The 72089-nt window shown below is 41.7% G+C and overlaps 1 protein-coding gene across 1 annotated transcript; it reads right to left on the minus strand.

Annotated features, from left to right (window-relative positions):
* Positions 1-25278: 25278 nt before the first annotated feature.
* Positions 25279-45423, minus strand: HAS2 (hyaluronan synthase 2). The gene is made up of 4 exons (XM_051778490.1): positions 44789-45423; positions 35047-35673; positions 30426-30527; positions 25279-28266 (listed from the first exon to the last, which is right to left on the minus strand). Exons 2-4 carry the CDS (start codon positions 35671-35673, stop codon positions 27334-27336), a joined length of 1662 nt encoding a protein of 553 aa, XP_051634450.1. The 5' UTR covers positions 44789-45423; the 3' UTR covers positions 25279-27333.
* Between the last annotated feature and the right edge of the window lie 26666 nt (positions 45424-72089).

The raw sequence follows: 72089 nt of genomic DNA on the forward strand, positions 1-72089 counted from the left end.
CCAAGGGGCTCTGAGCCCCTTTCCTCGTGGCATTCACAACACGGCTACCACTTCCACCACCAAACTACAACTAAGCTTCTCTTCTGTTTGCTTGTGGTATGTTTATATTTTGCAGAAGCGCTCATTGGATAAAACTTCCAAACTTCCAGGGTCACCACCCCCTGGGGTTTTACCACTTTATAACTGCAGGGGGAAAAACCGTTTCCCCCACTACAGTCATGAACATCTGATTAATATTCAGGAACTCTCAGGACTCGTTTTGTGGGTTTCTTCCTCTTTAGGAGGAAAGTTTGGTGTCATGAACAACGGTTTGCTGTCATCTGGTTTACTTCCAATGAGAAGGCAGAAGTAAAGCTCTGCCTGTTCTTTTGGTCAGGCTACCCCCTGCAGCTGCTCCTCATGGCTCTGTGATCCCTGCAAACCCATACTCATACACTGCTGCTTTCTTATAGGGAGGCAGAGTTAATAAACTGTGCATACGTTGATCCAGCTTTGGCTGAATCACTGGATGATTGGACCACTTGCCTTGGGTAGTGACTTTAGTTGTTTCCAAGTTTTAACTCTACAGAAATTGCTTAATTACCTCTTTCATGAAAACCAAAAAAGCGCTCAGGCCACCTGAAATCTGATATTATTAATATTACAATTGCTTAACGTTGTGTGAAGGTGTAGGAAGAAGGTGGTGTTACTCTACAGAAGGTTCTTGTTGCTGATCAATGATAAAGGGGCACACATGGGTTAAGCAAATTCAGGAGAGGGAAGGTCAAAGCCAAAAGCATTATTTCAGATCAGTGTTGTGATCAGTCTCCATTTCGACCAAATGGACTCCCTCATCTGAAACTGAAGTAAGGAACAAGGAGGCCCCCACTCTTCTTGGGGTAACTTGTGCCAGTACTAAATCCCACGGTTTTGTCCTGCTGTCCATGAACTGGACCAAAGCAGGAGGAATTGCAGGACTTGCCTTCCAGGCTTCAGCTCCCTGGAGGTAATGACCAGGTCCAGGACTCTCATACCGAGGTGACAAAATTCAGTTTGTCTACAGCACTCCAAAGACTGTGGGACATGATTTAAAGCTATTTTTATTCTTTCTTGACAGATCTACAGATGAAGGCAAGGGTGCAAACACGCTCCTTGGTAAGGGTATTTAAATCCTCCCACAAATCTTTTTGTTCCAGTTTGTGCACCACTGCAGATGATTCTGGTGAGTCCCCTCTTCCCATATCACTGCCCATTCCAATGATAGCATACCACTGCCACATCACTGTACTTTCTGCTGGTTTTCTTATCCCATGAGCAATTTCCCTGAGCTATCCTGCAAAGCAGATACCTTCTCTTCATGAATACTTCTAAAATCTTTCAGTGAAGTCACTCTTTCTCTGTCCAGATTGGGAATGGGCTCTACTTTTCTATGGAGGAAAATAGGGGAAAACTGGGAATAAGAGATGGCCATCACTTAGTTATCACATTAGCAGTATAAAAATAACATTTGAAAACTAGCCAACAACACTCCGTAAGCTCAGGATCCCTGAGAACAACCGACCAGGCAACAGCACGCCATGCCTGCCCAGTTAAGGCCCATGTGCCTTTGAGGGCCCATGAACAGTGAACAGTTTATTTGCATGCTGTATCTTGTTCCTCCATCTTGCCAATGTGGGTACTCCTGTAGTCCCTTCCCCTTCTCCTTCTCCTTCCCCTTCCTTTTTCTCTTCCCTTCCCCTTTCCTTCCCCTTCTTCTTCTCAAACCTCTTCTCTTCCCTCTTCCGTTCTCTTTCCCTCTTCCCTTCCCTCACCCTTTTCCTCTTTCTTTTTCTCTTCCCTTTCCTTTCCCACAATGTACACAAGCTCTCAAAGTGGCAACATAAGTAAAAAAAAAATACACTGAAATGATTAATGGGGCTGAGATTGATGCAGTAATGGATGTCACACCCAGACTGACCTCCATATGCTTCTTTTCCCTCTATTTTCCTCTCTGGAGAATATGATTTAAGTTTTTATCAAATGCGTAGTTAAGATCTCCTGGTTTCAAGGAAAAGTTTAATTTGTAGCCTGATCTGCTATGATATTACTCAGTTTCTGAATATTGCACATTTTTCCACAGATTACCTATGACTTCCATGTATAAATTATACTTTACAGATGTAAATTCAGATTATACATTTTTTAAGTATTAAATTTAAAAATAGTTTTTCAGGCTGGGTATTGTAGGACTAAAGACTGTAGTACTTGATATAAGTTTTATAAATTAGCTAACAGGATTTACAAACTTGTTTACAAAGGTGTGGGTTTTACAAAATAGCTAACTAAATCCACACATATAGATGTATTTATATAATATGGAAGAATGATTTATAAACTTCCTCCTTCAAAGAATTCCAACTTGTATTAGGGTCCTTTGGTATTTTGGACTCACTTTTTTCCTCATAAATTAGCACAAACACACTTCCTTCTGAAGTAAAACTATATTATTTGTGAGAAAAATCACTGCTCTAATTGCTTCTGGATACAGAATGAGATTTCATAGAAAAGGCTATTCTTTTCCTTTAACTTCTTCTAGTGAAGTTAGCTATTAACTGAAACAGATGGGTGGAAAGTAGAAAAAGATTTCCAAAATTGCAAAGGTATCAACAAAGAAGAGTAACGAAGCTGGTGAAGAGTCTGGAGCGCAAATCTTATGGGGAGCAGCTGAGGGAGCTGGAGGGGCTCAGCCTGGAGAAAAGGAGGCTCAGGGAGGACCTTACTGCTCTCAACAACTACCTCAAAGGGGATTGTAGCCGGTGGGGGTTGGTCTCTTCTCCCAGGTCACAAGTGATACAACAAGAAAAGGCCTCAATTTGCACCAGGGAAGGTTTAGACTGGATCTTAGGAAAAGTTTCTTCATGGAAAAGGCTGTCAAACTCTACAACAGGCTGCCCAGGGAAGTGGTGGAGTCACCATCCTCAGAACTATTTAAAAGATGTGTAGTTGTGGCACCTGGGGACTTGGTTTAGTGGTGGATTAGTCAGTGCTGAGTTAATGGTTAGACTCAATGATCTTAAGGGTCTTTTCTAACTTAGTGATTCTGTGATACTATGAAATGAACTTTCAAAATAAGCTGAGCTGCCAAAAACTCCCAATACTCCTGAAAATCTTTGTACAGATGCGGCTTGGTTAATTTTAAAAGTCTGATAGGCTTTTGCATAAGTCTTTTATTGATTAAAAAAATATGTAAATCAGAAACCTTGTTTTTTATAGAATCTTCACAACTGTCTGTCACTATTTCCTTACCTTTATGACACTGATATTTTAATGTCTTCCTCAGTCTTTTAGAGAAATAGGCAGGTTGAAACATACAACATCAAAAGTATATTCAATTTACTTTAGAAAACACCGCAGACATCCTTTATATTAATACACCAAATTTTAATAACTAATCTCTTTCCATTGTAATATGAGGAAATTAATTTGCAAGTACAATTAGTCATTTAGAAGCCATCAGCTGAAATACTCATGATGAAAAACAATTTGTGGATACACATTTATGCTTTCTCCTTTATATGAATAAAATTAATTTTTTATCCTTCATATTGAAGAGTGGAACTAAGTCACTGCATTCTAAGATGTTCAGGTGCACTCCTTGTTTCAATAAATTTGGAACAAATAATGAAAGAATTAGCATGAATCTGAGTTTAAAGAAAAGAAAATGTTAGGTTACATGGTTCTATTATTTTACTTTTTTGTCCTAGAACTCATGAGAAAATTTATTTCCAAGATTTTTTTTTTAATTTGCTAACTCAAATTCTAGCAGGTGTCCTTCAAACTGAGAAGTGCTTACCTGCAGTCTTCTGTCTAAAATGAATGGTGTTGATGAGTAGCTGAGACAACAAAAAGGCAGTGGTTAGGTGTTGGGGGTAACTTCCCTCACTGGGGTTCTAGTTTAAAATTATTAACATTCTTTGTGATCTTTAGTGTGCTGTAGAGCCTGAAGTCTGTGCTTCATAGGCACAAGGACAACATCACCCACTTGTGGCTTACTCTTTTCCTGCCCCTTTGACTCTGGCTTTTTCAGCCACATCAGTTTTGACATATCGAGAGGAGGATGTTCCCTCCCAGTATTCCTCCGGGAGCTTGCACATCTGAGCTGGAACTGCCTTTGGCTGAGGAGGAGTGAAGCCTCGAGTTTCCTGCATAAGTGCTTTAAATCTCTAAATTTTTAGGTAAAAGCAACAGTTCTGCTTTCCTTCCAGATGCGGGATTTATCCAAGGGCCGGCTGAGCTTCATGCAGAAATGAGTACTGCTAATACACATCCAACTTTTCCAGAAAACACCTGCTAGATTGCACTTCCAGAGACGCTTCCAGAGACATGGGTGGAGGAGTGTCCAGTTTGCAAGTCCCAAAGGACTGCAGTCATAGGAAAGGCACCAAAATGTTCAGCTCCAGAGGGATGGCAGCAAATCAGGTTGTCAAGCACTGGAAGCACCTGGTGAATTTTACTGGGGAAATTAACTCTGGTTGTGGCTCTTTTTATCTCCTGCAGGATGAGGTAGGCTTTTGTGGATTGCAGTTTTAGACTTGGACTTCTCCATTCTGCCTCCTGCTCTCTTAAAGCACCTTAAAGCATCTGTTGGTGTGGTCCCCTTACATCTGAAGCATGCAGGCACATGCCTGCAGGCACTGCCTTTACATGAAGCTTCCTAAAACCGAGGCAAGAGGGGCTGGATCTCTTGCAAAAATTGTTTCAATGCGTAGGTTATTCCTTGGGAATTTTCTAAGCAGGCCATTTGTAAGTGTAAACATATTCTTGGCCAATTAATTGAGTCAAATGTTTTAGCAGCTCCATAAAAACCATTATGTGGCTAATTCTAGTCATTGGGAATTAACAAACAGAATTCTGCCAGAATCTGCAAAGAAAGGAAACTCTGTAAAACAGGATGAGGCAGAACTGAGATTTCTGCAAAACTGGGGTTGTTTCCAAAATTACTTACTAAAAAAATGGCTAATTTTTTTGTTCCAAACTAATGCTAACTAAAATTTCCTCTCTATCTATGTGTCATACTGAAAAGAATTCACTAAAAACAAAAGATTCAAATGGAGATTTGTATTTTATGGTACATGCTCAGAATTTCTAATAGGAGGTAATAAACCCTTCCCTTCTCCTGTAGATTTGTGAATCAAAGGAAGAAAAATACATTTTGTTGCCAGTGTGATCTGACTATTTCCTTATAAGTAACATCAAAATTAGCAGTTCCTTTTAAAGGCGTGTGTTTATTCTCTGTTTTTCAATGCAATTTCTCTTGTGGGAAAGAAAGGTAATGAGCTACACTATGTTTTCTGAAGCAATACTGAAACTATGCATACATTTACTAGCATCTGTGCACTTTGGCATGCTGTTTCTTCTGTGGATTTGGAATCTTGACTAATGGAGTCACCTTCTTTTTGCATTTGCAAAAGTAGGATGACTGCTGATGTGGACTGGATGCCTCAGGGAACAGATGAAACCAAGAGAATGGCCCAGTGATTATGGAATACACACAAGAAGAGGTTCACTCTCTTGCACAAGGATACAGCAATTCCACAGCAGGACAAAAATCTCAAGAAGTTGCTCTTTTCCCACATGGTTTTATTCTTCAGGGGCATGGAACACTTTTTTACAAAATTAAGTCTAGGTGGCTAAAGTTATAAAGTATAAACATAAAAACTCTTAAGCTTTACGTATGATGCAACCTTTTGATCATAAGAAAATGTTCCTTCAAAGCCTGTTACTCCTTTTAATTATCTAATATTTATTTTTCTGGTTCCTTGTAGTACCACAGGGAACAGGAGATAATAGTTTTTCCCCAATAGTTTCTATTACTTTCCTCTCTGTGCATTTCTGGGAAAGAAGCTTAATATAAGAAAGTTATAGAACTGATGTATTACAGCTTTAAAACTTTGCATGTCTTGACTTTGACCTTGAGTGATCTTTTTGGCCTATGACTAACTTAGACCATGCAATTCTAGAGACTAAGATAGTTTCAGGATAGCTTAGCTCTTCAGAACAGAGTAGTAGAAAACAAACTCACACTGATGGTGTTATTCAGATTCAAGAAAAGAAGATCAGATGCCTTAGATTCTTGTGGTATTGTAAACACCCTAAAGCATGGAAAACCTGAATTACTACCTATAGTTTGAAAAGGTGAACTAAGAAGAATTGTTGGAAATTGAACATATCAAGAGAATGAATAAAAAAGGGAATGAATAATAAGACTCCTACTGCTTTCCTGGAAATCAAGTGCATCTACACCACTACGAGTTTTGAGCAACTCCTCTGGTTTAGCTGTAGTAACCTGGGCTTCTCTCATGTAGTGAGAACAGTTAGACTGTTAGTTTTTGACGAAAAATTCTCCATGTAGATAGCGGTCAGCTTGATCTTTCTAGTAACTACCAATCTTATTCTTAGCTTGCTGTGTTTCTTCTGGAAAACTTCACCTGAGTCTGACATGAACAGACAATACACTTCAAGAACACCATAAGGTCATTGATTACCTACCATCATCACCGCCATGAACATGAACCCTAAGGACACTGACTTGACAGGACACTTGGTTGCATCTTGGTTCATCACATGGCTTTTAAGTTTGAGTCCTGGACTCTGCTCAAGAATGGAGATTTTCAGGTTTTTATATCCATGACTATTTCTAGTGTCTTGGAGATAAAGGCAAAAGGAATTGTTATAAAGGGAATATAGCAGACTATTGAATGTAGGAGGAGAGCAAGGAAAATATAAATTTATTGTATCATCTGTAAAAATTGTTTATGGAAGTTTAAAGACAAATTGCTTGTGACTGACTCACATCCTCGGCCTAAGAGCGTTGCCGATGAATCAGTCCAATCTCTACAAATCTTTGATGTATGCCCCTGGAGAAGAGGACACACTCTTTATCTCTGACCATATGTAAAAGAGGTTTTGGAATAATCCCAGCAATGTACAGAGACAAATGATTAATGTTTCCTGTCCTGGATGCTCGATTAATTAATGTAACCTCAGACATCCTGAGGGAAGATGTTGCACGTGTGGACCATATTTCTAATAACCCCCTAAATCTAAGACCTTGAAATCACTTAGGTACAGTCAGCTCTGCAATTACAAGTTCTGTAAGGTAGTGTCTTCATGGCAGGAATCAGAAGTAATCCAATTAACTAGGATGGCAACTGCATCTGGAAAAGTAGGGGTAACTGGGAGAAGACAAGATGAAGCAAGAAGCATATAGATTTTATCAACCTTACAAGGAAAACACATAAATATCATAAAGCTGATTTTTAGTCTCTTATTTTGCAAAGTTAAACTAAATCAGTTCTAGAAACTATCAGCATTAAGACGGATAATGCAAGAGACACATAATTTTAGCCTGAATGCTCTTAAGTATATTCATTTCCTGAGACACATCTACTATCCTCTGTTTCAGTGTAGAAGACCCGACAAAATGCCTAAGACTATCTTCAGATCATAAGGTTTGCACCTGAAAAATAAGGTTCCTACAGCCCATGGATGGGTATTCCCACCACTTCCTTATTTAAGGCCTGGGGCCATATTTTGTATGGATGCACTAATTGTGTGTGGCATTGTGCTGTGTGCTAGTGTGGACATCCAGGAGTGCTCAAAAAGACCATACAGCCTTCAACAAGAGGAAGACTCCTTCATCCCACTTAGTAAGAATCAGCATCCCCTGAAATGACAAAGAATGAAGTAATAGCATGAGATTCCAGTGCAACTATCCCTGGAAAACACTTCCAGCCTTGATAACACTTCGTTATAAAGAGAGCATCAACATTTCTTTGGAGCTCCTAAACTCATCCCAGGATTTGGGTTAATAAGGAAACCAACCATTCTTCACAGTTTTGTTTTGTTAGTATGCAGTGATACAATACAGCAGCAGTGGATTGCTCTTATTGTGTGAATTGCTTACTGCATGGGCATTTTGTTGGATACTGGAGAAAGTGAATGGCTTGTATCTAACTCACAGTGCTTTGGTGATTCCATCAATAGCACAAAGTCTCTGCTTATTCCTTTATCTTCTTATTCATTTCGCCTAAGATCTAGGCTGCCACACTTTTTTGACATCATATTATAATAACATGGTCTTTGTAAACACTCAGAAAACTAAGGTTCAAATAATTTGTATCTCTATCCTGAGTTAAACTAGTTTAACTATATTATCAGAGCTGTAGTCCACATCCAGATCATCCACTTAAATGCTGTCATCCTTCAAAAGTTAAAAGCTCATTTCAGAGTGTGGAGTTTTTCAGTCTGTTTGACCCTGTTCCTTCAGCAGCAAAGTAAGAGCAAGAGGTGATTCAATGCCAAATGGCTGCAGTAGAGTGGTCTGGATGTGTATGTTGAAGCACAGATGCAGCTCATCCTGTCTAAGTGGACAGGAATTAGTCTTCACTTCTCAGTCTGCTATTGTTATAAAGTCCTGACTGAAAGAGGACAACAAAAGTCACCTTATAAATTAAAAAGTCATATTACCATGAATTAATGGTGCAGAAATGTGAAACAAGCAAGGAAAAAGCATTTTTTTTCCTGACTGCAAAACAAATATAATATTAAATTTAACTCTGATGGAATCAAGGCATAGATCTATACTGGGAAATTAAGACTCAAAAATACACCTAAGATTAGAAAATCTCCACATTCACCTTTTAAAAGACAAATGAATACAGTTTTCAAAGCATGTTTTCCATATGTAGCTAAATTGCAAAGCAATTTCTCACCATTTATCACCCTGATCCATCTGAATGGCTTGCAGTTCTGAAGGAAATAGAGCAACTCTGCATGCTCAGAAGGAAACCAAAACAATACCAGGAACAGCTTTTGACACCCTGCCACAAAACCCCAGCCCTGCTGCAGTCTATCATGTTCTGTCTTAATATTTCACAAATATCATTGTCCAAGAAGGTGTCCTTCTCCTCGTGCCTGCCTCTTGGTTCTGCAAGTTATTTAAGCACACTCTGGCTAGGAGGCACACTCAGGTATGTGGTTTCCACAGGAAGGGCTGCATTGACAGCCTCCTGCAGACCAAAGGAGAAATCAGATTTAAGATTAAGTTGAAGATCTTGGCACTACTGAAACAGCAGTTTACAAATAGACTTCCTGGTTATTTTAGTTCCCCTACTCCATCCCTTGTCCCAGCTTCCCTCCCCACATCACCCACAGGTTTTGTGCATTAGTGCTCACTCAGGATCTCTCCCAGCATGAAGCAACTGGTTTTTCTTGAGACCTAAACCAGTTACAGTTCTTGGAGGGTTTGCTCCAGGGTCTGCTTCCCACTGACAGTGTCAGACAGCACTGCCTTCCCCCCCAGATGTCCCCCAGACCTATATCAGATGGCTTTGCACTCCGAAATCCTCACCATTTACAAACACATTCCACCTACACCAGTGCTGAAACCCAAACCCCTGAGGTTGTGAGGTGAAGACAAAGCTCTGGGAATTGTGATGCAAACGACTGAGAGAACTTCTGCTGCAAAATGCACATATGCATAAAATGTGTTTTACTGCCTGTAGTGAAAATCACTCACACCACTAGGTCTTGGCCTGAGGCACCCCAGGATCCTGCTGGAAAAGAATCTACCTGTGTCGATGTGAAACCAGGTATGTATTTTTGAATGAATGAGTAGCTCACAGAAGATACAGAGAAGATACAGACTGGAGAAGGAGGATAGACTGAAACCTAATTTTAAACAATTTTGGTAAGCTGAAAAAACTCCTACGCTCAGGATTTCTTCTTTGAATTACTTGTTAAGCAAAGACTGAGGTAGAAGTAACTGACATTTTTCTACATGAAAGGTGATATTACAATAATATTTGCTAACCATGCAGTGATCTAATATTTTATGTGTGCATAATTGAAGAAAAGTTTGAAATACCTGTAATTTGCAGATGTAGTGGTCTTGGTACAAAAACATCTTGGGACATGAGAGCTTGTTTACTCTTCCCTCTCTTTCAAATATCTTGATATAAAAGTAGATTTTTACCAGAATATAAAATACTGGCTAGCGCCACAGTCCCATGCCTAGTTGCTAAACAAATGTAGTGGCATTACTGACAGAGAAGGAATGAAAATTTCTGTGTGGTGGTTTTTTATGATTCACTTGTAAACAACACAGCAAGATTGAATGCCAGCTGGCAGAACGGATCCAACCTGCTCACCTTCACCTGAGGAGTGGTAGTTTGCTGTCCACAATTTCAACCCCCTACTTTGTGAGGTGTTAAAAAAAAAAAAAAAGAGTTCAAAAATGCCTTCAGAGGTGAGGGGGCCACAAGGGGAAGTGCAATTCTCACTCACTTTCTCAGCACAGCACAATAAATAGTCTGATGACATCATAAAAACCGTGACAAAATCCATTTACAGTGGTGTGCCCGCAAATTTTCATTCAGCCTTCCTGTAAGTTCAGTAGGCAAACATTGACATGTTATTTTAGGAGAGGAGGTTTAAAAATACTGACAGACTGCTGTTAGTGAGGGCTGTTGCTTTCCTGGGCCAGGAGACACGCTCATTGGAGCCAAGGACTCAGACAGCACAAGAGCTTTATTGTATCAGTGCATCATACCACACTGCTCATAAACAGACGTATTATTCATGAGCAAAAACTTTTATTTAATTTTAAGAGTGAAGACTTACATATCTTTAGCTGGAAACGCAGTTGGTAGCAGTTTAAATTTCTTAACTAAGTGATAAAACTGTTAGTGTTCTGGAGAGGAGCAAGATGACAGAACCGCCTGTTTCTCTCTGGTGTTTACTCACTCAGGACAGGGAAGGGTCTAAAGAAACATCTGGTGTCAGCTTTTTTCCACTGAAGAAAAAAAAATAAAGCCAGTAAGTTTTTTAAACTGAAAAGTAAGTTCATGAGTCATGAAAATTCAGCTGGAAATCACAGAGAGTTAGAGATGGTGAAGACCAGCCATGCTTTGTTTCTATATAATCCATAAAGGAGAATGGGACATTCTTACTCAGGCTGGTTTCCTTGTTTGTTTGTTTAATTTCCAGCTGGGAAGAAGATTGTGAGAAATTTAGGTGCAGAGGCCAGAGGGCAGAGAAGGGTGGGAGCTTGGCTGGCCACAACTGGGAGTTTACAGTGAGCAGAGACTAATGAGGTGGGAGGGAAATTTCTTTCCCTCTGGCCTCCCTCTCCACCTTCTCTTTTTTTTTTTTTCTTTTTAATTTCAGTTTGAAAGAGGACAAGAGTTTCAGAAAGGCTAAAGGGTGCTTTCTTTCCCCTCTCTCTGCCCCCTTCCCCTCTATTCTCACTCAAGTCTTCCCATGGGTCACCCCATGTTTCCTGCATCTCTGTGGGAGCTGCAAGAGAGCAGCATTGAAAGCCCCCGGGCAAAGCCCCCTTGTAACTTGCAGTTGGACGCAAAAAGCAGGGGAGGAGTAGTCCAAAACCTACCACTACACTCTGTGCATGGGGCACCCCTGACCTTCCATTAAGGCCTCGGGTTAGTGTGGCACAAAACTCCTTGAAGCAGACTCCCCATGTAAATTTTTGTCAGGAGAATGGAGTGGTTGATATGAAAAACCACCTTGTGCTAAAATTTCCTCCCCCTCAATAACAAAACAGCCTTGGCTAGGAAATCCTGTAATCTAAGTACAAGCTTAGCACCATCCATCAAAGGGAGGATGTGAGCAGCACTTGTAAAAAGTTAATAACCTCCATGGTGAGACAGGGCAACGTGAAGGGAAAGTGCTGAGTATGGCCAGGAGGACCCTTTCATCTCTCAGTGAGCTCAGTGACTGCAAATGTGAAGTTCACTTCAGTTAATAGCAGTTTTTAAGTGTCTTTCAAAATTACTATGGATAAAAAAACAAACAGATTCAAATCCAATTTTTCTGACTTGTAGATTTTTGGGCTGTTTTGGGCAGCTTGATAGTCTCAAACTCATCCAAACAAAGTGAAGCTCAGTTTTCAAGCAAACAATAAGCAACCAAGGTAAATATCCATCTTTTTTTTAAAAAACAAATGCCTGAAAATACAGTGTTAAAGCCTGTCTCAGTAAGTGGGGAGTAAAAAAATAAGCCCTGCATTGTTTCTTCTGTATATTTAATCCTCTTCATTACTGAGAAAACTCTAAGTCCTTATATGCAGTTCATGTCTTCTGAATTCTTGAAAATTGCATCTCCTTTAAAAACTGGGCACAAATGCCTACGTGCACACTTGCACCTAAACTATACACAAATGGACCTAATTTATTTTGGTGCCAAACAATGCCATGAAATACTTTGACTTAATTTTAAAGAAAAGCAAACAATGACCAGTGCTTGTGATGACACAAGCTGTGTCATAAAATGCACCCAACAAACCATTTACATTGCAAAAAGTTGCCCCAACTGTTGTTTATATTGGAAGTAAGATTAGCACATTCATATCCTCTGGCTAGCAGATACTATCAGCTGCAATCGCTTGCTGCCCATCAGTGACACTGAAGAAGGGAACAGGACATTCTCAAAGCTGAGTTTTGCAGAAGAATTTATATTCTTTTAAAAGGCGAGCTCAAGCCTATTTTGGTTTGCTGGAAAAAAGTATTGTTAAAATATAGTAAAACGTGAATTTGTGTGAGTAGTGTATAGAATGCAATCCAAAACTCAATATGTGTTTAATCGGTGTAAGTCAACATAAATCTGCCAAATAAATCCGATTTATACAAACTTAGGATCTAGCTTTTGATGTGTCTTATTTAATGCTTCATTGCATTCATTGACAAAATAACATCTGGGATTGGTGAATAGTCCCAGTACACCTGGTAGGTAGGCTGTTCCTAATGGCACTCCAAAATATTTCTGCTCTCAGATATTTTGGTCTACTTCACGTGCCCAAGGTTAGACTTACCACTAAATCCAGTGCTAGAAGGAATATATCCTAAGCGATGATGGCAGATAGGAGGCATTTTATTTTTATGTATTGGTACTCAACTTCTAAAGAACATCTTGTGCTTTTAACCAAACTAATATAAGACACTAGTGATGCCTTTTTATTTTCCTTTTTTTCCGGGGGAATTATTTTATAGCTGGGGTGGATTGATTGATCTGTCAAGCCACCTGCACTACACAGACTTAATTATGATGGTAGACTAGGCTTAATAACCCAAGTGGGTTTCTTCAGTTGCATGTTTCCTGGTGTAATATACCATAACAAAACCCCCTAGCTCTTTACCTAAAACCCTCGTGCATAGAATGGATCAGCCCTAAATCACACATTGTGAATAGTCTTTTGAATGTGTTACTGTGTTGCCCCCATGCAAGCTTGCAGCTGGGGAAAAATAAGAGTGCATTTAGTATGTGAAACTTTAAAAATTATACAACATTTCCGATTTTCCTTATGCAATTTGATTTTTTATTCCTCAGGACAAAAATATAGATGTGAAAACAGAAGTTATTTTATAAAAAACTATGACCATTTTTGTCTTCAACACTTCCCATTTCTGCAAAATTTTTGCTGACAGAGCCTCATAAAAAAGAAAAATAATTTCATAAATTCTTATTTGCTCAAAGTGGAAAGTGGAGGAGATGTGCATGGGAAGGATGGCACAAAAGAGGAAGTAAAGGGAGTCACAAACCAATGACCCATGGAGGCTTCAGGTTGAAGTGACACATTGAAGTGATCTTAAAGACAATTTAGAAATTGGGAAATTTAGAAATATTTTCAGATTTCACAATTGGCTTCTGTTTTGTCACAAAACCAGATGAGTCCTCACATCGAAACACTTTCAAACTTTCAGATTCCAACTCAGACCCTCTGGCCTGTGGTTGTTTCTCAGCAAAATAGAAACATTCATGAAGCACCAAGTGCCCCACTTCCAGCCTGGGATATACATCCAAGTTTCCCATTGAAGTGTCGGTTCCCACAGTAGGACAGAGCCCTTTGGGGAGGTGTTGGTTGTCAGTAGTCAGTTGTCAGGATAATTCATTGCCTCTGGGGAAATCTGAGTTGAGAAGCAATAGTCTTCTCCAGTTCAGAGGAGGTCAGCCACATCAAAGCAGAGATGTGCAGTGGCCTCCGAGCGGGGAGGAGTGGCCGCTGCTCTTGAAGTTGCCAGCTTTCCTTTTTCTGTGGAGGCTAGAGAGTGTAAGGGGATGTGTTTGAAGATCTGGGGAAAATCTGGGATCATTCAAGCTGGAGATGAAGAACAAAAGAGAGGCTTCAGCTCAGTGAGGCTTGATGGTTAGATTTTGCTCAAACGGTTTGGAAATCAGAGGGAAAGAATATGTGAAGCATTCCTGCTTCACTTTGCTTTTGCACTGACACAGTGCAATTCACTTCAACTTCTCCTCAGTGGAGTAGATAAGGAAGAGTAGATCCATCTTGCTGAGTGCTAAAAGCTATTCCAGGGGTCCAGGCCTCGTCCCTCAGGATGTGTGGTTTTACTAAGAACATATGTCTTTCCTACTCCTTGCATTCAGGAAATTTGGGAGTGAAAACAGCTTACTAAACATTTTTTCCCTTCTCTTTTTAAAATCTAAGCAGAAACTTGCCAGGTGTGTGAAAAAAACACGAGTTTTACTAAAGCATCTGTGTGGTGAGAGAAGAAATGGACAGGTCTGAAGCTGTCAGGGGAGAGGACACAGAGATGGGAAAGAGCAGAGATCATTTGGTTGGAAGAGATAGGACATGACCAGAAAAACTGAAACTTGCATAATTTAGTTCATTTCAAATTTTAAAAACTGTTGAGTTTGTTGTTAAAAGTTCATTATTGACTTATGGCTGGAAAAGTGATATTTATTCTTCCTCTTACATTCAAATATATATACCAACTATACAAAAATATGTATATTAACATATATATGTACTTATGTATTTTAAACCTCACCAATGTTTTCTGCCTTCAAGTTCCCTGGTTTTAAACTGTCTATCATCAAGGAAGGAGTTATATGAAAATGTTTCACTGCTACTGAGTAAACAACAGAAGATGTCCCTGTGTTTGGGAGACTGCTCTGGCAAGGCAAGAAAAGAGTCCAAAGTGAATATGGAATGGAAAAGGATAAAAAAAAAGGGGGGAAATACAGTTCAGAGCATTAAAATGGATTTTGCACTTGATTTACATAGCAATCATGATTCATTTTAAGCTATGTTGTTGTACAGTCTTTGGAATATATTTGTCAGCCCATTATGTCTGCAGGCAGTTTTACAAGACCAGCTGTAGCATTGAATGGGCTGTAAATATAATGTGCTTTACTGTATAATACTTTTTCTGCTGCACAGCTGAGTGCAGCCCATTGAGAGGTGAACACTCTGCCTGGGTCATGTCACTGGAAAAGGCTGCTGGACGCTCCTGCTTGTGTTCGTCTTTGCTGGAGCTTCCTAGGATTCCCCACTCTTCTTTTCCTCACCTCTGCGATGCTTTTTGAGTTCTACCAAGTCTGTTTGAAACATATTCCCCTGAGACAGGCAGCTTAAGATGGGTTTGCCTGGCTCTGCAGTGGCTAAAATGTGCCCAGGACATAATTGCTCTGTAAGCAGGCAACATAAGAAGGGTACATGTGCTCAGTTCAAGGTTTTGATCTGGAACATACTGTAAAAAGGACATAATGTGATGACATTTATCAGCACTGGGCATCTAGTTAACAACCCTTTGAAATTAACAGGGCAAATAACACCTCAAGCCTATTGTTTTAAGTGAAGTTGAAACAAATATATAAACCTGTCCCACTTGCTCTGTGTCTTTACTTCAAGATATCCATAGTTGGGAGATTTTTACTGAAATCTGATTATCTAACTGACAAGTTAGCCCCCCAAAATACCTGCAGGTGGATAACATGGCACTGCCCAACTGTGAAAAGGTCTTGCCCATTTTGCCAGCTGTGAAAGCATAAAAGCATAGACAGGGTTCCACAGTGAGTTGAATTGTGTAAGGAAGCCAGGTGGTATGTTACACCTTCTCCTGAAGCTCCTATGTCAAAAAGCTACCTGTGAGTATCCTTGCTGAAAGACAACAGGGAGTACCCCAAGTGAATGTCTGTGAGAGCAAAATTGATTACCGAGATCTTCTGAGTAGGTCAAAGGTAAAGAAAACTGGTGGTGTGTTATGGATATGTTATGCAAGTCAGGATTTCTGGCTGTACCTGTTGTTGCTGTTAGTCTATGGGACTGTCGTTCCCACAAATTTCACACATATTAAGCTTGATTAAAAACAACCAAAGGAGTATTTAACACTCAAAGAATCCTTTCATTATGGAGAACACTGAGATGCTTGTTACTCTTAAACTTAATGAAGTACATAAAAGACAGTTGCTAAAATATGCTGCACTCTGGTGTGTGGCTCAGCTAATACAATTTGTGGGGTTTTACAAAACCTGGTCTCAACACCAAACCTAAAAAAAGCAACCTTTCTGAGAGTACTGATCATATCTTGACTAAAAGTATAAGAGGACCGAGTAAGCTACAAATAGCCAAGTAGGTAGAAAAAGCCCCTGTAAAACTTCTGTATACCTTGGCAAAAATTCTGTCAACTGTCTGATCTCTTCCAGCAGAGAAGTGGAAGTTTCCACCCTGAACTCAAATGTTAGTACAAGAAGGTAAAAGAGCAAATGAAGGAATGAATTGCTCATAGTAAGCCACTCACTAGAAAATAGTAAACAGATAAGGTAGAAATATCACAAAGTAGTACATTCTGCATATACCAACAAGTGGCAGCAGAAGAATAATTAGCACTTCAAAGAATTTTTATTAAGACAAGTGAAATGAAAAATAATAGACTTCCCTCAGGCAAAATACACACTGAATTTAGACCTGTAGATGCAGGCAGAGTTCACTGCCTTCTCTGCTAGATCTATGGGCTTAAATCGCACAAGACTAGACTCATAGCTATGTAACACTGGACCAGAAACTTGTAGTAGTTTTACATGTTGTTACATTGTGAAAAGCCTGCTTCTGAACATGGTACTAGTCAATTTGAGACTGGATTTTATGAAGTGTGGGGGGGGTGGTATGTGTCAATTAGGTAATTCCCATTATCCTAGTGTCCCTGCTGACTTTGAACATACACGTCTTGAATTCATTAAGTCTTGTGTTGGTCTAGGAAGGAAAACCAACTGAATCATCTTTTGTCTTACAGATAGAACTGATTCAAGGTTTAACAGCAGCACAGACTCAATTTCTCTCTGTTGCACAGTACATTCAGAGAGAGGATGTAAAGTGCTCTGAACCACCCTAAACAGTGTTGCAGCAACTACCTTCTTTCAGCTCTGGTAGTTCGAACAGCTGAAATCAAATAGTCTTGTCAGGGAGAAGAGGTGAAATTAAAGATTCGATTCCACAATAAATGTAGAAGGGAAGGTTAAGTTTGGTTGGCGTTTGAGAGAACAGATGGAGAAAGCTTCAAACTCATCATTCAACTCCATATTTTTGGTGTTGTGTTTGCCTGAATATGGAGGGTAACTCTGGACTATAGCTTGGGAACTAGTTAAAGCTCAGGGGAAGGAGCAGAGGGCAGAGTTAATAGGAACTGAGGTACTCCAGCCCATGTGCCTCCTGTGGACTCCTACCCAATGTCTATAGTCAGACCTAAAAGGAAAGACTGTGCTGGAAAAGCTACGTATGCAAGTGAGCACGGCTTTGAGCATTCACTGAGTTAACACAAAGCTTTTTTTGGACCAGTAGGGACTCTCTAGGACATGGGAGCCTCCAGTGGATTGGAGGCTGACATCATGAAAAGGAAGGCAAAGAGAAAAGCAAGGAAAATAGAAAACAGTAAGTGATAAAATTATCTAATCTGTCTTTTCTGAGAACAAATACTTTGGAAGAAATCTGATTTCACTGAGCATTTATATGCACAGAATCTTTATTTGTAGAATTAACAAGCATACTCAGATCTTTAAGTGGAAAACAATTTCTGAGGAGTCTTATTTTTATCAGAGATGTGTTAAATGGGAATGCATTTCACAGCGCTTCAGAGTTCCTTAAATGGATAATTTCTTACCTTTCTGCTAAATACTGAAGCATCATTAGGGTTGAATTTAACAAGAAGAAATTCACCAGTGACTTATTTCATAGTCATTAGAGATGGGGAAAAAACCCTCTTCAGTTCTCTTAAACCTTCATTTAGCTCATGGGTGGAAGTTACAAACAAAACCGCTGAAGTTACAAGTTCGGCTCTGCCTGCTGGTCTTGTTTTTTGACTTATTTCCTCTGAAAACAACCAGTTTTTGAGGACTCTCAGAGTTGTGGGTTGGAACCTGCTTTTCTAGAGTATTCTGCTCCTATATAAGTAATATAAGACTGCTCCTTCTAGCACTTCAGTGCTTTTATGTTCCTGTTTGAAATGAGTTGTGTCTTGTCTGAATTTTACTATTTGTATGAACATGGTAATAATATAGGACAATCCATGCAGGAGGCCTTTTCTACTCTTGAACAGACTTACTGTGGTGTAAGAATGACTTTTTTGGCTTTGATTCTGAATAATACAGGCTTAAAAGAAAAAAAAACAAAACAGGTGTGCCTGAGTAAACTCTCAAGAGTTTCATTGATCTATTTGATTAAAATAAATGACTTAACATATACTAAATAAACTGACATGTGCAGACAAGGCTTTAAAAAATGCAGCCCCTCCCTCTCAGAAGTTTGGCAGCAGCAGCACAGGATGATGCCAGCTGGATTACAGTCTACATGTATCAGGGCAAAGACAGACAGTGCCTTCTGATGTAGCTGTAATTCTTGAAGAAGTAAATAACCCTGGCTGTTGGCTGCTGTCATTGCCTCCACAGCTGGGGTCATAGAAGGGACTGAGAGTGATATTTGCCTGAACATCCTTATTCAAATATTTAATCTGAAGTTAGCATAGATAAGTATGGTTTGTATTAGCCTGGCTGACCTGGTGCTAAAGCAGGTGAGGGTGCAAAACATAAAATATCCTATGGCAGCAGGTATAAAGGTTTGAGCATCTTGCATGCCTCAGCTATTTCTAAATCAATATGAAGTATTTATCATCAGTCTACATACAAGTCTTCTAAAGCACAATATTGTCCTGGGCAAGTTATTTTAGTAGTTTACCTCATAGAAGCAGGTAAAAGCTGCTTTGCTAAGATACTGTACTATGTATGCTTTGCAGCCTAAATGAATCTAAGGAATGATCCATTATCTGTTTTTCTGATTTTCTTAGAAAAACACGTCTCTGCATCCCAATGACTTGTTTTACCTGTAGACAAGAAGACAAATCAGGACCAAATTATTTAATATGCGTTAAACTCCAGATAATTGCAAGATCTTTTTAAACTTCTGTTAATGCCAGTGGATTAAATTAGCTGAACCAAAAATATTTTTCCAGATATTTTAGATGTGGAAGTACTTGATAAATGTACAGAACAGAGGCATGTTTTACCATCACTCAAAACGTGGGCTTGTCTCCCTTGGGAAACATCTGTTTGTTGTTATGCAGCCATGTTTTGGGAAAAACAACCATCAGAGCAGAGGAATACCAGTTACATTCATACTCCAGGAGCAATTCAATTAAAACAAGTGTTAACTACTGGAATTTATGGAGTGCTTCCTGCCTAATCTTATGAAAAATAATGTGTAATTGCTGTGGGTGGTTAAGACTTTAGTTTTATACCTGCCTGGCTGTGCTGATTTAAACAGAGAAGTAACAAATTAGATTTGAAGAAGTGGCTGGAAAACAAAAGGATGCAGGTGTCCTGTGCAGTGATGCCGAGTTTCCCAAGGCTTTACTTCTTAGCTCATAGTGTATCACCCAAAAGTCACAGGCAGAAAACAGCAAAGATAATAAGCTTTTTGTTTTATTTCAACAGCAGGTTGATCAGAAAACTTCATACAGTTCTTGGCAAGCTGAAGTCAATGCCAGATATATTTCCAAGTGACTACTTCGCTGGTTAGGTGTTTAAAAAAACCCAAACAAAGGATATGGAGTGATCAATCGTGTGTGCAGAACACACTCTGTCAGACCAGCACTCTCCGCAACATTTACCAACATGCTGCAGCAATGTATTACAGGGGAGTGCATTTCTGCTGACAGATTCTTTCCACCACAATTACAGAGAGAATAATGGCTGAGAAACAACACCCATATGTCCCTATTAACTTCTCAATCTGTCTAATCTGTGTACTTACAAAGCCCTCATCACATCTCAGATATTATAGTGATAACAGGAGAGATTAGACAGACTTCAAAGCTGAAAGGGAAATATGAACGTTGATTCCCAGCCATGATTAATTTGGCCAGAACCTCACACTCCTTTAATTTAATTAAGAACATAAGGAGCAATCAGAGCAACAACAAAGCACAAGAGGGGCCAAGCTGGCAGCTGTGGGCAACATGGGCTCCCCAATAGGTACAGATATTCACGTGAGATCTGTCAGGATACCTGGGGAGTACACTGTGCTGGGGGCATGACTTGTTCTCCATGGAACGAATCCAACCGATTACAGCATGTGCTTTAGAACTGGAACTGGGTTAAGCCAAATGACCATCAAATAATTAATTACTAGAATTAAAGGCTAATAGTTATAAAAATTGAAATTAATGGATCTGGCAGCTACCTGTGAGCGTGATGTCATGCTGCAGTATGTGTAAAGCAGCTGCTCTGTCAGCAAAAGAGTGAACTGCATCCAGTGGGCCAAGAGGGAAGACCATGTGCTCTGCCAGCTGCACCCAGCATAAGGTACTATAGGCTCGATCTCTTTTTCCCCTGGGTAACACGGTGATATGCCAATGCCTCCAGGCAGAGCAGCCACAGCAACGCTCATCTGGCCACAAAGGGAGGTGCTGTGCAGTCAGATAGCTTATTTACACTTTATTTATACTTCTTGTAATGATGAAACCCCTCTTCTCTCTCCTCTGCTGCCAGGAATAGATGTCTCAGTTGCACACCCGTCTCCTGTGATTTCTGGCTAATATGGGTTTGCTGCATGTACAGCATGGTCTGTTTTACCACTTGGATGCATCATATGTGCAACCTATGCACCTGTCATGCACTGGAGTTGCTTCAGAGGGAAATATGCAGTCATTCAGCCAACAGCCTGTTTCTTGTTCATCTAGGAACATCCTGAGCACAGTGGATGCAGGCGGCGTGAGGCAGGTATTTTAGTTCTGGCCTGTGCAAAGTCCTGTACAGAGACAGTGCATGTTCGGAGGCACACCTGCAACTACCTCAGCTTAATGTGCTCTGCAGTAGGGGGTATGTGCTCAGTATCTTCCTCGAGTGTCTGTAGGAGGGCACCTCCATATAGTACACCTGTGATCATGTGAGCACATCTTGGTCAGACTTCTAGTGCTCAAGAAATAAGCTGTATTAAAGTCCTACCCAAAAAAAAATAAATGGAGGAGGGAGTATCATACCTGGTTTACATTAAACTTCTGAGGTGTATCCATGTTCAGAGTTACATGGATATCCCTTTTTGGTGGTTTTATTTGAATTTTCTCTTGGCTGGAGTCAAGCACCATAGATTTTACACCTGAACATTTAATCTCTTTACCTGACATGCTCAGCCAGATGGCAGGTCACAGCACTAACCATCCACTTTCCCTCCTCTTTCTATCTCCAGGAAAAGCTGCCAGCAAGTCTTCTTGGTGGTCATTTAAAAAAAAAAACCTCCCCAGACCTCCACTCCCTCCACCCCCATTCCCCCTAAAAAAACCCCCACCCAAAACCCCCTCTCCAAAAAGGTATGTTGCTCTACTGTAAAGCACAAAACAGACATTTTGTGTACTGTGCAATGCTGGAGTTTTATTTCTGTTATCAAATGGTTCCTCTTTTTTTTGGAGGAGCCCTCTCCCATGATCTTCACAGACTTTATTTTTTGATACTGAAATGTCTTCTAAGACATTTCTAAGTACTGTCATGGTTTTCCAGATATCATAGATGCTGGCAGAATCCAGGTCAGGACCAACCCATAATGAAAAGATGCTGTGCAATTTTTGTGGAAGGCCATGAATAATGAGGGCAGATGGAAATCACTGGTGATCTGCAGCATCAACTCACTGGATAGGTGCAGCCTATAAGATACATTCATTAAAAAGAATCAGTATGGAAAGCTAAAGAGCAATTTTGAAGAGCATACACAGGCCACAATCTCGTAATTAATTTGGAGCAAGCTACCCATTTAAAGTATTTTTAGTCACATTCATCTCAGTTCTTCATGGTTCTGGTGTTCTATGTGTCCCCAAAGTGCTGTAGGGTCAAGACATAGTAAAAAGTGCTGATTTCACTCATAAAGAATATGAAATAGATAATTATATGGGCAAAGAAACTACCAAAATCTAATTTCCTGTGACTCATTTGCTAGCTGTCACTCTTGCACATGCTTTTTCTGTGGGTTCTTTAATAATGTGACTGATAATGTTAAATTCCAGATGTCACCCTCTTCCATTATATAAAATGGCACTGATCACGGGCAAGCTCTTAATGCTTTCTGTTCTCACTGACACTTGTAAGAAGCAGCCAAAAAAAGTTCTGTCATAACCATTTCATTTCTACAGGGTGTGTCCCACCAGGAGCAAATTGAAGTACCAGGAGAAAGTCAGCCCAGCAGGGAAGCCATGGAAGCCATGTAAAAGAAGTGATGGAAGTATTAATGCAGTAGGTCCTACACCATGGGTAGTGTTTTTTCTTGCTTCCTGCTCGTGACCAAAGGGATTAGAAAATGCATAAAGGAAAGGAAAGGAAAAAAAGAAAGGTGTTTTCAAGAGCTGCAGAACTAATCACATCTGTAGACCTCCTGAGAGAATAAGCATTGTCCTCCTTGGTGGGGCATTGATATTATACGCAATCCAGTAAAAAAAAAGCCAGGGACTATTGTCGATCTTGAGAACAACTGATGACAGGGATCACACCTAAGCTCTACGGTCTCCCAAACCAGGCTGGTTCCTGCTCCATATATCAATCCACGCTGTGTCCAGCACTTTCTGGGGCAGGACTTTCTGGCCTATGGCAAAAACATGCCATGGATTATATTTACACTTGAACGGTACAGAGCATTATCATGTACCAAAGCTCAGAAACTTGGCCCGGGTCTCTCATTTATCTATTTTAAATGTAACTACAAGGTTATTTTCCTGTATGCAGTCATGGTAACTTATAGAAATCTTGGTGTTATTCTAGGAGAGTAAGTGGGATTTATTTGACAGAGACAGAATACTATATTATATAAAGTATTATATGTTTCTTCCATAGCTGGAAGAAGCAGCAACAATTTGTGGCACCCATCCATCCATCCATCAGATACAAAACTGAAACAGCAAACTTAGGCCAAATAAAATTTAGGGGAAAACTGTACTATATTTAAGATAATCATTTTAACTTCAAAGAAGTAGTACCAATTTCAATGTCAGTAATACCAAACCACATCAACAGCTTTCAGTGCTTTTGTCTCCTTTTCACCATCATATCTCTTGCTAAGAATAAAATTCAGACCAAATTTTTTAATAGACAGATTCTCAACAGCTTGTGCATCAGGACATATTTGGCAGTATGTGTCTGACAGGAATTTTTCTGCCTCCTAGAAAATTTCTGCTACATATTCATGCATTTCCCATTGAAAGAAACCTGATTCTTGGCCAAAATGAAGCTTGTTAGCAGACAGAACAGGAGGGGTCCTTCTCCCTGCTGCACCTCTGATTATCATAGGTTTTGACTCACACTTGACCTCTGCAAACAGATGCTCTCAAATCCAAATTACTCTACTATGGAAATGCTTTATAACTTGCAATATTGCCAATTCATTGCATTTTTTTAAAAGATTCTTTTTAGACTTTTATATAGCATCCATAGTTTGTGGGAATTTTTTCAGCACCATCTGTCTATCAGAGGTGAAAAAAAATCAGTGTTTTTAAAAAAGTCCGAAATGAATTTGATAAGATCAAATTTTTCTTTTAACATGTTTTCTTCTTTTGACAGAGATCTCACAAATATATTTGCTATTAATGAAAAACAGGAATTAAGAACTGTTTTCTAGTCTAGTTTTCTGCTGAAACCTTTTTTTAAACAGCCACAAACACTGTGAGGAGAGTGACATAGTCACAGGACGGGCTCAGATTTTTTGGGTACTCAGTGCCAGCTGCTACTGAGCTGTTTGTATCTGGGGTCAGTGCAGGGAACAGAGATGGGAATGAACTTCCGTGTGGGTGGGAGCTGTCAGCACCTGCTTCAGAAACGATAACAGGAGAAGTAGTGTAGGACTCTAGCTGAACCTCTTGCTTAAAGCAGGCGCAGCTCTGAGGTCAGATCAGGCACCTCAGTGTTATTTAGTCTAGTCTTGAAACATTCTCAGGATGGAGGCTGCATTGTCCTGGCAACCTGCTTAGATGTCTGACTGTCTTCAGGGGGAAGAAGTCCCTGTTCATACCCAGGCTGAACCTCAAACCTCAGCCCTTTCCACTCAAACTTGTTGTCTTTCATCTTCACGCCAAGCAGCACTGTGAAGATCTAGAACTATACTCTTGAAAACCTCCCTACAGGTATTGGGGAGGCTTAGGGTCCTCCTGCCAAAGCCATCCCTTCTCCAGCCTAATTAGCCCAGCTCTCTCAGACCCTTCAGCTCAAACTATCACGCTGTCCCTGGACCAAACTTGCCCCAATTTATCAATGATGTCCCTGTACTGGGGAAGTCAATACTGGGCACAGTATGTAGACATAGAATAACAAGCACTGAGGGCTGAGAAGCTGTCTCTTAAGTAATTGACCTGTGATGAGCCTGTTGTGGTCTGAGAGATGCATGAGATATCACTTTGCTCCCTCTGTCCCTGTGTCAGTGGCTGCTCCCATAACTCTCAGTGACAGAAAATATACACATGCACTTCAGCTGTGCCAGGGCAAAGGGGGCTTGACAAACAGCAGTAATGAGGAGCAGGAGAAGGCCACATACTTGTCCTCCTCTGCTTCCCCAACTATGGAGGGTGGTAACATTCAGCGGGCAGAAGGGTTGGAAAACATCACCTCTCATGTAAAGTACTTTGGCCATAAACTTCGAAGTGCTTTCCCAAAAGGATTGCTTGGGATTGCAAGTTGGATTGCTATTCCTGTTTTACAAATCAGGAAGCTGAGGAAAAAGGGAAGGAAGTGTTTTGACCAAATTGATCTAGCAGCTGCTGGCAGAGGTGGGCAGAGACTCTGAGTGCTCCCCATGTACTGCGCTGCCTCTCAGAGCAGGGACCAGCCCTGGTTTCCTCAGGCACACATTCCATGAGTACTCGATGGCTTGGTACAATGACAAATTCCCACTTGGAAATCAGGCTGGTGACATGACAACAACAGCCTTCAAACTGTGCAGATTTGTGGCTTCAAAGCGCGAGTGCTGATGAGAAATACCATGAATTAGTCATGATCTTATCAAAAATATTTTATTTATGAAAGTAGCAATTATAATATACAACCTATACTGGAAGGACATTGAATAATTGCTAGAATAAATACAGGCAATTTATTCAATCTTTTTATAGAATGAGAAGATTTATTTGACGTCTGAATGTTAACCCAAGCTTTAACTTACATCATAAATAGTTAAAAGGCATAGCCAAGTCTTTTTTTTATTTTTACCTTTTCTTTTGCTTTTTTTTTAATACTGTTCTATTTTGTAATTAACATGAATCAATTCTCCAATCATTAACATAATAATATGACTTTCAAGCAATCATGTACCTCAAGATAATCAGACAAATAAGGTAGTGTGTGTGCAGTTCATTCTACAGCAGAATCTATCCATGTCTGCATAAAATAAAGAAGCTGAAAACGCTTCTAAGTTCTTTAAGCATCATATGCTGATTTCTGCTTTACCACAGTGCTTTTAATACCAGAATCTAAAAAGGGCAGCTGGCTTTCTGTTGCTCTTTATAGAGTATATTAAGGCTCAATGCCACATTCCTTTGGCTGGTGAAGGATTGCAGAATTTAGTCCTGAATATTATTTCTCAAAACCATGGTCCAAAATAAATGTCCAAGACTGATTATTAGGCACCAAGGAAGTGATGAATTTGCTAAGCCTCAATGTTTTCTGATTAAAAAATTGGCTTCCTTTCTAGTAGATATGCTCTAGTCAAACACAAATGATTGGGCTCAGTACTGGGGTCTGTATTACACTGGATGTCAGAGAAGTTGATGTTTGTATTTTCTGTAAACTATATGAAGGGCACTGCAGAAATTTTATAGTACACCACACACATTTTGAAAGTGTTGATAAGTTTTTCCTTCCATGTATTTTTTTTTAAATAAAAAATCTGAACTATCTGCTTGGTACTAGCAGATTATTAATAACTACAACCATCAGTGAAATCAACAGCACTTTTGGGTGCCCAATATTTTTCCAGATCAGAAGTTTTTGACTCCTCAAGTCCTATATAAAATCAGTGGGAGTCTTCCTATAGCAATGTCTTTTCCAGTGGCAGAGAGGCCTGCCTTGCCTTATTGTTTATTGTGCATGTCAGGGATATTAAGCTCTCAGCAGAGAATCAAATTTCCCTTTTACAATGTTATCTAAACAAAACCCCCAAATTGCACATATCTACCCCTTTGGCCTTTTTTATGCACAAATATGCTTGTATGCAAAACCTGATAATGTTGGGCCTTTCCTAATAAATGTCTTAAAAGAGCACATTTAAATGCTTTTTCACAGAAATAACCATTCATTAGTTGCAAAAATGCAGAGAGACTTTTTAGTTGCAAAAATGCAGAGACTTTTTATTTTTTCTGTTGTGAACAATATCATTTCAGCAGAAATTTGAGGTGAGAAAGTATGATTTTTTTCCCTAAATATATTTAAAAAGGCTAAAGAACAAAATGTTGGGGAGGCAGCTTTTTTTGGCAGATAGTAAAATATAAAATATGTGATTTAAAAAAACGTTGGCTTAAAAATACACACACACAAATAATACAATAATATAAAAATACAGCTCAGCCAATGGCCTCTTAAAATTTACCTTTGGCATTACATTTGGCAGCCTAAAACAAAAGACCCTTCCTATAAACAGAACTATAAAAAAAGAGAAGTTCATAAATTAGGTTGCAAGGGGTTGTAAGGTCCATTTCCGAATTCTCCAAAATCCTTTCCTGTCTGTCCACACACATAAGCATGACCAGTGAGGTATATAGAACGTAACACTGTCAGGCATATGCACAATAAAAAAGTGCATAAACATAGAAGTTCTCCCATTTTCTTGCGAACAGGTCGAAACTGTGTGGTTTGTGTCTTCCCCCCCTTGGAAAAAAAAAATTGTTTTTTTTTCTTACTTTGGCAGGATGAAAATGAACCCAGAGGAATATGTGTCCTATTCCCAGCAGCAGTGATCCATTTCCCTTGGCAACATATGTCTGATGCCACAGATACTACAAGGTCGTTGGGTTGCTTTACAACTCTGGGTAACTTCCCACGGAAACATCATACGTCTAGCACCATGTCGTAGTGTTGTTGCTCTTTCTTCCGCCTGCCACATTTGTTGATAAGAACCATGTACAAAGTCAAAAGCATAACCCAGTAACATGCATAGAGTATTGTGCCAATGATGAGAACTGTCTGTTTTGACTCAGTAAATGGCTTTTTTGATTCCTTGTAAATCGTGAAAATTACGCCACCTAGGAGGATTGTAAACCAAATGGAGACTGGAATGAGTCCTATAAAATTAACTACAATGGTTTTCCTTCCTGATGTGCCCCACCCTGCTTTGTTTATCGTGGCAATTGCAAACATCTTTGCTGGCAGTAAACTTGACATGTACAACACTGAGTAGAGTGACATGAAAACCATGACAATGTTGCCCCTAAGGAAGCTGGCAAAGGAAGACTTTATCAGGCCAACTAACTGAACTGTCAACAGGAAGAGGAGGATGTTCCAGATTTTTCCCCTGTAGAAGAGCTGAATGACTGTGGCGATAAGAAAGAAAGGAAAGAATCCAGTGATTACAGCTTCATAGGTCATCCACAAATGGTGCTTGTGGAACCACATTGCATTATAAAGCCACTCTCTAAAGTAGGATTTACTCCAGCGTGTCTGCTGATTCAGCCACCTGAGATACTCTATCGGTGTTTCGGTAAGGCACTTGGATCTAGCCGTGTATTTTGTTGCATAGCCCAGACTTAGCACTCTGTTAGTTAGATGCCTGTCATCTCCAAAGCTGCACTGGGAGCCCATAAATTCTTGATTGTACCAATCTTCCACAAATTCATGGAGTAAAGAGTTTCTGTACATTCCCAGAGGTCCGCTGATGCACTGTACACAGCCAAAGTAGGACTGACAGGCTCTTTCTATATTAAATGCCATCCAGTATCGCACGCTGCTCAGAAAGGAGATCCAGGAATCGTATTTGTTCAAAATCTGCAAAATAAAAAAAGTTTTCATTTTAGATGAGCTCTTGAGACAGAAAATATGCAAATTGGATTAATAAGAAATGTGCAGAGACTAGAGAACCATTGGACCAAAGGTGGTGGGAACCTCACTCCTGAGTCCAGCTCATGGCAAACCCAGGAGTTACACAAACAGCTCAGCCAAGACATTGACAGGAAGGGTGAGATGAAGCCTTCAAAAGTATGTTCCACCAAGACATTTTCTTTTTTTTCACACACTTTCCTTTCTCCACCAAGAAACTTCCTTCTTTTCTGTCTCGTTCTTCCCTCCCCTTTGTCCCCACTTAAAGACCTGCTGGACTCAGACATTTCTAAGAGCTTGTGGAGTCCCACACATGGCCTCCTGCTGCTCTCCTCCCCACACCCATCTTTGGGACTCACAGAAGTTCTTCCAACCTTCCTAAAGCTCTCGCACAGGAGCATGAGAAAAGCTGACCACATGGTCTTTGCCCTAGATTTTTGGTATTGTAAGGCCCCAGAAGCTTGACCCTGGACTGTGTCCCCATATCCAACAGTAGGCCCTCTGAGGAACAACCTGTTCTGCCTCTGCAGTACCAACCCTGTTACTTTGTCCCAAGACATAAGGTGATATTCCAGTAGTCTGTAGTCCCTTGACCTCCATAAAGCTTTCAGTCTTCTGCACACCCCAAAGCTCACTTGAAGCTCAGACCTACACTTAAAATACGACATAAGCACAGTCTAGGAGTCTGAACACTCAGTGGAGGTATGAGTGCCTGCAGATGTACAAGTCCATGGTTTTGCATCCAGGTTCTCAGCACACAGCTTGTGCCAGAGGATGCAGCAAGGAAGTGTGTGGCAGGGTGGCTGTGCCAGCTTTGAACCTATGTCTTCTCAGTGTGGGGATTTTCAGGGGGACCTGTGGCCTTCTACAACTAGAAAGCATTGCCCTGTAACTAAAAAAGAGTAGTCTTTGTTCTGATGACCCTAATTTCTGTCAGGTGTGAAGGCCGTGGGCCAATCTTGTCTCTGTTTCAGTTTAATTCCAGAATATTTTAGAAGCAGCAGGGCTTGGAGATAGATACAAACCTGGCTCAAATGCATTTGGTGTATGTTGGAAAATGAACTGGGAAAAAAAGCACAGAGCCTTCACCTTTCCTCCCAGAGGACACATGTCCTTCCCACCTCTCTCTGCAGATGCTTATGAACGTTCACTGTCACAGCTGAACCTGTGCTGCCTCCCTCCACTTGTACTCACACATGCCTGGCATCTCACATGCATAGGGTGAGTGTGACACCTGGTTTGTAGCCAGTCTAGAGCTCCAAAGTTATTCAGGTTTCTCTGTGATCCTAATTTCTGGAGCTGAGAGCCACATGCCTGAAATACTTCTGACTACTGGGGCATTCATTAGTAAGTGCTTGCCCATATAGATGGCCTTTCTTCTCTGTGTCACATAAAAAGCCCAACTGAGCATGGGGGACTGATCCTAAGGCCTATTGAAATATTCATACACATTTTTCTTTATAAAGTGCAGCAGAAGGAGTTGTGTCAAAAGGAACCAACAGTCTTCTGCTGTAGCTGTCAGCCAAACTTGGCAATGCTGGAAATCCTAACAGATGTGGAGCTAGTCTGACGTAGGAGTTTTCCATTGTCCTGCCTGCCAGAGAAGTGGGGGAAACCCAGTAACACACAGAGTGCATAGTGCACAGCATTTCAAAATGTCTTTTATTTCTAACAATCTTGGATGACAGTAGTAATATAATAGAAGTACTTGAGATGCTGAACATGGTTTTGAGAGACCTGTTCTCAGTTCCCTGCTCCCCTATAGCTTTGCTTTGGTACCTTGGGCAAGCAGTTATACCCAAAGATGCCACAACAGTCCTGACAATGCCAGTGCCCTTCTTTTTTACATATATGAGGCAGAATAATATTTGTTTGCTTGCTGTGGGTGTTAAAACCACACAATGCTCATGTACAAGAATAAGAGTTTCCATTCAATTGACAGAAAGATCAAGGTATGATAAGAGCCTCTATAATGGTATCACATATCATATATACACATATAGTATATAGACATCTAGTATATTCAGTGCTATTCCAGGCAGGGAAATCAGTTGCAATGCAAATAATTGCTGAAACCCCTCTGTTAATCTGAAAATTGTTGTACTCACCTGCACATCACCTCCAACTCCTCCAACCATTGGATCCTCTTCTAAAACCTTTACCATCTCCACTGATGAGGCTGGATCAAGCATTGTATCTGAATCACAGACCTACAGGTAAGACAAAACGAGAACAAAAATGGGTTAAAGAAGAAAACAAAAATCATGTGAGTGGTTATAATGACTCTAAATGCATATTCTCCTGAATGTAATTAAATCTGACTTTGGAGACTGCATTGACATTTCTGTTAAAGGCCATTTGTACCAGGCAGCAAAGAGTGTTGCTGAGTGAAACAGAGACCTTGTTAAGGTTGTGCCCTCCAACAATCCTCTCTTCTGAATCAGCTCTGGTTTTTTACTAACACAGTGGGCTGGCTTTGTTGAGTAAGATATGGGGCACCACAGAGTGAGACAATGTTTGTGGGTGTGCAGCAGATTCCTGTTGAGCCCTAGCATAGGGTTTCCCTGCATCAGCTGCACAGTTGGAGCACCCTGGTCAAATGTTTCCCACTGCCATATGAGGGAAGGAGTGAGGAGGTAAATTCCAGACACTTGTTATAAAAAAAGAAAGAAAAAAGTCAAGTAGGAGTCTGGTAAGAAACCTAATAGTTCTTTCACTCACAGAAGACTTTAGCAATTCATGTAAGATATGTATCTTGGATTCCAGCACAAATTCATTTTTAATTTTAGATGTACGGTGTGTTATTAGTAGTGCCTTGATTTGACATTTGATATATAGAAATTATTCGCTATTTTTCTCTGGCATTCTTATAAAAAATATGTAAGGCCAGAAGGAATGAGTCTCGAAGTTCAGTACTCCATGAGATCAGGGCAGAATTAGATGACACACGCAAGGCATTTCAGCTACACAAACACTCCTAGTCAACTAAATTCTGTGTACATTAGGAAATTGGCTTTCCCCTGGAGAGTAGGAGGAGGGCTCAGACAGGCTGGCCGGTCTGCAAGGCAGCTGGCATTGCTTTCATTTGCTCTGAGGAGAACTGCACGGGCTGCAGCCTGTTTAAAAAAAGTGGGTGTTTCCTTGTCGCAGTTGCTGGTGCTGAAAGCATTGCCCACATAGTGCGTGAACTCACTTCACAGACGCCCAGGAACTGGAGCAGAGACTGTCCCAGAAATCCCCCTCTGACTGGCTGAATCCTGACCTACAAATTCTCATACTGCTTCCAGTTTTCCCCACACTGATTCCTGTGGTTTTGATGGGGTCGGTAGGTGCTAAAGTCAGTAGCTCTGCATGAACAACATATTAAGACAGATTCTGCTGAGACTTTGTATCAGGTATCTTAATTTTGGTGCTCTTCTGTGCAAACTTTCAATTCAACCCAAGCCCTCTCACTCCAGGGGAGCAGTAACCTTCATGTCTGGTCTATAAAGGGGGAGGAGAGCATTTTGAAGCTCTGCTATAGATCAGGCTCAAGAGGAGAGGTTACCCAGAATAGTTGGGCTGCATAGTTTGGGATGCAGCTGGGAGTCTGCCAGCATGCTCCCCTCCATGCTCACTCAGAGGGGGCCAAGAGGATAAAGGTGATGAAAGCTCTCATATTTCCATCAGAAGCCACAAGCATCTCCAGCTTGCCCTAACTTGATGCATCCATCTCTTCTCCTCAAAGGACTCATCCCAAGGAGCACCTTTGTAACCTGGCCAAGGTGTGCCTCCAGCTTTAGTGGAAAGCTGTCATCAGTGGCAGTGCTTGGTGATAGAAAGGGAGCAAAACAATTCTACTGAAGAGGAGAAAGGATGCTTGTATTTCACCAGGGGCTTCCTGGAAAGACCTGTTGCTGAGTGTTTTGCGCAGGTAATCTGTAGTTTGCTGAATTCCCAGGGTGCTCAGGCAGCTTTAGGCATCCCATTTCTTGTGACCATGAGTGGTGGGCTGGGATCAGCTCCCCCCCCCAGCCCCTCTGCTTTCCCTCCAGAACCTGTCCCTTGAGCAGCCACCACCTCCATCAGATGCATTTCTTTATAGCAGAAAGGCCTGCCCATGAGAACTCTCACTAATATGAAATGAGGAAAACACTGGATTTATTTACAAGTTACCATTACATGTCCTGGGCATGCCAGCACAGTGGACATGTCTGGGGTTTTGGGACAAACCTAACAAGCCATTATTTTTCATCTGGATGAGGTTTTTGCATGTGAAAAGAGGACACTCCCAAATACAGACACTTAGGAACTCAAATAAAACACACTGAGGTCTGCCCAGCCAGGGGTGGCCCAGGACAGCCTAAGAGGCAATTTGCCATCTTTCCACATAAAGGCTGAGTGACCTAAAAATTACAGCCTTGGGTCACAGAGTTGCATGAAAGGGACGATTGACCTTAAGCGAGCTGTTCAGATACTTTTTGTAGCCAGTGACAGCTTATCCAAGCTGCTTTGAGAAGTTCAGACTGTGCTGGACTGTCCGCACAGGTACCTCCATCAAGCCAAGATGAATTGTACCCTGCCTGCCACAACCAGCTCTGCACCAATGACACCTGCCAATTCAACTCCTCCACCTGATTACTTGCACACTGTTAACCTCCTCAAGGATGGAAATAAGCCTAAACAGCAGTTTCAGGTACTTAATGAGACACAACCAATGGCAACAGCTTGTTATCTGCACTGGTCTGACAGCTTATGGTTGCCTGTCCATAACCCCAAGGTGGGCTTTTAAAAACCGTACAATTTCAAGGCCTACAATTTCAGGGAGGGCAGTGGTGCTGAATGGTCCACTTTTTTAAGTGCTTTATCATTGATGCAGATTGCTTAGCCTTTAATATGTTGGGCCTGTTTAAAGTAATTTACCCTGGGTCCCCCCAAAGAACCATTTAAAATATCTCAACCTTCACTCATTCATAAAACAAAGCCACACTTTAGCTACATTCCTTCATGACTGTGTAGTCTCCAGGGCCACCAAGGTGCTGCATTTCTACTGCAGATGTAACTGTAGATGTGACTGTGGCATTAGTCATTACTGCAAACTTTGCTCAGAGCAGTATTACAGTCCCTGATTAATTCATTAGGACTTCTGAGCCCAGTCAGGAGTGTTAACTGACCAGAAATACCTCTTCCATTTTCTCAGTTTATGCTATGACTGTTGAAATAGAAACATTTTTTCCAGGTTCCCTGAAAAATGCAAGACCTGGATTAAGGGAGGAAACTTGCAATGAATCAGCTTCCTCTCTGCCTTCTTTCTCTGCAATCTGGTATTTCTGTGTGAAGCGATTATAAACCCATGCTAATAGAGAAAATCAGCATTTTTATCCCATCATAGTTCCTTACAGCACAGAATCAAAGTGCAGACAATGGAGAACTTAAGGCCACTCTTTTCAGAGAATAAATTAGTTTCAGTCTGAGAAGTGGTAGGGGACGGGTTTTAAATCTTCGCCTTACTCTCTCAGCTCCAATAACAGAGCGGTTCCTGGCATTCTTCAGTTCCTGCCCCTCCTGTGCATGGAAGACTCACTGGTCTCAGCCCAGCTACTGGCAGGCTCTCCACATGCCTTGGACACTGCACGTGGATACTGTGCTGTGCAGAGCATGCACACACCCACACAAGGCTGGGCACAGACCCCAGAAACACATATGGCTCAGCCATGCAGCTGCCCTGAGCCAGCAGAGAGCATCTCACGGGGAGCTGCTGCTCCACCGGAGGAGACTGCTGGATGCTCTGAGTTTGGGAGAAGGCAGGAAGAACTGAGGGTAGTTCATTAGGAAGATCATCTCATATTCAGTGGTATTAGTCAAATGAGCCTTGTTGGCCTTGAATGATAAGGAAGGGACCTTAGTGTCCAGCTAGAGATTCTGATCCCACCCACCTTCCTTATACATGACCTCTTCCCCTTCCCACAATCAGCAGAGCTGTTTGCAGGAGTAAGAAGTGCTCCCATGTAAGTAAGACAAAAGCACAGACAATCTTTCAGGGGATCCAAGGCAGCTGGAAAGAAATGTGCCTCTGCTGCTTTGAAAACAGGGAGAGAGGACCCAGCCTAATTCATTTTTAAGTGATAGTGTCGTAAGAGCTTTAAAGGCCAAGTCGCGGTGAGTGAGGTAATGCAGCTGTAAATGATGAAGCAAAAGCTCCTTCAGGCTTTAGCTGGAGAAATCTTTCTTTCAAATCTGCACATTGACCCTTTTATTGAATACTCCACATAGCCTTTGATGCCTTTAAAATAGCCTCATGTTTTTTACAGATTCCACCATTGCTCTGAGATATTCCCTAGTGCCATCAAATACCTGTCTGTCTGCTCACATGGGGCCACTAACAACCTCACAAAATAAAGCCTTACCCAAGATCTTAACCTACAGGAGCATAGACGGGGTTTTCAGGAGGCCACTGTCTTTGTGTGAAGCAAAACCATTTAGATGAGGGGGCAGTACTGAAGGTTGGGGGAGGATTTCGGATTTCTCCGGTAGCTGGTGCACAGATTTAACATAGTCACAGATAGACAGGCCGTTTTAAAAGCTAGCAAAATACCCTTTTAACGGTCAAGCTGTTTCCAAACAGACTGAAAGGAGCACTGTGTTCATCAGGGACTAGGATAGCCTCTAACATGCTGCACAAAATATACAAAAGCTGCTTTCTTTCAAAGTGTGTTTGAATTGGCACTGACCTGATGCTCTAATACCTACCTGTACATAATCCACGCTTCTCCCCAGTGCTTTGAATGCTGTGTACATTACTTCTCTTTTTCCACCCCATTTCTGCATGATGCAAACACTTTTGTTGGACAGGACCAGCTGAGATACGTGTTGCATGCTTTCTCTGTGAGACTCTTCCGTCTCACCTGGACCTTTGTCGTGGAAGTTATTACTCCAGACATAAGTGGCACATGTGTCCCTACCCATGATTTCAGTGAAAATGTCCATCATGTAAACGTCATCTTCTGAGTTCCCATCAATGACCATAACAACTTTAATTCCAGGGTAGGTCAATCTTTTCACAGAAAGTAAACATTTTCTTAAGTAGTCAGGATCCTCTTGATAGGCAGCAATACAAAGGGCAACTGTTTTGTTCAGCTTGATTGGAGTCTCTAGCGACCGTTTCATTTTCCTGTGCTCTAGGTAGGCAAACAGGCTTTGGATGATGAGATGTGATGCCAAGATAGCACCATAGAGTCCAAAGGAGAAGTAGTAGTTGTCTGTTTGGATGAACTGGTAGCCTACAATGTAAGCAGCGGTGATTCCCAGCAGGAGGGACACCCCGAAGAGTGTGGTTCCAAGTATTCTCAGGATACATATAAACCTCTCACAATACATCTGCAAAGAAGTAGGGAAACCGTTAGCAGAGCCACCACTTGCTGGTGTAAGATCTCATAAGTGGTTCACGTGGCTACAACACAGATCTCAGCAGCAACAGATACACCCTGAGCTTCTGGCTCACAGACTTACGGCATCACCTTGCTCAGCATAACATCTCTTTGCAGTATTTTCTGCATGTAAAGCATGACCCAAATACACTTAGTGTAGCAGAGATGTTTGCTATTTGTAATGTCCTCACAGAAGTTGCTGTCTGTGTCAGGATCTTATTTTGGCAGCCTGGGCTTGCTGGATGAGATGCTCTGTCATATTTCCCTGAGGAGGTTGGAGAAGGGCTCTTGGGCCATCACTTGCTTCATACAGTTACAGGCGAGTGGAACAGCTGAATGTCTGGGCAGCCCCTCCTCATCCCCCATCCATGTCATGACCGCATCCCACCCTGAATTGTTTCGGTCACTTAGTTATGTTTGCAAAAATATTGGAAAGACATTCTTAAAACAGATGTCTGAATGTATTTATAATTTTTTAAACAGATGTCTGACTATATTTATAATTTATATTTATATAATCAGACATCTGCTTTAAAAGGTCTTCTCAATACCATTGCAAAAATGTATTATTTATACATTTGTGTACATAGATATATGCACACGTGAGCATGTGTGTATAGGGGCTAAAGCTTGACTTAGATTAAGTCTGTGGCAAAAATACTCATAAATTTAACAGAGCCAAGACTCCACCCTGGACTCAGAAATTCCTTAGGACATCAGTTGATTCTGACCACTTCTACATACTTAGGTTACCTGCCTATAAAATCTTCTAACCTAAGCTCTGGGCTGTGGCTGGCATGGAGGGTGCTCTGGTATTCTTGAGACAAACAGTGTAGACAGGCAGAGGCAGACTATATTGCTACCAAACTGCTTTCTCTTGACAATCACATTAACAATTTTATGCTTTCTCAGAATTACAGGAAGTTAATGACAATGTTTTCTGTCACTGGATGCATTTAATGTGAAGGACATAAAACAGATAATGTCTGTTTAAGGTTAACCCAGCAAGTGTGTTGCAAGTCAATAAAGCTCATGCTTGAATATTTTGCTGAAGTAGATCCTCTCAGAGTACTGGACTTAATATTTGTGTTTTCTTGCTATTATTCATGTTTTCCCTGCTGCTATCTTCTTGCTCATTTGCTGATCATATTTGTTTCACCATCTGTTGGCCAAAGCTGAAGTTGGAACAGGACTTCCTCACCTCATATATGTTTTTAACTCTTCATTGAAAAATTACTACCAAGCTACAGCAACATAGCTGTCATCAGTTATATATGTCTGACAAGTTAAAGGCTTGGAAAAAAAAAGTCAACACGGAATCACCTTCCAAATCAAAATAAAACTAGATGAGCATGAAGTCGGAGGTTACAAAGACTTTGCTTTTTTTCCACTGGCTATTTAGGGTCTTAAATTTCAAGACAGAAGGAAGCCTCTTAAATGTATATTTGGAGGCACTGTTAAAGAAATCGGACCCCATCTTTATGACTTCCTTGAATACTTATGGCTGGGCTCTGACAGGTGCTGTAATCATCCACCATCCCTGCTCTGGCCTGTCTGAAAATTTTTCACAGTGGGGGTGATAAAGAAGCCTAATAAAAGATATGCTTACCTCCACTGGTATATATGAATTAAAACCCAGTGCCCAAATTAGACTTGCTTTAGAAAAGAGATTAAGTAACGGATCCCCTTCTAGATTACCTTAAAGTCAAATAGCTTGTGTGTTTACTAATTCCTCAAGCATGCAAAATGTCACAAACATCAAGGTAAATGTCTCATTAATGGTGCAGCTGTACTCTGCTTTCCCTTTTGGGGTTTATCACTTCTTTTCTCTTGTCAGAAATAGAACATTTGTATTAGTGAGTAGGGGCCAGAGTCTGCTTACATTAACAATTATATGGCTGAAATAAATGGACCGCTTCGATGGGTAGGAGTCACAGGATTTAGATTAAGATCTGGAGTGGTTACATCTGACTGCCTATATACTGTACTAGGCATCTTTTATACTAATTTGTTATTACTTGTCTGTACCTGTGAAGTACTTCTGCAAAAAAAAAGGAAAAAAAGAATAATTCTCTGATCTTGTCATTACAGCCCAGCTTCCCTCTGTTACAAACCCCCAGTCTTTTAAAATCAAGAAATGGACTTCTGGTGCTAATAAAACAGCATTTTTTTCTATCCTTTCACTGTCATCCTTAGGAAAATAAATGGTGTTTTGATCTAAATTCCTGGCTTTCATCAAAGAAACTTTGCTCTTTGTATGTGCAATTGAGGTTTTTATGTATAGTGTTTTAACTGACTGAATCTCAAGGAACTCTGGAAAAAGTTGCTCAATATTCTCAAGCTTTAACACGTGAGCTATTGATAGCTTGCCCAGCAGAAATGATCTTTATCAACTTGAACATGCCCAAACAATGGCAAAGAAGCCAAAAACTCTCCACCCTTCTCCAGTAATTGAGCCAAAAGTAAAAGGAAATGATGCTTGTACAAGTCTGGGACCAAAAATGAACTGCTGAGTCAAATACTAACACCAAGGGTAGGGAGCAGCTGCATTAGAGATTTTTAGGTCAGACAGTGCTGTTATGAGCATCTAGCCTGGCATAACACAGTGAAATATAATAATTCTACTTTGCAATTTGGGCACCTAAATCCTTTACACACATCTTCCCCTAACCCCATGGTGTTGAGCCCAGTACGAGCTTTATGCAGCCTCCAGCAAACAGACTCCAGGTTTGTATAAACAAGATGAGTGTACGTAAAGAGGCTTCAAAGTCTGCTATTGAGCAATTTGTTGTCATTATATTGCAGCTGTTTACTTTCGTGGATGGAGCTGAGCAGTGCTCACCAGCACATCTAGTAGAAATTAAATGTGAAAGTCATATGCTAAATCCTAATGCTGTGTAGGCTGTTGCTGATTCACTCACACATTTTGATTCACTAAGAGGTCCCAAGGATATATGTGCCTTGTAGTGACTGTACAGGAGGAGGCAATGTGCCTTTCTTTGGATGCTCTTATGGAAAAGCATGGTCAAGAAATGAACTCTTGCATGTACTCAGCATCAGAGTCCACCTAGTGAACTCTTTGGCATTGTGTCTCTTTTGGCACCCTGATAAAGCCACAAGAAATAGGATCTTCCAACCTATGACAAAGGAGAACTTACTCTACATTAATATCAAGAACTGGCATGACTAAAAGTTGTAGTCTTCTAACATCATTTTCAGAAAAAAAATCAGATTAACAAATGAGTGATATACCTACCCTCTACATATAATGATGGAGGTATTAACTGCAGCACTAGAGATCACACTCCTTTCTCAGACTGAATAATGCCTTAGATCTCAAATTATAAGAACATAGCAAAATATGCTTCAGTTCTCTCTATTCTGAAAAATATTTAGGCTAGTAGTTGACTGTAGTTATTGTACATAGACCTAACTTTAATAAGATCTAGACACTTGATTGAAATTCAGCAGGTTCATATGTCTTGCTTTGAGCTGGGTCTTTGGTCTTTCCTCAGCAAAGAATGCTGGTGACTTCTGTGGTAAAACACCACTCCAAAATCATGTAGCAGGGTCTGTCCATATGGTTATTAATCAGTTTTCATGGATCCCTGACAGTAACAGGAACTGAAGACAGCAGAAGTCAGGAGGCATAGAGAAAAAAAGAAAAACGTATTTTTTTACTAATACATCAAGAAGGTAACAAACAGATAGGGTCAAATACATATCCAGAAAATGTATGTGCATTGGTGTCTGAAGACATCAATATTATTTGCAGTCTCTTCACTTCTTTTAAAGGAAGAAACCAGGTGGTACCTGGCATCTGCTGATACAGGACATGGAACCAGTGACTGATGGGGGATCAAACTGAACTTAGGTTTGCTTGTAACAAATGGGGATGCAGCTCACTACATCATCTCTGTCAGAAATCATCTTTCATGCACAACACTCAAACATTGCCCTGTAGTACTTCTGGATAGTTTTCCCCAGAATATTAAAAAGCAAGAGGGGGAGACAGAAAGTTTGTACATCATATGTAATGATTTGGAAGGTTGTTTGAAAGAATTAGGACTTATTAATTCCAAACATTTGAAGACATTTTTAAAAATCGCAGCCATAATCTGCAAAAGTCAATATCTATCCAGGAGACAACAGTAAAAGTTCAATCACAAACGTGCTCATTTTTTGCCTGTATTGGATTTGGCTGAGATGAAGTTAATTTTTCCCATAGCAGTCCTCATAGTGCTATTTATAGCTAGGAAGGTGTTGAGAACACACAAGTGTTTTGGCTACTGCTGAGCATCTCACAGCATCCAGGCTGTCTCTCCAATGTTTCCCCTACACCAGTTTACTAGGGGTGGGCAAGATCCTGGGAGGTGACATAACCAGGAAAGCTGACCCAAACTGACCAAAGGTTATTCCACACCACAGGACATCTGCTCAGATATAAAAGCTAAAAGGAGGAGGAGGGGGAGGAATTAATTATGACTTTTTTTTTCCAGAGCAACTGCTACCTGTACTGAAGCCCTAATTCCAGGGAAGTGGCTGAACATCACCTGCTGACGAGAAGTAGAGAATAAATGTCTTGTTTTCCTTTACTTTCTACACAGCCTTTGCTTTATTAAGCTGCCTTGATCTCAACCTACCTGGTGATCTTCCATCTTATTTTCTCTACCAACATCCTGCTGAGGAGAGGAGAGATAGAGCAGCTGGGAGGGCGCTATGCAGCCAGCCAAGGTCCACCCACCACATAAAGGTTCAAAAGATCTGTGCCTCTCTCTAGACATCTAGGGCTATGGTCACATCAGCAAATAGTCTAATACTACAGAAACAGATCTGCAATGAGGAAGAATTGGTGCTAAGGGCCCAACTCCATCCTCCATACATTTTCATGTTTTACTCTGAACTAAGTATAGTCAGACTCCATGGATTAAAAACCTGAAAAGTGTCCCCCAGGGGTGTAGCTTGCAATTAGGTCATTCAAGAGGAATCCAGTTTGAGTGCCAAGTGATTGCTTTGCAATAGAAACTAAAGCAATTTAGTTGGTGGTAGTGCACTTGTAGCATTGACTTCAGTAGCACACTCTCAGTAGCAAACTAAATTGATAATACAAATCAACTTTTCACACAAGATCCACAGGTCAGATTTGTCTGCAACCATTGTTGAAACCAGAAGTGCTGAGCACAGACAACCTTTGAAAATGTCTCATTTTTACGTGCTTGTATCAAAGGCGAACTCTTGAATATGTACTGGACCTTAATGCTGAGGCGTTGGATTCAGCAAAACACATAAGCATGCCATTAAAGATAAGTGTGCACTTAGGTATTTTTGCAGAAGAGGGAAATCAGTGGATAATATATCTTGCAGTTCTGTAGTAAAGGTGTAAAAAAAAAAATCTTTCTCTGTGAAGATGCTATTTCCGGGACACCCAAGATAAAAATGTATCTATATGTTTGAGAAATTTATTATACAGATTAACCTCCCTTATGAAGGTTGTTAGATGGGTCAGTGTTAACCACTGCATTTCTTATGTTAGAGAATCTAAGAGTTGATCAGGACCCAGATAATTTGGATTTGGTTCCTAGTGTTGTTATTCATGTGCGGGATAACCTTAGGTAAGTGAATTCACCTCTCTGTTTCAGCTTCCTCACCTGTAAAATGGGAATCATGATCATGAAGGAAGTTTTTGGAGGTCTACAAAACCCTTCTTAAGGCTTAGGTTACTGATATTTTTGCAGTGTAACTCTTTCTGGGGTGATATGGGATCCGCCAGTTCTCTAGTTACCCAACGCACCATTTCCTATTTTCCTTGCCTATATTAACCTGAAAGTATACTCAGTAGGGATTTTTCTGCAACAAAAATGCAACTCTCATTCAGTAGGATGCCTGAGATCAGTGAGGTTGACACTCTAAAGGCCAACACACATGGCTATAAGTGCATACAGCTACCAAGGGCTATTTTGCTCACAATCGAAGAATGCCATCTTTATAAGCCTTAACCCCCCCCCTCCTTACATATGAGAATAATAGCATCGACTTCATCAGAGAAACTGCTTCAATTACACAAGTGTGTGTGTGTGTGTGTGCATCTGTGTGCGCATGCACATGCTGTATCTGGCCCTACACACACACACTCAGCGTGTGTACATGGTGTTGGAGGCTTACAATTTTTCAGTCAATATTTAGATTCATTATTAGCCTCATTTTGATGGCAAATTAAATCATTTATCCTTGGAGTACAAATTATTCCAAGTACCCATTAATTACAAGCACAAAGTAGCTGTCCAGACTCCCTTTTCTATTCTACAGTCTGTAGAGAGGAAACCAAAGAGTTATGTTCCATCTGTACATATTTATTACAGCACAGTTACCATATCTGGTACTTTTGGTTATTTATCACTTCCAGATTTTGTTATGCTATTGATCTTCTGCAAAGGGCTCACATTAGACTAAAATTAACTCTGGGGTTAAGTTTAAAGTAAAGAACAGGATTACTAATGATGGCAAAGTGTATCTGTATTCACAGGCTTTGGTCAGCAAATCAAGAATCCCCTATCTGATTAATGTATGTTTCTCACTAAACTGCCTAAATTTAGTCTCTTACAGGTTTGAGTAACCAAAATGGAATGAATTTTACAGCTGCTGGTTGGATTTGAGTGTAACGTAGACAGTGATACACTAGTTGTTAAATTAGCAAAAAGAAAAGAAAAGCAAACCAACAACAACTCCCCCCAGACAAATGCTCTAAGAAATAAATAAAGGAGTAAATCATACTGGTACTCAGATATTTTGGACTGTGGTTAAACAAAAATATAGTTCAGAAATACTTTCTGGTTGCCAGTTATGAAGTCCCTGGATGCACAAACTTGACTATTTCATTACTTAATCCAGCAAATAAATATTTATTTAGTGTATACAGCTTATTATCTTGCAATTAGGTTATAAAGCACAGGTCATACCTTGTTTGACTTAGTCAACTCCCACTACACTGAATGGAGGACTACTTTACTGCTTTATACACTAATCTTAAATAGCAACACCTTGAAGCAAATGTCCTTTCATGCCACAAATAGTTTTTTGCTAGTGAACTTGCATGGAAAACTCCACTGAAACCAGTAGAGTTGCTCTTCCTCCTGGGAAAATCTTTCCTCAGGTTTTTCTCTGCTTGCATGAGGGGTAAGAAAGATTTTACTACCCTGAAATGAAATCCTGGCTTTATTGACACCAGAGACAAAACTCCTCTAGCCTAGGAGTTGCTGAATTTTGCAAAGTTTTTCAGGGGAAAAGAACATATTTCACTGCCATCACCCTCAGGTGAAGTAACCTAACCAATCCCCAAAAGAACCACTGAGGCATCCATGTTACATGCAACGTGTGCTTTTGAAAAAGTGCATGGGTGCCGATGGAAAAATGATCCTTGAGGAAGGAGACTATGAAGCCGAGTGAAACAAGAGGAGCAGCTGAGCCCTTGGAGATGTGGGATCACTGCAGCCCTGAAGAATCACAGAACTGTTGGGGTTGGAAGGGAGCTCTGGCAATCATCCAGTCCAACCCCCCTGCCAAGGCAGGGTCACCCAGTGCAGGTGACACAGGAACACATCCAGGTGGGTTTTGAACGTCTCCAGAGAGAGACACTTCACAACCTCCCTGGGCAGCCTGTTCCAGTGCCCTGCCACTCTCAATGGAAAGAAGTTATTCCTCATGTTGAGGTGAAGCTTCTTGTGTTTTAGTTTATGGCCACTGCTCCTCATCCTTTCACTGGGCACCACCGACAATAGTCTTGCACCATCCTCTTGGCACTCACCTTGGAGATATTTATGTGCATTGATGAGATCCCCCCTCAGTTTTCCCACCTCTAGACTAAGACAACGCCCATCAGGAGTGTTGTACTACATTGGGGTCCTTTCGGGGGAAGGGAAATGGGGTAAATTCTCTCTCTAGGTCCATTTCACCCTTCTGCCAGCATTACTACGGAGTGTGGCGAGGTGAGTCGCGGCCGTGTCCGAGAGGCACGAACGGACGCTCGGACAGGTGCCGAGCAGGGCTGTCCGGGACAGAGGGACGCGGTTTTCAGGCGGGAGGGGCCCGGGGGCCGCGCAGTTCCCTCGGGCGGTGCCGAGCGCTCGGCGGGGCCGCTCTGAGGGGGATCCCCGGCCCCGCCGCCTGCGGGGGCGGTGCTGTGCGTCACAGAGGGGGCGGGGCCGGGGATCCCCCGCGCGCCACGTCACGGGGGGCGGCCCCGCTCCGCCCGGGATGGGGGGGCTGTGCCCGGGTGGCGGGACCCGCGCCGAGCGGGGCCGTGCGGGACCCGACAGGGCCGGCCCAGGTTGTGCTGGCGCTACCTTCGCCCCCCGCGAACTACGACCCTCCCTCGGCCGGCCCCGCCGCCAGCGCGGGGGGGGCCGGGGCGGGCGTGCGGCGCTGGAAGCCCGCGGGCAGCCCCCGCCCCCCGCATCCCGCCTCCCCCGAACCTCCTGAGCTCGGGAAACCGCCCTCCGCGCTCGGCGCGGTGCCCCAGCGGCTCGGGAGCGCTGGTTTCCCCGCTCCGGGGCGGGACGCCCGCCCCACTCCAGCCCCACGCCCGCCGCCTCGCCTCCCTCCCTCAGTCCCATCCCTCCCGCCGCTCCTGTCGCGTCCCCCGCCTGGCCCTGGATGCACAGCCGGGGAATGGCCGGAGAGAACCCCACCTGGGCTCTCAGCTGGTCTCGCCTTCCCCTCTGGGCTCAGCGGAGCAGCTGCCTAACCTGCTCTAGATTTTAATTTTAGGATCTTTTGAGAGGTTTTGTTTTTGGTGGCTCCCCCCCCACCCCCCCACCCCCCGATCTTGGCGCTCAGCAATGTCTTAAACGGATTACACGGAGGAGGGGTTGAACCTGAAAACCTCATTCATCCTCACGACGGTCCTATTCATTGCTGAAATAGGTGTAGCGTAAGAGCCGGTAAGATCCTCCCCCAGCCCCACTCGTATTCTGGGGATCTGTTTCAGTTTTCCTCCCTTGAATAGTGGGGATGGGAGGAGGGGGTCTTCTGCTCTTGAGCTGACAGAAGCGTAATCATAAATCACCTACCTTGTTTGTCCTTCTGTCCTTTGGTCATAGAGGGGCTCCAGCCAACTGTGTGGTCTCACGTACCGTTGCTCCCGCTGAATAGTTTCCAAGTTTGAGGTAAAAAAATCAAATCGCACTTTTCACGGACTTATTGAGACGCTCAGAAATAAAAAATAATTAAAAATGAAAATAATAAAAAAAGTCGCTTAAGGCTAGTCAGTCCTACTCATTTTCTCCCACGTGTTTTCACAATTACCACGTATTTGTCTTTCTCTGCTTCAGTTTCTAGCTCAAAGTTGTGGGATTTTTTTCCCCAAATAATAGTAATAATAATAATAATAATAATAATAATAATTAAAAAAAGTTAGAAATAATAAATTAGGAGTTAGTTTCTCGTGGTCGAAGCTGAAGATCTTATTTCAAACCCCGCTAGCCAGGAGCCTGGAGAAGTTGCAAGGCAGCGTCTGAAAGTTTGAGATGTACAGCATCAGATAAAGTCTCTTTGGTGATACCTTGCTGCCCGAGTAACAGTTTCAATGAGGTTTCTCAGCAGCAGCAGCAGCAAACGGGTAATATTTTCCAGACGTCTTTTTCTTTCCTGCTGCTGCTGCTGCTGCTTTTCTGCCTCTTCCACGTTATGGGGTCTTTTAACAAGTGAGACTTGAGTTGTTTTAATAGGCGGAGGATGGGAAGAAGGAGGGGAGGGAACTCCTGTAAGGAGAAAAAAAAAAAGCAACCAACCCTGCCCATTGAAATGATCTCAGCCAAGGATTCAGCGTCAGAAATTTAATTAGCTACTTGCAAATTTTGCAGAGAAATGCAATACACATATGTTGCCACCAACTGGTTCCTCTTCATGCCCCGCAGTGGGGGCAAGCCCCCAGTTTCCCCACTCCCTGCATCCCTGGGCTTGGGGTGTGGGACTCGTCCCTCCCACAGCCACTATTCGGCTGGGACAGTTATTGCTGCTGCTGGTTTTTATTAATAAGGGAATTTCCTCTATGAATGGATGAACTTTTCAGTTTTTAATCCTGCTTTACCCATTCACTTACGGGAACATTTGTTGTAGCAAAGACCCAAGGAAGCTCCCACTGACCTTCATACCCCCGACTCTCACGTTAAAACAAGCCGGGAAACACGTTAGGCCATTTAAAAACTGGAGAACTGTGGCACGGGTTTTGATTTGGGGTTTTGTTTGGGGGGGCTTTCACTTGTTTTGTTTTAAATCAGAAATGTCCGCTCTTTTCTGTCGATGGTTCGCGGTAGCCGGGGGCACCCGCAGCTCACAGCACACCCCACTGCTGCTCGCCAGTCGCTTTCACTCGCTCCTTGTGACTCCGTTCTGCCTTAAAGGCGGATTTCCCCGCTTTCAAGCCCCCGTTTCCACTTGAAATGATACAAAAAGGGCACTGGGTGGCACTGTTGAGGCGAGTGGAGCAGCGCGGGGTCCGGGATCCCCCAGCGCCGGGCGCGGGGCCGGAGCGGGGCCGCGCTGGCGCTGCCGCGTCTCGCCGTGCCCTGGCGGGGACCCGCGGGGGAGGATGGCGGGGATCAGCTTCCCATTCCCCCGTGCTGTTTTCTCAAGGACCACAAAGGTCGCTGCTTTGAGGCGTCGCGCCCACAAAGGGAGCCGTGTCCAGACACCGTTGGGAAATCCGGAGGTGACTCTTCGCCGAGTTATCGCCTGTCGTTACCTTACCGTGTGCGAAAACTTCGGAGCCCTCTGGGGGCTTCTCATGTGCAAATAAATGTTTTAAAGTCGGTGGTTACCTAGACTGCAGATTTTTTGGGAATCTGTCTTGTGGAAGTGGTTAGAGCACAGGTGTGCTTCAAGGGGAGAGTGGCTTTAGGATGTTGCATCAAAGCCGAGATCCTTGAACGATCCATCTGTCTCAAATAACAAGTCTGATGGTAGTTTAAGTCAGTATTGTGAGCAGTTTTAACCTGGATGTGGCAGGGAAAGCAGCTGTTTCACCCTTGCCCTCACTGTCCCTTTTCCTACATCAGGAGAACTAACCTAGGTCAGAAATTAGTTACCTGGGGAGAGGGAAGAGCAAAAGTTAAGAAGTACGTTGGGCAAGGTGAAGGCAAAACAATTGCTTTTAGCAACAATCTGATTTTTCATGGTTTAGAGTGCCCTTGAAAGTACATCATGACTTAGCAAGCATGGAGTCTGTCGGGGCTTTCAGGCATTCCTCCTTTTCAGGTCTTCCTCCCTAGGCAGCCCCATTCCTATACTCCAACCACCTCCAAATGATCTGTGTCACACCATCTTTTGTTACAGAGCCTCTCTCATCAGGCAAGGGACATATTGCAGTGTCTGCTCCTAACAGGACCAGAGGACCAGAAGGGTGTCAAGAAGCTACTTGACCCCCTCTCCACAGCAGCCTTCCTACTAGCCAAATATGTAGTGTAAGCCAGGCTTAACATGACCACAGAATCATAGAATGTTAAGGGGTTGAAATGGACCTTAAAGATAATTTAGTCTCACCCCCCCCATTGCCATGGGTACCTTCCACTAGACCAGGTTGTTCAAGGCCTTATTCAACCTGGCTTTGAACACTGTCAGGGTTGGGACACCCAGAACCTCTCTGGGAAACCTGTTCCAGTGTCTAACCACCCTCACAGTTAAAAATTTCTTTCTAATACTTAACTTAAATTTCCCCTCTTTCAATTTGTACCCATTGCTCCTTGTCCTATCACTGCAGTTCATGAAGAATGATAAATGTTCGTCATTTATCCAGGCAAGGGGCTACCTCATCAAGCTCTGCTACCATCATACACGTAACCAAGTCCTTGATGTCTGCATGAGTCCTAAAGCGTCATTTCCTGATATCAGAATTTCTCTGGCACTGTCAGAGGCAAGAGAGAATTAAGTGGTAACATGGGTGTCCCTAGTCTGTCCTTCAGCATGGCTACCCTCAACACTGGGCCTTGAGGAGCTGTTGCTGCCAGCGCCTCTGGGTTCCTCGGACACTCGACTGCCTTGTCTTGATTCAGGGACACATATGTCCTGCATAGGGGACTTCACTTCTAGGATAATTTCTGAAATGAGGTTTCAGGGGGAGAGTGGGCTTGTTAGTTTGGTTAATAAGCGAATTTTACAAATTAATTTTTTCAAACGAGCATTTTTTACAAATGAACTAGCTTTTTTTTTATTCCACCTTTTAGTAATTTATATTTGTAGACTGCACGCCTCCTCTACTGATGACTGTATATTACTCTGGAAATACACAGTGTCCCATTGGCTTAATCCCATGCTCTTTAGGTTTGAGCAGGGATCAAGAGACAGAACCTGGTGAGGCGCAAATCTTTGTGCAGCAATAGCAGCACTTAAATCACACCAAAATTTTGCTTTAGAAAATGACATAATGGGAATGGTGAGTCTCTCATGTCCACAGCTATTTCCTTCTCAGCCATACCTCATGTTGTGTGATCACGCTGTCAGAGCAAGTAGGATAATGTAGGTCGGTAAGTTAGGTTTGCCTACCAGGAAGGAATTAAAATTAGGAGGATATGATTAATGCCAATCCACGCAATGTTGTAGAAACCAGATGTAGATGTATTTCATTAGAACTATATCACATCTACATTTATATGTTATGTTACATCTACATGGTTACCATTATCAAACAATCCTTCTTTCTAATTGTGATTTATAATCACACGTAGTGAGGAAAAGGGAGTTCTTGGCTGTCACTGTCCACAGGCATAGATTATCACCAGCTGTAGGGGAATAATCTTAATTAACTAACCTAACAATTTTCTATTGAGACGATGGGTGTGTTTGACAGAGGTCAGACAAAATATATTTTTTGGGGAGTTTGGCATAGGCTATGGTTGAATAAATTGGTTACTGAAGATCAAATCAGTGGATGAATTGATGGCATGTAAGCCACTCTTTAGCAACCATTGAGTACTCACTTTTAGCCTGAGGGAATGGCTCCACCTGCTTTTTCCCACCTCTTCTTTCCTATCATCCTGAAAAGTATGTGAATTCTTGCCTCCAACATACACCACACACACATATGTCAATCTACTCCCTCCCTTGGACCAGCAGAGTTTGCAGTGCTTCACTGATCCCTTCAGTGACCAGTGTTGAAGGCAGCCGCCGAGCCATTTCTACGTGTGAACTGGCTGTGCAGGGGACAGGGCTGCTCTTGGGTGGAAACCAGCAGCCAGTGGTAGCTGACAGCAGGATTACCCTAAACAGCCTCTTCAGTAGCTGCCAGGAAAACAGGAGCCGAGGTGATCCCTCAGTGAAGGTGAGGGCTCTTATCTCGGATCATCCCTCAGGTAAGGATTTATACAGGCTCTTTTACTGCAGATCAGCTACTGTGTAGAGCTTATCAATAAGAAGAGCATGAAGCAAACACTTTGCAATGCATAGTTACCTTCACAGTAAGAAAATGAGAGAAAATAAGGTTCTTTGTCATGTAACAGTGAAAAGCTAAAAGAGGAAGGTAGATATATTCATACTAGACAGAAGGCATAGTTTAGTAGCAAGCTTTCTTTACACAGTTATCTGAATGATGAAGGAGAGTGGTGTATTCCTATGTTTTGAAATCCTCTGGAGGCTTTTTTGGAAGCTACATTTTAGTTCAGTGCAATTTATTAGACCCAGTACAAGAATAACTGAATGGATTTCCATAACAGGAATATCAGACAAAGTGATCTAGCAGTTCCTTCTACCCCTAGACTCCATGGAACTATCAACAACTCCGCTGACATGTCAGGTATGTTCCACACCTGTTTCCACATGTAGCAGATTCTGCTGGAAGTGAGAGAGTTACAGAAACCAATATGGGTGTAAGTGAAAGCAGGATCATGCCCTAAATTATGATTTTATGGCAACTGAGAATCCACTCACAGATTTTAATATAAATGTCATGGGCAGTTTAAGGCTCATGAAGACTGGGTGCAGACAGACCTAACACTGTGGTTGTTTTCACCATATGTAGAACCATTTTAGAGGCTTCTAGTGTTCTGCTTATTTAAATCCAAGGTTATTTATCTGCAAGGCTCTACAGGGTCCAGAGAAAACCATTGGTCTTTAAAAGGAAATCACTCTTGCAAAATTGAAACTTTCCAACAATTGCTCTTTAATATAGCAGAGAAAGTCATAACTCGAAGCAACACTTAGAAGTTAAACAGAGGCAGGTTCAGACTAGAAACAAGTCGTGCACATTTGGATGTGTACAGAACTCTTAGCTAGAATGGACTGTGACTATCAGCACAAATGCCTGTCAGGATGGTTTGAAGTAATGAGTTTTAATGTGCAACCAGCATGGAGCAGAAGGAAAAGCGGGTCAGTTAGAGGTTTCTTTTGTGAAGTCTAATTTAAGAGAAATTACTTAATCACATGCCTATAGCCTAATGTGACAGTAGTGAGAGTCCAGTTTAGAATGTCTCAATGTTAATTTTAAGTAGAAGCATTATATTCTGTGTAGGATTCATAGATAACACCACATGAAACAAAAAGCACGTGCAATTAAAGGTAGGTCTATAAACAATGACTCTACTAGTGAACTAGACTGACCAGAGCCAGGCAGCTCAAGGCTGGCACATGTTAATCCACGCTATTTCACTGCTGCCAAGCTCCTGATGGGGCTGATCCTGACCAGTCTGGAGAGTGTGACTATCCCCGAAGGGGACCAGGTCCCCACCTGGAAGGATGCCTTGGCTCTCACCTCCAATGGGCTGCTCACAGGATGTGGACATACTCCTGTACATTCTCAGACACCTTCAGATGGAGAAACTGGAAAGAATAATGGTTTTTACACACACCATCATAGTGTCTTTTAGAAACCTCCATGACTGGTTGGAGGTAGTTGCCTTTATTAATCTCCCAGCTGCTTGGGCAAAGCACTGAAGTGGTGCAGCCAGTCACAGCCTGCTTGCAGCATTGCCCTGGCCTCTGACAGCCTGGTGGTTGGAGTTGTCCTCCCAGTAGTGATGCTAACAGAGCCAGTGCAGTCATCCTCAGCCGCTACATGGGAACAAAGACACAGGCACCCTATAAGGTGCTTATTTATAATAATTTAAAAAATCATCAAAATGAAATATAAATTTTCATTGCATTCAATTTTCTTTGAAACACAATTTTCATTAACTGAAATAGAAGGAATGAGTGAGACTTTCCTAGAGTGTATGAAATTCAGGCAGGAGCACAGGACACCCCTTATATTCATTTTTAGGGTGCTCTTTTGTCTGTTGTTGGTATTTACCAAATAGTTCAGCCAAAGTTACCACTTTACCTAATTAATTACATGGTCTCTTGCTCACTTCCCAAAAACACAATTCGTGTTGCAGATCAGTGGTAGGATGGTGAATACTACTAAATTGACAGCCCCTCCCTACTGTCACCAGCTCGGTTAGAGATGGGTTACCATCATGCAGGTTTCTGAGTACAGCTGCCCCAGGAGACATCATGGGATGCAGCTCCACTCACACAACTTAGAGGCCCATTTTCTGCCCATGTTGTATGAAAATTTGCCAGAAATCGAAGGGCACATGTGTCTCCTGCTCAGTTCTCTGGAAATCCCACATCAGAGTAGCAGCTCTGAGTTACTGACACATTTTCCATCAAAAGTAGCTAGAAATCAGGAGTGGACCTAACACTTGTGTGCTGTTGTGCACCTCCCAGCTGGCTGCCAAGCAGTGTGCCTGTGTGGTAGTGTGGCTGACCTTACCAAGGAAGGGTGCATCTCAAGATGGGGACCCAGCACATGTGTGCACAGAATCACCTTATGTGACAACACTAACAATCAATTCCTGCCCCAGGAGTACCATATTTTTTATTGCCTGTTGTACGCTGTCAGGCTGTGGGAAGGGTGCAGGTCCCACTTTTTGGAGCTCCCTGGCCTTCATGGATTTTTTTGGCAGATGATCTGGGTTGAAGTTTGGGTTGCAGCATACAACAGCTGAGCTGTTCGGGTTATTAGATGGTCAGGTGGTCACTTAGTTGCCAAAGATTTTCGCCCTCTCTTACACAATGCATCCAGAGTGTGTGAAAATATCTGACAGTGTTGCATCGTGGAGCAGGAAATGAACCTGAAGAGAGCAGGGCTGCTTACAAATAAGGAGTATCAGAGAGTAGTAATGATCCCCAGCAGCTTGCACTCAAAGCAGGCAGAGGTCTCATCACAGGCAAACACTTTCTTGCTTTCCCCCATGATTTACACGGGATGGGGAGGGGGTTGGGCTGCCACAACCCTTTTGCAAACATGCATTTGAATGTATGTGCTGATAACAAAGCAAATGCAAGCAGCAACAGGCTGCAGAGCCTGCTAATTCAACTGGCTCTCCTAATCTTTCACTACAAGTGCTGGTTTTGATTCTGGTTATGAAGGCAGATTTCAAAGACACCCCTCTTTCATGCCTGCTGTCAGACTGAAGCCTTGACAATGAGTTTTTTTTTCCTGACCAGAGCCACAGGTGACATATCAGAGCTATCAGTGAATCAACAGAGATTTGGCAGTGATACCATGCCCTGATGTAGAGTTCAGCTTTTCCTGATGCTGCTCACTGCACTCCAAAGTGACATTGACTGTCCAGCCTATGATGGGTAAAAGTCTTTCCACTGTCAGGAGGGCGAAATTCTCCAGGTGGATATCATCATGGAAATAATGCCAAGAGAAGATGTGTGAGCTTCCATGTTCCTCTGTCAGGGAGAGCTGTGAGCCTTGCTACCCACTGTCCCCACTGCAGGCTACAGGCAGCCACTGTGTCTCTGACCCCCCGAAGCTGGAAACAGTTCCCCTGGGCAGGAGAGGAGTTTGTGTGAGGGCTGTATGGTTTTTCCAAGATCTTTCCAGATAGTCAGGGAGAGCAGCTTCCTAGAGTAATTCAGAGCTGATGTGTTATGATTTGGACTGCCTCTTCGAGGAGCACCCTGGCTAAAGAAATGTAACCCCCCATTCCATCTTCCTGTGTTTCAGTGAGTGATTCATCCCCCATTGTGGCTGGAGGATACACAGTAATCTGCCTAAAAAAATACCTTTGGTGCTCCTGTCATGTACCTATTTCTAGATGTTAAGCATAGCTTACACTACTGATTTTTTTAACCTTTTGTAGTAATCCACTGCATCTCACACAAGGGGCTGTGCAAGCAAACACACAATTTAGCATAAGCATAGAATAGAAACATTTAGGTTGGAAAAGACCTCTAAGTCCAGCTGTTAACCCAGCACTTCCAAGTCTACCACTAAACCATTATTTAAACAGTGATTTTGCAAACACTCATGTTCTGTGGCAAGTGATGAAAAATGCCACCCTCCCTCTGCCATCTGTCTGGAACTCAGGGTCCTGTTGGACTTGACACTTAAAAAGTCCCTTGCCTTCAAGTACTTTCTAGAGAGAGCTATGTCCTCCCATGACATTTAGTGTCACTTGCCAGGGTCTCAGCTTTGTGAGATCAAGCAAGATTTTTTTTCCTTTTGAATATGCACATTTGGCAGCAGGACAGGCTGTGCCTACTGTCCCAAACCAGGTAGGATGAGCTGCAGGCTCCAGTATGGTCATAAGAACACAAGTGATAACATGACTCTTCAGGACCAGTGGACAGACTCTAATTAATCTCTTTTACTAGAATAAACACAAACATGATAACATTTTAGGCATATGATTACTGGGAACTGTGTTTCAGATTTTGCAACCCGTCACTCAACCCAATCAAATGCACTCATTCAGACCATACTAATCTAAATTTTTGTACAAATCCCTTAGCAATTTTTTTTTGCAATGGATTTGAGCTTATCATATGCCATGACTCATCTCAGGTGTGGTGGCTGGGTGCCATGTACAATCCTACATGCATGCGGAAAACATTTGGCAATTTCCAGATTACAGCAGACAGAAGCCCCTTTAACGTAGATGCATTAAGGGCCTCGGTCCCTCTGCTATTTCTGCAAGATTCACCAAGCCCCAACAGGCTCTCTGCTCTCTAACCCACAGTACTGATGGATTCATCCTGCATATTGCAAGGAATGTTAAGTACATCCATGACTTCAAGACCAAGATCAAGGGTACAGATGTATGAAGGAGGACAGATGAAATCTCTTCACAAAAATTTGTGGATTTTGTGGCATTCCTTGGTACTTCAGGTTGCTATCTCCTGCTGATTGCCTTTCATTAAAACATCTTGACAGCAAAGTGCCAGCAAAAAGATCTATGCCACTTCCTATTGTGGTGGTTCGAGACCCCCAAAATCCAATTTTTGAGTCCAAACCCCTGTCCCACAACTCACCCCAGTATGAGAGGGGTTTTCCAGGCACAACACAAGACTCAATATGAGGGGAAGGGAATTATATTACAATCACTACACGAATAAATATTATAATACATTATATATACAATTCTAATTATCTTTCCTATGATAAAGCAGTATTTACAATGGATCAAATCTCTTCTCCCTCCAATAAAAGTTCAGAAGGGAAGAAGGAAAGATCCTTTCCACATTTAGGGCAGCAGCCTCTCTTCTTCCATGCAGATGGTTGGGTAAGTCTGTGATGATGGGAAACAGTGTCTTGATTTCTGATGTGAGTATATCAGAGATTGAAGCAACAGCAGCAGCATAAATCTCTAACTGCTGTCTAAGACTCCAAGTCCATTCACTCTGAGTAGACCCATTTCACTGCCTGGCTTTTGGCCAAATCTGTCATGGGGAAGAATCATGTTGTAATGCAATAGCATCCTGACTCTGCAGGATACTGTTTGATCTTGCCTGTATAGATGGGGTTAAGTCTTGCTATGATGGCATTATGGCAATGTGCTGCAGCCCTTTGAAGATCGGGGGTTTTCTTCATCTGTGTAGTTGTACTCTTTGCTGGAAGGAGATGCATCCTGAGTGGAGACAGAGAAATCATGGGAAAAGCAGAACTAAATTAGTGGACAGCTTCTCATATATCTCTGTTCTTGAAAGAACAAGAGAAAATTTTGCCAGTACCCTTTGCATTCTGCTCCAAGGGAAGTGACAGATAACAGACACTTCTTTCCCCATTTCCTTTCCAGACACATCTGCGGGGTCCTTTGAACCTGCAGCCTGCTTCCTCCTGGTACTCCGGAACAGCAGCTGGTGGTTTTTTCCTAGATTCACCCTCTGGTGTCCCCAGCTGATGGAGTACCAAGGCTTTCTCCCTCCTAGCACTCAGGACAGCAGGAATTGGTATCCATCATTTAGTTACAGTTCCTCATAACAATGGAAAAAATAGGTATGTTATTTGTTTCTTATATTCAAGAAATGTGGGTGAAAGTATTGAGGTGATTTGTGAAGGCAGGCAAACACCAGTCATTACAGAGACCTATAGCATTTTTACTGCTTCCTTGGGAAGTAGAGCCATTCCTGAGGGACTTACCGTGCTTGAGCTCAAGTCCAGGCCCCAGCTAGTGATACTCCCATAGCATCTGTGCACCAACACTCGCAGTCCGTAACAACAGGGTGCCACCTCACCCTTCCTGAGGTTTGATTGTTATTTTTAGAATGGAGCAATGGAAAAACAAAACTTAAAATCCTTCTTCTCAAAGCTGCCTTTATCTTGTATCCTGCCTTTGAGTTTGCTTAGCTGCTCTAGACCCTCTCTTATGGAGGAAGTAAAGGGCCATGTGTTTCAATGAACTGGCAGCGTTTGCTTTGCAAGAGGTGAATTTACACCCCTTTACCCAATTCCAGACAAACAGTGTAAGCTTAAGGCAAGCTTAAAGATTCAGGAGGCAGGATTATGTGTTCTGCATAGGAGGTACTACAGATATCAGAACCCTCTACCTGCATGTTCAAACGGATTTTACTGGTGCACACGAGAACTGAAGAAGCTAAGAGTGATTTTAACTCATGTATGGGTGTCTGTGACCTCAAAGGTCACAGCCCATTGCCCATCAGCTTTTTGTCCATCACCAACCCCAACATTGCAAATGGTTTTCCATGTGCTGGTGCTTTGGCAGCCCTGTACAGCTCAAAAGCAGGGTGGTCTTTCAGATGAAAGCTGCTGGGAATACCTGAATTTGGAGTATGGCGTGTATAAGCAGCCTGGTAGTGCCTACCATCATATTGTCCCTGTTAGGCAAAAGACTTGATCCTTGTCTCCATGGTCTCCATTTGTAGCTGAACAGATTGGAAGCCTGAATGTCAGTCTTGCATTGCACAGATATTTCAAGGTCTCATGTTGCTCAAAAAATGGTGTGCTGTACAAAGCAATGAAAGGCTAAGATGCTACATTAGATTTACCTGTGAAAAAGACCCTGAAAAGGTCAAAAAAAGTGAAAAAGAAAGTTCTATAAATATAATTTCAAATATAACATCAAAGCAAGTGATGCTGGGACCATCAAGATTTGCTTCCTGTCAAGTGTTTCTTCTGTGATATCTACTAAGGATTGTGCCCATGTTGATCTCCACGAGGGAATAGATTTTGGTCGTCTTTTGGACACTTTTTCACCCAGTGCTTGAAATACATTAATATTTTTCAAATTTCTCTATTGCTCTGACTGATTTCATAGAATCTGACATGGGAGTTAAAAAACACTGACAAATTAAAAAAAAGAAAAGAAAGTTAATATAGAGGGAGTGACAACAACTCGTTAGTTGCTAATTACACAGGCATAGTAAAAAACACTTTTGAACAAATACTCTTAAAAGTGAATGAAAAATACCCATTGGAGTTAATCCCCTTTTCACAACCCAATGTCTTAGTTTTTTTTTTGGCTGTGTAATAGAATACATTTTTAAATGCCAATGAAGTTTAGCAACTCTTAGTCACAGGGAGTTGCAGGGGATTAATAACCATTCTGGCATAGTGAAAACTTCCTCTTACAAGTATTTTCACTTTTTTTCCATCATTAATCTTGCATGATCTGTCCATGTCTCTTTCTTTATCTTTTCTAGGAACGAGTCTTCCCCAAAGAAGTTCAGCAGTTGTGTGGGCTGCTTGAGCTGGCCGCAGCAGGGAAGGCAGGGCTGCAAAATGCTCTAAATCCTTATCGTGTGTCTGCTACTGGGAACTTCCATCTCCTCTGGTGTCATTTGTTTCGTCATCTTTGGTGTGTCTGATCAAACCCCTCAGCTCGGCATTGTTTTGGTAAATGCAAGTCAGCAATCAAATCCCCCAAGGTGTGGAGGTGGGTAGAGCTAGTTCATAGTGATGTGTTATACTGCCTCATCTCCATTTTTTTTCCCAGAAACAGAGAGGAATCTTTCATTGAAGTAAAATCTAGAAGGGTTTTCTTAATATCTTTTTTCACTTTGTGTATTTCTCTCTTCCCACAGAAACAGTAACCCCACTGAATATTTTTCACTTCCCTCTCACCCTCTTACTAGGGATAATCACCCAAACAGCACCTTGTATGGTGCAGGATTAGGCTTGTCTTGTTGTACATGGCACAAAAGGGGCTCACAGGCCACCCCTACAGAATATAAATAGCCCTGAGACCACACTTAAATGTCAGTTCTCTTTCTACCCATGTTTCTTGACTTTTTGAACACCTTTGGGGCTGCCTCTGACTTGGCCTTTGTAGTTCTCTGGGTAAGTCTTGGGAGCTTGGGGGAACACTGGCCCACAGTGTAGATGAGCTCCAGTACTCTGTGGAGCACTAGCCAAAAGCTTCTATGACCCTGTGCTGAGTCTTTCATATGATCTCTGCTCAGCAGGCAGAGCTTCCAGAGCACTTTTCTAGGACATAACATTGATGTTTAGCACAGGAGAAGGGGAGATGTCAAAACCTGAGCTCAGACCGAGGTTCTGAGAGTGTTCTTCACACTCTAGGCTGCTTCTACTCAGTACTGCAGACATCAGGCGTGCTATGATCCTTTCCTCCTAGTCCCAGGTGTCCTTAGGTGACCTTGGGTTGGGTGGACCCAATCAAGTGCACTCTGACAGTCTTCTCTGCTGCCTCACCTCCATCCAAGATAGAGGCTGGAGGACAGCAAACAAAGCCTTTCTGTCACAGTGGGGTGTCCCATTGACACCTGGCACGAACAGGGATAGTTAGTCAGAAACCACTGGAAGTGGAGCAACCTGGGAGGAATCTGCTTCCTCACGCAGCTGCTATTGCCTAACGTGAGCTTTGCACAACACAGTAATTGGTTCCAACTGACTCACAGCAGAGTCCTGGAGAGGGAAAGTTCACGTCAGGACACGTCATTGCAGAGGTCCTCAGCTGGCAAAGGAGCTGGGCAGAGAACAGCAAGAGGTGATTCTCCACCAAGTGTCACAGAGAAAGCTTGGAGCCATTTGAGTCAGGAAACACAGCCAGACCCTTTTCTCTGCAATATATGTGGAGGGCTTACTTCTCTGTCCAGAGAGGGCACTCTTATTGCAGATATTTTAAGAGGTCTGCAGAGACAAGTGATAGCATGACTGATTGTAAACTATGAATAATATTAACTAAGAGCATTTCCTATCTCACCTCTAAGCTGTGAATATTATATGAGCTCAAATCAACTGTATTTTGAAAATATTTGAAATCTGTAAAAAACAGACTCACACTTCTCTCTTTGTTCTGTGTTATTGGCCAATAATATTAGAAGTGCTTAATATTACATCCATTAAAAAGGAGATAAGTGACAACATAAATGTAAAGGCAAGATAAATTCAGTCTTTATTTACACAGGGGAACATTAGGATTTACTCATTCTTGGTCTGGATCTGCTGTAGCTCTATTTAAGCTGACTTAGCCAGAGTGAAACCAGGTTTGAAACAGCTCTGTTCAGTATATACCAGAGTTCACATATAGCTATAATGTAACACCTCTGCACGAGATGAGTTTTGAGCCACAGGATTATTTTGCACAAGACTTGTGATTTCTGACACTACCCTGTCCAGAAATTTACAATATTAGTGGGATAGTGCTTTCTTTCTTTTCTTTTTCTTTTCTTTCCTTTTTTTTTTTTTAAACTGGTTTTTGTATGAATGAGGCAGTGCCCTTTTCTTTTCTTTTCTTGTCCTTTTTGCTACAGCTCACTGACTGCTTCCCTTTTTTCCCAGCCTTGTAGTATTTCCACCCTTCTCTCCCTTCCCCCAGTCAGCCAGAGTGTCAGTGAGAAACAAAACTGCTGAAACCTGAGCTTTCTGGCTAGAGAAGATGAAGAATGAGAGGAGGAGGTGGTAATTAAACCCTCCCCCATATTACTCATGCAAAGGAATTGTCTTTGAACACCACTTCGTCCTGGGAGCCTCTGTGAGTTCAAAGAGAAATTTGAGTTGTTGTCATTCTGGGGCCATAATCTAATCACAGTGTCCCCCTTTGATTTAAAAATCTTCTTAGGAGGTGGCAAATATCTCTCCCCATCTACCTTTTATATTTTATTTTTAATTTTTAGTCCAAAGAATGTAGTACTTGTTGTCTTGGTGTTTTTCTTGTAGTGCAGTTTTATCACTGAAGTTAGGCTGGTTCCTGTCACTGGCTGTGGTTCAAGAGGTCCAAGCCTTCAGTGGTATCAAGAACAGAAAAACACTGCTCTCTGTAATTACAGACGATTCTCTGTATACATGATAAGACCAAAAGGCTCTCCAGGAGTCACCATCTTTCAAGGTATTTCCAGATTCATGCTTTAAGAAGCAGTTTTGATGTAAGTGATGCTTCTTGGGTCAGGCATTTACCATCTACTCTGGTAGATCTACCATTTTTAATAACTTGGTAACTAAACAGCACTGAATGTGTTTCTTCATCCTCTTCTAGCCCCTTTCCCAGGAGGAAGCCCAGAAAAATCTCTAAACACTAGTCCAGTTCCACACACATAGGTATATGCCCACACACGTACAGTTGGACCCAATGATCTTAGAGGTCTTTTCCAAGTGTATTAGTTATATGATTCTCTGATTCTCTGATACACACATTTAATCCGTTTTGTATTCTTCCCTGTGGGGGCTGTTCTGTATCATTGGCTGGAAGCAGACAAAAAATCATCCATTCTGATTCCTGAAATTTTCAAGTAAAATCTCTGGTGTTACTCAAGAGGTTGGGTGAGATAGGGCCTATTCCCACTTCCACTAACTGCCTTCCAGGTAATGTCTACCCTTGCTGTCAGTATTTATTAGGCCTGTTCAGGGCACACTTACTTGTTCAAAGTGGTCCTGTAGACTCTTGCAGATTTTAGAGTCTGCAGATGAACATAAGCAAAATTAAGATATGGTCATTGCCAGCTGGGGTATTTCTGAGCAGATGCGAGTGAGTTATTTGGTGAATCTTTGTTCCTTGGCAGTGTAATGATGCTGGGGAATTGCCTGTCCAACTGCAAACATGAACACCTGGGCTGGAGTGCTTGACTCTGTATGTCCCACCTAAGGCAACGTTTCAGGACATCTTAATCCTGAGCTTTGATTCTAACATAAAAAAAGGCAACAAATTGGATCATCTTGTTGTTGACTTATGTGACAGTAAAAAAACCTTTAGGCAAAAATTAATAATAACAATAGTAATGGCATAAAATAAAGTTTTCTATCAGTTTAAAGCTTTCAACACGTAGCTTCATTTCAAGAACACCAAAAGCCCATATGGCTCTGCTCAGTAGACACACTTAAAATCCTTACCAGTTCTTCAGATATCTAAATATACACCCTCACACCTATTTTTAACATCTTGTCTTAGATTTTTGGCTCTAAAACTTTTTAGATACAGATTTACAGCAGAGTGATAGCTTTTTTAATCTATATCTGGGCAAAGCTCTTTATACTACTTGTACGATCATAATTTCAAAAACTGTGAAGTAATTTTGGCATATACTTCTCATTCTTGAGTTCATCCCTCCTAACTTTATATATCTAAGTATTAAATGTTGAGCTCAAGACAGTCACTTAAATTCTCTCTCACTTTTCAACAGAGAAGTGTAGACACTGACAATGATTGTTCATCCCTTCCTGAGGTTGTTTGGATGAGTGTTTCATGAGGAATCTTGGGTGATCATTTAAAGAAAGTGCCTAATACTTAGGTAGCTAAGTGAGAAAAAGCTTATCCTTCATACCCTCAGCCTTGGCTTTCACAGCAGTCCAAATCTGCTTCAATAAGAGTGACCACTATAGCTAAAATGTTGCATAATTATTATATAAAATCTGTGATATTCATAAATGCCAGTGGGGCACACCTGAAAAGTCTCTGATTTGTTTCCTGCTTCCCATGTGAAAATGGCCAGGCTGAACATTGGCTGGTTCCAAGTTAGAGCAATGGGAACAGAAGAGAAGATCAACTGAAAGATGTATCCCTCTGTAAATATGTATTCAAATACACAAGGAGATGATATGAAGGAGAACACATTTTGCAGCAGCCTAGTTAGGGGTTAATGTTTGTATTTTTCAGATAAATCCTTTCATATACCTGAATAGCTCTTTTCTTGTAAAAACAGATAGAGCTTGTCTTTTTGTGTGAAATACACCATAACTTGCACAATATGGTGAAACTTTAATGAACAAACAACTTGAAAGAAAGTAATTGTCTGTTGATAAACAGATGTGGGTTTAATTTCAGATATCAACAATAAAAAAATAAAATGCCTGACATCAGGGAAATAAATAACTGAATAATAACATATAATTCATAATTTTCTGTAAATTAAGCCAGACTGCTAGAATCACAGCTTCTGTATTTAGTAAAAGATATTGCAATTCTGTCGAAGCTGTCTGTCCTTCTCTTAGGAGATATTTATCTGCATAAAATACCATGGAAAGATAACAAAGTGTGGTCTTGAATCTCTCTAATTTTATGTTGGTCAGCTTACAGACAAATTCAGGATGCCCTGACCCAATCTGAATGACCTCAGGCTATATAAAATCACATAAATATTCACAGTAGAAAAAGTTGTATTTTGTTCAGAATAAAAACATCAAACCACCTCACTGTAACCCATACCCCAGATCTCTGGTTTTCATTCATAAAAGCCAAATGAATGACTAGGCAAGGTTATTGAGGTGGCTTCCTGAGCTACACTTCCAGCATAAAGTGACAAAGGCTGAATTTGTGTTTAGATTTGGCTGATTCAGTGACTTCAAATCAAAGTTGTGGGTCTGTTTCCTTAAAATGACCAACATAACTATGATCAGCAATTTCATCGACATTTGAAAAATTTTTAATGTTTAACGTGGCTTACATCTGTGGCTAGAAGACAGGGAAAACTATTTCTTTTTTTAATGTAACCAATGCTTTTCTTTTTTAAGAGGAAAAAGTAGTGTAAAACCTTATACAAAAAAGGCTGCAACACAAGCCACTTACCTTTTCAATTTTGTTTATTTGTTTCAAAAAGGAATACTTACGAAATGGTTAAATCTTGCTATTATTTTTGCTGGCATACATTGGGTATGTTCCTTTTCTACTCTACCATTTGTGATTGACACCGCCATAAAGAAGACAAAGTCATGATTACTACTACTGTAATTGGAGAAGAAAATATCCCCTGACTGAAATAAGGAGTAAGTTTCACAATACACTACAGCAATTAATTATGTAGCTTGGGGTGAGCAGCTCTAAGTTTGAGTAGTGGGTTATGGGGCTCTTAATTGAGTTATTCATCAATATTTGTCATCTACAAAGTGAGTTTAATATCTTTGAAGTTTTTAGACACTTGTAGATTTTTGTGGTGAAAGCATCATTATGGTATTGGTCATTTTATTAGTCAATGATGTATTGGGAAGTCAATGGTATGTCACTTCCCCATCTGCTTTCATTACTGGCATTTGTGATGATTTTTCCTTTCATGGTCTGAGGTCAGCCTTGGTGACTTGCATCTCTGATGCCCACCCTTCCTCTCACATTCCCCAAACCCTGCTGTCACCTTCCTTCTGATGCTTTTAATTTGCATTTGCGTTTTTCTGCTCGCTGACCTTTATTGAGATGTGTCCTTCACTGGACCTCGCCTGTGCTAATAACAGAGGGCTGCTGGGTATTTTAGAGTGTGTCCTGATTTACACAAACAGCTATATTTTGCATTTCTATTAATGTCAGAAAAAATCACCCCAAATTTTAGTGTTTACTGGCAACACATGGAAATTCAGTTTGATGTTTTGACCAATGTGAGTGTCCATACCATCCCAGTGATAAGACTTCCTTACTTATCTCCAAGGATTCATGGACTCCTGGGCAAGATGTGCAAATTTTAGTCATTTCAGTTCAACAGTTTTGGTTCTCATGTAGTCAGAGCCCAAGGGTATTGCTTTGAATACTTAACTGGAAGTGAGAGCCAGATAAATACAGAACAGAAGGCCAATGAAATCCTACTGTAAATCTAAAGCAAACACAAAGCCCGCCATGGTCATCAGCCTGGTTCGAAAAATGTGGTTAATAGAAGATTCATTTGCTAAAGGACTTCTGTTACTCGATTGTGGGTAGCTGGGATATTACTGAATCTGTGTCTTTCTCTGTATTTCTATGTGACTGGAACTCATGTCCTGCCCTGCACTGTCCCAGCAGCTTTAGAAACCAATGAAAATATAATTGAACACGTGAGATTCACTTGATCCAGTTATTCAAAACATGCACTATCTTCCAAAACACTCTCCAGACAAGCAACTCTTGGCCACAGCTAAGCAATGTTCTTGAATACGCTTGTGAGGTCAGCAGCTCTGATACAATTGAAAGAGTTTGATAGCTGCAAGCCTTGGTAAGCAGATTCCATATGATGTTCTGGTGTAGGAGACACTCATAAATGCTGCTGCTGAGAGTGCTGCTGGCTTATTGTTAAAAGTCACAGATACGCACTGGAAAATCCTTGATATTTATTTTTGGATACAGGGCTAAACCCTGGCTTTGTAGAGGTGAAGAGAGTTTCCATTGATTAGATTAGAGCCCAGACTTCTTTTTCCAGCTTGATTTCTAGATGAGTCCTGTCTCAAGCTGCTTCCTGAAGGAACAGTAAGGAGAGTTGCTTTTTATGTTCACCAAGGATGGGGTCTGAGGCTGGGAATCAGAGTTAGCCACCACTGTTGCACTAACTGAGTGATTAACAGGAGTTTGATAATGACACACTCTTAATGGAGGCAGTATAGATTTTAGTTCCGAGTAGCTGCAGATTACTGTAGGTGCAGATTACTGCAGCTACTGATGAGAAATTTTCTGCTAATAGCAAACAAATTCTTCTGAGAGCTCAGCTTCCCCACTAGAAGTAAACACATTTACTCAAATGGATTAAGTTTCTCCTTTTATTTTTAACTTCTTGCCTTATTACTAGATGCAAAATAATACCCAGCTCATCTCACCTTTTTTGTTTGTAGATTTTCATCCTTCTCCAAGGAAGGTCAGGCTTACTACCCCCATTGCAGATGGGGAAATTGAGTCATAGGGAGAGGTGACTGAGGTCATCAAGAGACAAATGGAAAAAACTGTGTAAACTGGTCTCTGGAGTCCCTGCCCAGTTGCTAGCTCCCCTAAATATCAGTCCCACAGGGTTTAAGCTAAAGCTAATGGTGATAAATAAGAAAGTCCCCATTGACTTAGATGGTCTTTGAAATCAACATATATGCCTATATATATGTACACACGCACATATATATACACACACGCACACACATATATATGTGTGTATATATATATATATATGTTCTCCCACAACCTCAAATGATGTTATCGCCATAGTATCTTGACCTCATCTACAAGGTGTTAGATTGACACAGCAATTACAGCTCCTGTGGTCAGACGAGTATAACATTATCACCACTGCTGCACGATGACTGAGGGCCTGATCAAACACAACTAGAGGAGGGTTTGCCCCGTGAAAGAGGCAGAGTCTCACTGCTATGGATCTGGGTGTCAAGCAGACTTGACAGACCTAGAGGTCTGCCTGCACCAAAGTTTCCCTCTGGCTGGATGATGCTGTGTGAGTGCTCATGGGATGGGTCCAGCTCTGTGGTGTACATGAACCCCACCACGCTACCAGAGACCAAAGGAGACAGCCCTGGCCCTCTTTGGTAGAGAGGCAACATTTTCTAGGAGGATGGAGAGCCCCCAGAGTTACCTGCCAAGCCCAGCACTGGATCTTTTTTTTTCCTCACACCTCTCAAATTTCTGCTCTCTCAGATGATAAGGTCTCCTCTGCCTGACTATGGGACATCTATACAGCCTGTGATGAGATCAGGGCTGGTTGACATGCAGACAGCTCTCCCTCCAAAGAGGGTTCAGTACTCTGGGTTCAGTATGGCACTCCATCCTACTCCCAACTCCCACATCCTGACCAACGTGCACTGAGCAACTGCTCGGTGTGTCCCAGGTGGATCTAACCAGATGAAGGTCCCAGGGAAACCGGGAGGCCAAAATGCTGGAAATGAGGCTGTACTACTTTGAGTCTGAGCTGGTAGCCATTTGTCTGGTTTGCCCCTCCCTTTGAGTGAAGTATCACCTAAATCATGTCTCTTTGAACTGCCTGGATGGCTGAGGTATCACCAAATGTCTGGGTTTCTGCAGGGGTTGTGCTTTAGCTGGCGTTCACTATGTGAGTGACCATTGTCATCACTGAGCTTTCTGATTCTGACATCCAGGAAGGTGCCTGGGGTCCCAGCAAGGCTCCAGAGGTGAGGCAAAGAGCTCCAAGGTGGATCCTCCATGGATGGGATGCGAGCCAGAGCTGAAAATGCTTTGGGCTTCTCCCTGGGTCTGCTCACACTGCTTCCTCTGCCCATCTTTGCTCAGTGCTCCTCTAAGTATTTTCTAAAGAAAAGGGAGCACTATCATCTTCAGAAAGCTCTACACCTTTTGCTAAACTATTTTTAAAGTTTTTATTTCCTAAATGTAAGAGTTCAAACCTTCCAAGTCACATGAGTGCTACTAATCAACATTTTCCTGCCCAGCCCGTTAAAACTTCCACTAACTGAGTCCCCCCTTTAAAGATATGATAGCATTTTGTATCCAATTTCCCCTATAATTAGATTGTACAAACACTGTTAGTCTTGCTGAGAATGAGACTATCAGTAACAAAACACTCCATCAACTTCCAGCACTTTGACAAGACCCCCTTTTATTTTATCAGTCCTACGTGAATCCCTCTGATCAGGTGTTAACAAGCCAGGCTATTTTCCCTTGATAATCCTCTAGCACTATAAATATATATTCAGTCCTCAGACATCAAATAACATGTACTGTAAAGGTTTGTCAGTTTCCCATTCACTACTTTATTTTTATAAATTTTTGTTGTTTAAAATCTCCCATGTTAATTGTCCATAACAGCAGCATTAGTATTACATCTGGGAAGGAGAAAATAAGGACAGGAAAAGTCCTTATTTGTGTTGTTATATGTTGTAAGAAATTTGTTTGATTTATGTTAGATTACCCATAAATTTTTATTAATTTTATCAGGGATCACATCTGTCAAGTACATCTCATTTTTGCATGATGGGTAAAGTATCTTCAGTGGATCACAACCTTACAACAGAAGACAGCTGAATTCTCTTTAGTCCTTGGAAAAGACACATCAACTTTCTGCACTTATTACTCCACCTGGAATAGGTGCAGTCTTTTTGAGTATATCAGTGTCTCTTTTTGCCCTTCAAAAATGCTTCAGATTCTCCCTTCTAGGAAATTCCCAAAACAGAAAGACATCTGATAACTGAAAAGCTCTGAGAAGAATACAAAAAAAATTTGTATAAGTAGACAAAATATTTTTCTTCAAATTTATATAAGAACAGCATTAACTCCTGCCTCATTATGCAGTTTCTTATATAATGTTAAGGATATTAGTATCTCCTGAGGAGAAAAGGCAAATAATGACATTGGCAGGAATTGCGGTCTGGAACTGCACAGATTTTCAGTCAAAATCTCTTAGGACTGTATATAGCAAAGTTTCTAACATTGTCTCTACTATTCTTTTTTCTATAACTTTGTAAAAAGCTGTAAATAATTTTAATGGTGATTTTTTAAATAGAATTCTCTAAATCAAGGCCATAATACTTGAAATCCAGCAGCATTATTTAACTTTTTAAAATTAATTTAAATATTTAATATTCAAATGATATTAACATAAATTAATCAAAATAAATACTGAATGCTGCACAGGAAAAGTCTACATCAATATTTACACCTTTCTGGATTCATATTACATCAAACTTTTTATTTTCCCAGGGGAACATCACCGCTGCTCAGGAGCTCAATACATGAGGAATGGAGCACCTCTCCTGCAAAGACAAGCTGAGAGTGCTGTGGTTGTTCAGCCTGGAGAGGAGTAGGCTTCAGGGAGATCTCATTGCAGCTTTCCAGTACCTCAGGGGGCTTATAAAAAGGAGGAAGAGGAACTTTTTATGTGAGCAGATAGTGACAGGATAAGGGACAATGGTTTTAAACTAAAAGAGGGTAGATTTATACCAAGTATTAGGAAGAAATTCTTTACTCAGAGAGTGGTGAAGCACTGGAACAGGTTGCCCAGAGAAGCAGTGTGGATGTCCCATACCTGGAAGTGTTCAAGGTGAGGCTGAATGAGGCCCTGATCTACTGGTTGGCATCCCTGCCCATGGCAGGGGGGCTGGTATGAATTGGTCTTTGGAAAAAAAATCATCCTTTGTGTACAGCTTAAAAATCATCTAAACATAGATCTAAAAGTCTGAATCATATTGAAAACAATGGTTCAATTTATACCAAAAATAGAACAGCTAATGAATGAGGGAACTTTCTCCAGCAAAAGAGTAATACAACGTACTTCTCCTATGACACATAATTCTCCTGCCCTTTCTGCGAAAAACTTTGTCCCCTGACTGCAGTATTACTAGTTTCCTTACTATTAGACCACCTTGGACAAAAAGTGATTTTGGTGTTTAGCATCCTCTGTAAAGATTAATATACAGATTCTGGCAACGCTTTTTTTCTCCTCTGTCACTTCTAAAAGAGTTTTTTTATTTTTCTGGTGTTTCAGTTTTAAATTTAACCTAGGAAACTTCCACTGCCAGGCAAAATAAAGGTAAAGCAGGGACAGGATCAATCAATAAAAATTATAGAATACGTTAATGCCAATAAACTTGTGTATTGGGTCGGCTGACCAGGTTTTGGTAGCAGGGGGGCTACAGGAGTGAATTCTGTGACAAGCTGCCAGAAGGTTCCTCTGTGTCCAATAAAGCCAATGTCAGCCGCCTCCACGATGGACCCACCGCTGGCCAAGGCCGAGCCTGTCAGAAATGGTGGTAACACCTCTGGAATAACAGATTCAAGAAGGAAAAAAAGTTACTGTGCAGAAGTAATTGCAACCAGAGAAGAGCAGAGTGAGCATATGTGAGAGAAACAACTCTGCACATACCAAGGTCAGTGCAGAAGGAGGGGCAGAAGGTGCTCCAGGCGCTGGACCTGAGACTCCCCTGGAGCCCATGGGGAGGCAGCTGTGCCCCTGCAGCCACAGAGGTCAACAGGAGTGCAGAGATCCACCTGCAGCCTGTGGACGAGATCCATACCAGAGCAGGTGGATGCCCAAAAGAGGGCTGTGAACCTGTGGGAAACCCGTGGTGGAGCAGAGTCCTGTCAGGGATCTGTGGATCTGTGGAGAGAGGAGCCCATACCAGTGAAGTTTCTTGATAGGACTTGCGCCCACATAGGGGAACCACACTGGAGCAGGCTGATCCTGAAGGATCGCAGCTTGTGGAAAGGGACCCATGCTGGAGCAGTTTGTGAAGAACTGTAATCCATGGGAAGGACTCACACAGGAGAAGTTCATGGAGAACTGTCTCTTGTGGAAGAGACTCCTGACTGGAGCAGAGGAAGGACTCCTCTTTCCAAACAGTAGCAGAAACAACATTTTGCTCACGACAATATTCAGTGAGCAATCTTTCTTCATCCTTATCTCAACTCATGAACCATTGTTATATTTAGTCTCCCCTGTTCACTTATGGAGGGAAGTGATAGAGTGGCTTTGGTGGGCACCTGGCATTCAAGTCAGGGCCAGCCCACCACAACATGATTTTGGGGAAAAACGTTTCCTGCTATTTTGGTTTTTGAGGTGATCACATATAGGTTAATAGTTCAGATTTAGCATAGGTATATTCCTACAAAGTCATTCGGTTTAGCACCACAGCAGCTAAAATGTCAGTATAGCACGCATTAAATGGATTAAAAGTTGTCCAGCTGACAGATTTCAAGAAGTATTTGTTGATGGGGAAATGTTACCAAATGGATGTGTTTCTCATGGAAATTCCCCAGTGGGCTGTTCCGTGTCTAACACGGTTCAATATTTTTGTCAACTCCTTATTTGAACATGTTGTAATAAGCTTTGATTTTTCTTGATGCACCTGACAGATTAGTTAGCAATAGTGATGTACATGTTTTCTGCATACTGTTAGCCTCTTATCAGACAGAGTTCTGCTGTAACTCATTCTGTTGCCTTTTGTGGTCTGGCCACAAAGTTTAGCTTTTTAAGGTCGATTGTGAAATTTCATGTAAAATTCTCTCTATTTTTCTATCTCTTTCACAGATAAAAGAAGACACTTCCATTACAAGTTCTGGTGCTCAGCTGAAGCAACTGGACAGTCCACTCTCTAGTGACTTGTACCTTGGAAAGGAAGAAAGGTTTGTATCTTTATTCCATGAATGGTTTAGTTATAGCTGGGAAGCCTCTATTTCTGAATCTGGAAAAGTTTAACTCCCACTTAGAAGAATCTCTTCAACTGTTGTCTGAACAAGAGATGTATAATTCTAGTAACATTTTGCACACATATAATGCTCTTTATTTAAGGACATTGCTCTGCTGAAAAATATTACCTCATTAGGAAAACAGCATAACAATACAAAAATACTAATCAAAGCTAAGTCACGAAGAGTGATGCTAGCAATGACACAGTGTAAGTCCGCTGACTTGAATGGCTGAGGAGACACTGTGAGAGGGAGTACCCTCAGTTAGTATCTGTTCAAAAGTTAAAGGAATGAGTCTGGAAGAGGCTAATGGAATAGGATGAAGTGAGAAAATTATTGATTTTTTTTTCCCCCAGCAATAGGGACCATTTCTTTTAAAGAGATAAAAAACATGGTGTCATTCTTCACACGGAAGAAAGAAGGCGCTGGACAGTATTTAAGTTTGAGAGGACGAAAGCACAAAGGGTATCCTTTGGTTTTGAAGTGAGGAGTCTATAGGTTTTGCACATTGGATCACTGCAGGGGTTGTCGTGAGAGCCTTTCCTGCAAACTAGGGCAGCAGCCAGCAAACAAGCAAAGCAGTAAATAGGTGGTGGGAAAGATTACTTAGGAACAAACCTTGTTGGAACAACTAGCTAAGAGCAATTATCAGGCCAGCTAGCACCAGCCCTGGCCAGTGGGAAGAGCCAGCCACAAGCATTGCCATTAGAAAGCACCCACCAAGAGTGACTGAAAAGGAAGGACTGTTTGCAAATGGGGCTGTGCCTGGCTGTGAGCATTTCGAGCAGGAGCACTGACTGATAGCAATGACCAGGGCTGCCACAGAGGCCAGCCAACTGCCTCAGGGGATGGGTAGGACTCAGCCATGATTCTGCTTGAGAATAACCATCCTAATACTGAAATTTGCCTGAGTTTGGATCAAAACCCATGAGATACAACAAGAAGAGGATATCTACGGCTGGCACCAAAGCACTGATCTTTCAGAGGTCCCCCTTAGCCTCTGTGGAGTGAACAGGTACATCAAAGGGGAATGGGATCACGTTTCCTTCTCTTGCTTGAATTTTCTAGGTTGGAAAGGTGTGACAAGCTCAGGCATCTGCTGTAGAAGCACTACTGGCCTCATGGTTTATACTTTAAAAGTAAACTACCAGTGGAAAATTTGCTTACTTTTGTTAGATTCAGATCTCTCTATTTGCACACAGTTTGCCTACAGCTGGTAGTTCTGAAACTCTGGCTTGTTTCTTTGTTCTGAGGAATTCTTAGCCATTCAAGAGTCAGATGACTCTGATGCCATCTTAAATGGGCAATAAGCCCAAAACTCAAAAAAATGCTTTTGCTCATGACAGTGGCTAATATCTTTGTACCAAGTATATTACTTGTAAACAGAATTTATATATATATATATATATATATAGGTATATGTCTATTTTATTAAGCTGCATTTAGGACTTTAATTGAAACCTCCCCCTCCATCCCCTCAATTAGATTTTGCATTATGACTTTTTGCCAGTTTTACTCAGTCTGCTACTCAGATCTACAGGATGTGTTGTGGACTTCTTGAAGAATAGGATACAGCACTACTTGAAGAAAGGAGAAGTTCTATCACTAGCAGTTCATAAGATGTACTGGAGAATTTTAAAGGATCTAGAGATTCCTGTCATTAGGAATAATGTTCTGTGCTTTTCATTCAAAGATCACAAACTGATTGACAAACATGTAGCTTTTCTATTTCACAACAGCCTTCTATCTTTGAGATTTGATGATCATGAAGGACGAAAGTTGGAGAAGTGACATGATAGGCTAGAAAGTGGTGCCCTTCTGACAGGTTAGATCCACCCATTTCTGCTGAAGCCAAGATGAATTGAAGGGGTTTTGGAGTTTCCACAGCCCTGCACCCTGTCTCTTTCTCTGCTCACAGACCAGCAGTGTTTCTCCTTTCTAATACTTTCTTATCTCCATACTTCCATGAAGGGACTTCATACAAACCTCTGTGGTTTTGGAATATTTGTGTCTCAGAGGCCTGCATGGGATTCTTCCTCCTGGCAATGTTTTGTTACTTGTAGTTAAGACTGGACAATTCTAGGAGCCAAGCAAACAATACTACTGAATAATGGCAAACATTTCAGCTTTATTTACAGTGGCAAAATTATTTGCAAATTTGTTGCTGAGCTGAAGACTGCAATTTGTTCTCTTAAAAGTACAAGGAAAACTGCTGTGAAGAACAAGCTGTCAAGATCATGTTATGTAAAGACTTTTCTTCTATCTTGACTGGACTGGTGTGGGTTGGACACACTGCTTTCCTTTGTAGTCCTGTAATTTATGGATTCAATTGCAAACTGGTGGGCAAAAGCACAGAAAAGGTGTCATTCATGTTTCAATGTGGCTGCTACTGGATGTCGCAGCATCTGCTGTACTGACCTCTGCTCTCTGACAAAGCAAGATGAAGAGAGTTCACTGTTCATTTAATACTTGCCAGTGTCTTCAGGTCTTAATGCTTCACAGACTCCACTGAGAAGCAAGTGGATTGATTTCAAAGCTTCAGAAAAGTCTGAAATGAGTGAAAGTATATTATGAAATAACTGAATTCAAAACTCCCAATTTAGGCATGAAAAAGGATAAAATCAAACAACAATAATCAGAGATAAGGTCTTGGGGGTCTGTTACTCATAGTACATACGCAAAGAGGAGAGAAGGGCACACAAAGCATCACCTCCTGCACCCCTGCTGTTTGAGAAAGGATCATGGTAAGAAAAACCCAAAACCCAAAAATACCCAGAAACACTGGACCAAGAAAAGCAAGTGCAATTTGCATTCTTTT

This window comes from Manacus candei, unplaced genomic scaffold, assembly GCF_025592945.1.
Source record: "Manacus candei isolate 608988 ecotype Guabito, Panama unplaced genomic scaffold, ASM2559294v1 h1tg000013l, whole genome shotgun sequence".
Lineage (NCBI taxonomy): Eukaryota > Metazoa > Chordata > Aves > Passeriformes > Pipridae > Manacus > Manacus candei.

Excerpts from the sequence above, each read along its gene's own strand:
- HAS2 (XM_051778490.1), bottom strand. The coding sequence starts at position 35,673 with ATGTATTGTGAGAGGTTTATATGTATCCTGAGAATACTTGGAACCACA. Across the intron at positions 30,528-35,046 it reads GAAGCGTGGATTATGTACAG|GTCTGTGATTCAGATACAAT; the intron begins GTAGGTATTAGA and ends TCTTACCTGTAG. Across the intron at positions 28,267-30,425 it reads GAGTTGGAGGTGATGTGCAG|ATTTTGAACAAATACGATTC; the intron begins GTGAGTACAACA and ends TTTATTTTGCAG.